We start from the raw sequence: 72,089 nt of genomic DNA, 5'->3' as shown, positions 1-72,089 counted from the left end.
GATTCTCTTGAATGCTATCTCAACATGTGATTTGGACCGGCAATTTCAATGGACCCTAGATGAGTCAGATTTGCACTATTTAAAGAGCTCCAAATCCATTTTTGTAGTACAGAAATGGCTTTGCAGGTATTAGAATAGTTGTGTCCTCATCAATCAAAAAGGATGAATTTAAAAGACGGGGGCACATGGTTTTTGCATGTGAACACCATGTGGCTTTGGCCACATGCAGGCACTTCACCCTATTGTGCAAGAGACAGAAACGTACAATTTATCTTCTCTCTTACCTCCATTGGTCGCGGTGCACCAAAAGTCGCAAAACCCACATTTCCTGGAGCAAATGTTACCCTGCCCGGAAGAGAAACACCATATATTCCCCATCTTCCTGCATAGATGAGTGCCCCATACTCGTCAATGGGTTGCACTGGTGGCTGCAGAAATAAAAAAAGAATGAGTAAATCACAGATTTTAATCATATGTTCACTATTTCATAGACAGATTCCTGTAGGCACTTTATGAACCATGGTCGAATGGAGGATGGTATACAAACTCATCATCCATACGATTTCTATCATGGAAGAAGACAAATAAATAAATAATACTGGCACTTCAGGAAGGCATACGACAAATAGTCCACCGACAGAACATTAGCAAAAATTTGATAACCCAGTAACAATGTCATTAATGATAATGAAAATAAACAATAGATTTGTTATCTTGAAGTTCAGCATGATGCTTCCCACGTTAAATGAGAGGGAAACAGTTAAATACCTGAGGCAGTCGTGGAGTCTTATTATATATATCCCATATTTCCTCCCCCTTGATGGCACCCTTTTCAAGTAAAGTATCTACACCACACAAAATACATTAAAGGCCCTAAAACCAAATGGAACTTGATAAAATGTGTTCCAATATATCTATTTGTATTCTCGAGAATGAGGAATAAAACATTGCCAATCACAATTGGAAGTTTTAATATGAAAAAAAATATCCTCACCAGTAATAGTTTCAACTGCAGACCGATACTCTCTCAGGACAGAAGTACATTTGGCCACAGCAAAACGCATATATTCGTCCTTGAGTGCTTCTAACTTTGGACAAAGCTGGGAAAATGTAACACAAGTAAACACTCTATTTTATTACTCTATTTTGTTGCTAATTGCTTTAGCTAAATCATTTAGATGAAACTTCTTCACAGAACTGGCAAATGAGCCATGAAAAAAATGAACTATTAATTCAAGGTCCAGATTATTTAGATGAAAAATACATGTGTTAATCTGGACTGTACAGTAAAATGAATCAGATTGCAGGGGGACCAATTAATGTGTACCATAGAGCCCATTTAATCATAGAAAAGCATAAAATAATCTAATGGACTATGCATAAGCCTTTGTCTACTGGTTCATCACCATCCATAGAAATGAATAGTGACAGATTAGACCCATGACTGTGTCCATGTCCTTTTTTTTGGAACCACCGGTGGGTCCTGCTCTCCATCGTCAACAATTATTTCAATGGCCAGTGAGGACCCTAAAGAATAAGATTCTTTCATTATCCATGGGATTATAGCATTCTTTTCCTAGATCATATATGACCAAATGACAAGTAAAATATAGCAGGTTGGGTGCTCAGTCAAGTGCACATTAGACCCAAACATAACCATATTGAAAATTTTATGTACGAAAAGGAAATTCTCTCCCTAAGTTTGTCAAAAACATTTTAACTGCTTCTTTATTTCTTGCTTCTTATCTATCTTACAACAAAACACATAATTCCTAGTTAAACAAGAATTTTCTTCTTTAAATAATATGCAACAATATGCAAGGTGTCAAAATAAATCTCCACCGACTTACATTCCGTACAAGGTCACTTTCAGTCTTATAATAAGCTTTGCCGAATGCTGTCATCCCAGTCTGTAGAATCAGGAATTCAGCACGGGTTGCAGCTTCCGTTGTTGCTTTAGCTGAAATCCAACTTAAGTTGTCTATCCCAAACATCTCCACCTCAATGACTCTAGCTATAATCCATAAATTTCTAGATAAGTATGGCAAATTCTATATATAGCTCTGACAAAAGCATCGCAGACAAGTAAGAACTACAAATCTCATAATCATCCAAGCCTTATCCCAATTATTTGAGGTCAGCTAAATGAATATGAAGTCCCCAACTAGATATCATTTGGAATTAGAAAGTTTTAAGGATGGTCTTATTATTAAATGAAACTAGACAAGCTCACAAGCAAGGTAGCTTTGATCGCCTCAGGCATCTTTGAAAACAAAGTGCATTCAAAACGTCTGCAGTAATCACAAACTGGGCATTTTTGGAGTTGTATCATTAAGGGAATACAACCTTGCTGTAATATGGAGGTTCAGTTTATGGCTTTCCTCAATGGTGCTTGTGGGCAACTTTGAGATTAAAGGTTCAGACTTCAAACCAAATTTTCTTTTATAACTGATGATGGTGGTGATGATGATGATGATAATCAGAAATATAATTTTGCAACCGAAGCAAAACTATAATTCTGCAACACAATGAAGTTAACTTCAAAGCAGTTGACTGAACAATCAAGTACCATCAAGACAAATCACAAAAGCAACCAGTTTAGGATACAGCAATGACATCAAGACAAAATAACCAAAGAAGACCAGATAATTACAGCATACAGATAGGTTAAAGGTTATAAAACATACGAGCACAAGCCTGCACTATAGAATTCACATAGTCCGACTTTCTCAAGAAGACCCTTCCAGAAGCTTCTTTATAACGCATATTAGGCTTGCCACGAATTGAATTTATATCTGTCTGCTACATATCAGATTCCCCAAAGAATTAATCAGGAATCTACGCACCAAACCAATAGAAGTTGATGAATAACACAAGAAGCAAGTCGTTTCTCTCATAAAAGATAATGAAAAGTATAACCATAATCCAATGGATTAGTGTAAGGTATCCCAAAGGGCATCCACCATTTGAACCGTGGAGATACACTGTACCAAAGTGAGTGTCCCTGTGGGCCCCACGAGCTAGCCATAACGAATATACAGTGGTTGCAGTCTTGGGAAACAATATAGTGTACTCCACATTGGATAATGGTATACCTTCCCCAAATATAAACAATATGGAGAATTAATTTATACAATATATTGACCTCAATGAATGGGCGGTGATGGTCTGGATAGTAGCACGCAAGAACAGACACGGCAGCTTCCCGATATGCCAACCTTAGTTTCAGCTCCTCAGGAACTTCAGCTTCGTCTTCTTGACCAGTTTCAAATGTGCCTTTTTGCTGCAAAACAGAATAAACCAACAACACATGAAAAGAAAAGTCAAGAAGCCAAATTTCATATCAATTGATGGTTATGTACAAAATTCATCAAAGTTTTTCCAAGAGAACAATTTCAGAGAACCTACCCTTTTCAAGGCTTCCAAGAGCTCCTCCTGTCCAATAAAGTCCTGATCCTTTCTTGCTGTCAAAATACCAGCTTCATTCCTACCACCAAAATGCCTCAATGAATTGGAATACCTTTAGAAATGGAAATAGAAACACAATGAAAAAATTTTAGAAGAAATTACAATATGTTTTGCAGCTCTGCTCCAGTAAAATCTACCGTGAGTTCAGCTACTTCCTTTAGGAGAACCTCTTTCTCTTCCTCAGATCTAAAAAACTTGTTTCTCGCATGAACCTGGCATTGGTGGAATATCAACCCAAACCTGACCACGACATTATATTCCTCATAATCTCAAAATCTCAATAATGACCAACACAGTTGGAAATATACCTTTAAGATTGCAAGCCTTCCATCCTTTGATGGCAACCCAACTCTGATTATCTTGTCAAACCGACCCTTTCGCAAGAGAGCAGGATCCAAAATATCCAATCTATTAGTTGCACCAATAACTAACACCTGTTTTCACCCATTTCATTGTAATTTCATGGCAATTATTCTCTGTTGAAAAGAAGATAACAGAAGAAAGCTATGTTTAACCTGTGATGATGAAACTTTGAACCCATCCATCTCAGTAAGGATCTGAAGCAAGCCTTGCTCTCTTTCAGCACCACCCTAAAATATGAAAAATAAAAATTTCTAAATATGGTATAATGAGACCAGAGAGTAAAAATATATAGAAAAATGTCTGTTAAAATAAATCTCATCCTAGAATAAGGAGTCCATAGCCAAAACGCATTCAGAAGAAAAAAAGAGTCCGTAATAAAAGAATCATGATACGCATTATTTCTCTTACCCCACCAATGTCAGGTCCACCACGTTTAGAACCAATTGCATCTATTTCGTCAATGAATATGATGGAAGGAGCAAATGATCTCGCACTGGAAAAGAGATCCTTAACACGAGCTGCTGCAACTCCTACAAACATCTGCAGTGTACACCTAAAGTTAGCAAGCAAAAAACTGCAATATTCAACAGCACACAAATTAGTTCTAGAAAAAAGAATGGGTGACCCAAACATAAATTACAAGTAACACTCAAGAAGTAAAGATATCGCACAAAGCCTATCCAGAACATTGTACAAGTGCGCATGTTCTATGGGCAAGATCTAGAATGCTATGGTACCGACAAAACATATCTGGAATCCCATCCGTCACCCACCAAAGTAGATCAAGCATCCTTCCACTCTTCTTTCTCACCATCAACACAAATGTTATTCCACCAAGAGAATTTCTAAAACCACTTTTTTCATACCCCATTCAGTAAACAATAAATCATTGATCCGAACCACAGACCTTCTCATGAACTAAGCCACCACCAGAATCAAAACCAAACCTAACCCATAAACACCCACACAAACAAACCCAAAATACCTTCCCCTCCCAATCCACAAACCTGAGGCTCACTGGCAGCAAATTATACGAAGAATTGAATCCACAGACACTGATTGCAACTCTGTAGATGACAATTCATACCTCCCTACCAACTCCGATGGACTAGAAAAGATATCAACAGCAGAAAGCTACATCGAGCTGATGCTGCAAGTCATGGGACTCACATACAAAGCCCAAGCCGATCAAATTATGGATGCCTTGCATGTCAACACAATTAAAAGACAACCCAGGACAGACAAAGGAGCCAAGAAATGGAAAAGGGGAACAGAGAACATAAGAACCTTCGTTTTGACATTAACTATGAAAAGAAATTACATCCACAAACGAGCCCCTGCCAAACCCAAAGCCAGCGGTCAGGGAGGCCACAAAGTCTCCCAAAGCAACAACAACCTCACAAATGAAATTCTGGCCTGAAACATTAGGGGTCTGGGTGACCCTACCAAGAAAAAAGACACACTGAATTTTGTCCATACGCATACACCAGAAACTTGGCAATCACAGACATGAAAAAGGAATTTAAACTTTGGCGAGATTTAAGGCAGGAAAGCCACTGTCTGGAATGCTCTAGCTACATGGAGGCCTCAAGGGGTATCTGAGTTATTTGGAACACATCCTCCATTACCCAAATTGTATCCAGAATAGACCATTTCTCGGTCACAAACACCTCCAATTCACTAAGGGATTCTCCTAGACCTTCACAGGAGTATACGATGCCCTCAGAGAAGATTTTCAGAACAAAATAGACCTCTTCTAAGCTTCCTTACGACAGCCAAGGTGTATTGGTGGGGATATTACATCAAATGCTGGTCCTACAAAAATAATAAGTAAGAAGGACCACAACAAGCATGAAAGGTTTCTCAGCTTCGTAAATAGACATGAGCTGGTCGATAATCACAATGAAGCTTCATTCACCAGGTCAAATCAAATTGACAGCCCCATTTTCATCATTCTCAACCAATTTCTACTTCCCCAGACTGGGATCCAACTTCCCAGGCATACACAGCAGGGCCCTTCCAATACCATTCTCCAACCACCTACCAATCCTAGTCAACAACAATCCAGCTTTCTGTGATCTGAAACTGATTTAGCTCAAGAACAATAATTTGCACAGACTTAGTCCAAACCAGTCCTTCAAAAGTCAGGGCTGGGGAGGGTTCAAACTATGCAAAAAACTCCAAATGTTGAAGGAAAAGCTGAAATCCTGGAACCAGGACAACTTCTGTTGTATCCAGCAACAAAAAGAAGCATTGCTCCAGGAGATCTCAAGGCTTGACAACATAAAGGAAAATCATGGCGTAACATCACATTAGCAAATTACAAAAACCACTGCCAAAGTTGAGTTCCAAAAGATCCTAAAACGAAAGAAGGTACAGGTATCAAAGGTCATGCATAAAATGGTCTGAGGATGGGGACAGGAACATGGCAAAGACAAAACTCATCAGGATAGGAGTACAAACAAAAAACCTTTATGGGATCTTGCCCATAGGCTAGGGTGCCATATTGGCCACTTGCCAAACAAGCATCTGAGCCCACCAACGTGCAAGGGGAAACCCAAAATAGCCCTTTAAGCCTCGTGATAGAAATGTTAGAAGAAAGACAACAACCTTGGAAATGTCACCAGCTGTCAATAGCAGGAAGTTTAAACTTGATAAATGCAAAACTTTGAAATGTCCGAATCCTCCATACATCTTTGTTTAGGTTGGCTGCCCACATCATTAATTAGCTGGAAAAACTTCGAAAGGACATCTTCTGGAGTGGTGCAGAAGGAGAACGCAAGTTTCACTTGGTAAAATGCGAACCCATATGCAAATCCAAAATGGCAGGAGGCTTGGGAGTTCGTAAACTCAAGTTAAGTTGGCACTACTGCAAAAATGATGGTGGCATTTTGCCATCATCAAGATCACCTGTGGTGGCTAGTTATCCAGCATAAATATGACACTGAGCAACGATCAAATCAAACCACAAGCCTAACCAGATCTTCCTCTGTTGCTTGGAAGGAAACCCAGGTGCATCAGAACTTCCGCAAACACATTAGATTCAAAGCAATAATGGAAACAAAAGTCGATTTTGGAGGGACCTTTAGCATGACCAGGCAACATGGGGGATAAACTTCCCCAAACTGTTTCAAATAGCCACAGACCAAGAAGCCCCCAGTGTCAATAATGGCTGAAATCATTGGTGGATACCTTGTTTCACCCAAAACTTGAATGACGTAGAAATGGAGTGCAAAGGCTATCGAAGCTCTCAACTAGTGCCACATCCCCCTCCAGGGGCCAGACAAGGCAATATTGAAACCCTAAAATCTCAGGTATATAAGCTATATCTCCATGCTTCAAACTCCTCAAAACACTAAATCCTACCCCAGCAGCATCTGTTGGGTTTGGAGTCACTGTCCATGCACCACCAAAAGTTTTTGTTTTCAACAGGTTAGCAGGCCTTAACAAAGCCCTTAATGTTGACCACTTGCAACAATAGTATCCAAATATCAAACAGATATTTGGATGAAGAGAAAACTGAAGACCATCTACTCTGCATTGCAAAATAGCAACTGGTCGCCGTCCTGGTCCCTAGGAAGTTTCAACATTCCATCATTGTGGACGGAAACAGTTGAAAACATCTTCTAACACTATGTGTCGCCTCAAATCCCAAAATCAACCTAGTCTCTTATGGCACCTCTCTATCCTTGCTGTTATTTGGCCCATTTGGTCGGAAAGAAACAACCAAATATTCCAAAACAGAGCTTCAGGAACATCAAGCTTAATAGGTCAAACCGAATCATTAGTATCACAAGATTGTGGGCCCTTGCACCTAAGAACTCTTTGGCACTCACTCATCAACCTAGAGAATCAATGGATACATGTAAGTTGACTCTCCCCCTCACCAAGACGCAAGTTCCCCAAACTCCTCACCACCAACAACCACTTTCACAACCAGAAAACCCACTCACTCAATCCAAATAGTTGAAACACAGTTTTGTAAAGCCAATTTTACCACAATGTATCTTTTTCTCAAAATAATTTACCACACTGACATTTTTCTTCTTTAGGATTTTATAATCATCACAATTTTGTGGCCATCCAAGTCCTTGGGAATTATACAAGTTCTGTACACCTCAATTAATTCAATAAAACAGTCCAATGTCAAAAAGAAAATGTCCAATATCAATCTCCAACCATATTTTTGTCTTTTATGTAGCTGGTATATCTTTATTTTGTAATATGTACTCCAATGTTTGTAATCTGTAATATTATTTCCACAATCCACATCCAAGAGTTCCATACAGGTAAACTCATCCTTCGCTATATGGAGGAGCCTGGATCTCCTTGTTAAGGGACAAAGAGACATGATGTGCCCCTTGTATTCTTGAGAGATTTTCTGTCACATAAGAGCTCCGCGGCTTTGATAACGCAAAGATCAACACCTTTTTCATTTTAAGACGGTATCAAATAAGGCTGGATCACATTGGTTTTCTGTGCTTTTCCATTTGACATATGAATGATGCTGATCTGTGCTTTGCCATTGACAAATGAATCGACGCTGCACCCATTGTCAGATCTCAGCTACCAAAAACCAGAATCACTTTTGTTGCCAATAACTTAGTATTTCTATTAGCAGTACTCTATTGATCTTGTTCATTCACTTTCCTCATTTTCTAATCTATAAAAAGGAGAAACAGCAAGGGTCGACATTACATTTAACACCACGTACCATACCAGACAGTTTCATAAGACATTGGATGATGAACATGTGTAATGCAGTGCTAAAAAATCATACACAGGAACTGCTGGTATGGGCATAAAATAGTTGTTCCATTTTTTCAGAAGATAAATGGAAAATAGATGAGAGTACCTACTCCACTAGCAGACAATCCATTGCATCTGGCCAAGAATGACCTGAACTTGTGGTTTCATATGGGTGATAATGATTTCTCTATAAGCTAAAGTACTGGAGATCCTGGAAGGGCTTTATGAATTGAAATAAACATTGAGCAGAAAACTTAAAACACAATGAAATATTTAAGAAAGACACAATAGAAGCTACTATTAATATAGTTGAAAGCAGTGGTTTAAAAAACGGATCGATGGCCCGGATCGGGCACCCCAAAACCCATCCGGATCGGTGAATCGGTGATCTGAATCAGGAATCGGCGAAATCGGTAGGATTAAGCCTTAAAAAAATCCAAAAAAATTATTAAAATTCATTATAAATATTGTTTTTAGGAATCTAATAAGAAATGAGGGTACTACATTATTAACTTTTATTTTTTTCATCAATATGTGAATATTGAAATGTTCTTTCCCTGTATGAACTTATGTTAACTATTAAATTTACATCACACAAAAGAAAAATTATAGAATTATCATGGATGAAGTATATAATCATACCTGAACTACAATAAGAATGGATTAAAACGATGAAAAAAAGGCACCAAAATCTCGAATCGGTCGGATTCGGCCTTAAAAAATTTTAAAAAGATTATTAAAAATCATTATAAATGTTGTTTTTTAGGAATCCAATAAGAAATGAGGGTACTACATTAATAACTTTTTATTTTTTTGCATCAATATGCGAATATTGAGATGTTCTTTTCCTGTATGAAGATTCTTATCAAACATTTATTAAAACTTATCTATTATACATTGAAATTAGAATTATTGGTTTGTATTTTATTATTTTATCATCATTTTACTATACAAATAATAATAAATTTGAAATTCGTCTTATAATATCACCTAATTTAAAATTTTAATTTACAACTATAACAAAAATTAATATATTGCATAATTATAATGTAAATAAATTAATATAATTAGTATAATTATCGTTGTAATTAGTATAATTATTAGTTACAATATTATAATAAATGTGATCAAAAAACAAGGGTATGACCCTCACAAATAAATAAATATAATGTATAATAATTAGTGTCGATATAAATATAGAATTTAATAACATAAATTTGCAATCATATTTTAATAAATTAGGAAAATAAATAAATAAAATCATATTTGCAATGTGAGATAATTGATAAAGCAACTTGAAATAAATTCTAAAGCGGTATGAGCTAGTGTTATTTTTCGCTCTTAAAATATCTCATAAATTAATATTTTTTTTAATGATCTATAAACCAGTATTAGTATTATTTTTTGTTTCTTTTAATATCCTATGAGCTAGTAAAATAATTTCATATAATTATGTTAATTTTTGTAAATTATTATATGAAATTTTATTTTTGTAATTATATACAATTAAAGATTAATTATATGTACTTTATGTTTATTATAAAAATAAAAATAAAAATAATTAATCTTAAAAAGATTAAATATTAAAAATAAATAAATATAATTAAGCTTAAAAAGATTAAATATTAAAAATAAATAAATATAATTAATCTTAAAAATAACTATAGACCATTTCATTTGTCCTTATATGAGAGAGAAAGATTTATTTATAGAACCCACCTATCCCTACCTAATACAAACACTATATATAATTTGGAACAAATTGTAACTATTGTTTAAAATAAAGTGCACTCTTTTGCAGCAACGTTGGGCTATAGAAAGTCCCACGCCGAAGTGATGTGAGACAAAGTAAAAGTATATAAGCAATTGCAAAGCACAGCAAACAGCGAGCAGGTTGATGCTAGGGCCACGTGCATGGACGTGTGTGGCTGACGTCAGTTTGGGGATGGTAGTGTTTTTATATTATTAAAATGGTACGGATGGGTCGGATCCCGTTTTTTCGTTTGAACCGGAACGGTGTACCCTATATCTGATCCGGATCGCCCGATTCCGAATCGATTTTTAAACCACTGGTTGAAAGTAATAAATTTAGGAACTTCTTATATTACTAATGTGACAAAAAGGGTAATCTAAGAAGAAGGAATTCTCATTTAATTGAATGATTTTCACCTTTGGACAATATAATGTTATATGTTGGCACGGACGTGCAAAAATCAACAAGTTTTGGAGAGAGTATGAACAGCTTTACAGTTAACATTATCAAAAAAAAAAGAGAGCGTATGAACAGCTTTAGTGTAGAAACTAATTGATTCGACGAATTTCATTGAAGAGGGGGGAAGGGGAATCACATTAGAAATACCATTACATTTTGGGTGTATCGCCCTCCAATTTCAAATAATATAGGAGTGACCATCAAATTCCTTCAAACTTGAAGTTTAAGAAATCTTGGAACAGGAGGATTATACAAACCACAAGTCAGACACAAGGCTGATGGTCAATGGTCGTACAAGCATACTATATGAACCATCATACTAACTTCCAATAATGATATCCCCAGACAAGGTTATATTGTACATCATGAAACTCGAGATCAGCACTCAGAATTGGGAATCTAGAAACATACATATCATGTCGTTCACCAGCAATTCAAATTTGATGCAATCTAATGAAATATGGAAAAAGCATACTCCATTGGGGTCATTATCATCCAAGTGAATGAAGGATGGAAGTAAAGCGAGTTGGACCCACCAATCGGGATCATGTCCTCTTGTGGTAGATCCCACTGTCTCTCAATCACTGCCCATCATTTCATCTGATGGTGACAAACCCAATGGACTATGGTTTCTCATATTCCACTGGTATGGTATATACTATCACAAGCCAATGAATAATGATATTCAAGTCACAATACCAAATTTCAAAAATAGTTACACAGAAGGAACATGGTACCAACCTCAACAAAATCTGTTCCACTTGCAGCAAAAAAGGGAAGCCCAGCCTCACCAGCAATAGCTTTTGCAAGCAATGTTTTTCCAGTCCCAGGAGGCCCATGAAGAAGCACACCTTTTGGGCAGTAAATACCCTTATTCTGAAATTCCTCTTCGTTCTTGAGAATTCTAACAATCTCCTGAAGCTCCCCCTTTATGTAATCCTGGCCAGCGAAATCATCAAATGTTACCCCTGTAGATTCTTCTGCTGATATAAACTTCGCCCTGGTGAAAAATTTGTCAACAAAATGAAATTTTAATAAGAGAATTCCATTATCAATATAGCTCCTTCTATTCTTTTCAAGTTCAGGCATCTATAATGCAGAGCACAGTATACATAGTTTATTCTTTTTCTCTTGGGCAAATCCCTAAACATCAGAAACTAGAAGATATGAGCAGAAACCAAATGTCAAATGGATAGCAATTTGAAAAGGAAAAGATATGCAAATGCACTACAGTTAAGGACAATGCTAGGAGACTTTGAAAATCACAAAGGAGAATAAATAACACTAAGACAGACATCTGACATAGTACTTGGAGTTTATGTACACTCCAATATAAATGTCTTCAATAGAACCCAAATTCTTTCTTTTATTTTTTCAATATTTTTCTAACAGGGTCTGAGCTAAACATGACCATGCCCATAAGATCCAGGTCCCACTCAAAGCGCATATTGCTACTGCATACTTTCTCTTCAATAATTGCTGGATACTGCCAAAGCATGACGGGAATTCAATTGTGACACAAACCCCATTTATCTTCATTCAGAAACCAGCATATCAATACAAGAATGTTCCAAATTATCAAAGAAACAGTTATTCATCATCATCAGAGCCTTTTCCCATCTATTTTGGGGTCGGCTATCGATTGAAAATTCAGACCCCAAACATGCAAAGCCAGGTATGCAACCACTGAGCATGACACCGCTACCCAATACTATACATCTTTTTTCTACATCTCCATGAGCTATGAAATCCCACATAAGAAAAACCATCCATTATGCAGAAGTGATTGTGATTTTGTTTCTTGAACAGCCATTAACTATTACACATCACACCAAGGTAATTGAATAACAAATAGTTCGCCGGCATTTACATTCATTATGCCGTCAGTTACAATAGGTTCAACTATCAGAAATCAATTCATATTTCATACCTATACATTAATGCCAGTGTTTGTCTTCCTTTACAAACCAGGTGACTAGTGCTTTGTATTACTTGTAACCCTCAATTAGCAATGTTTGAGCCTGAGCCTAAAATAATCCTATAATGGAAAATTCATTGACTTAGAAAGTTTACCCAAAAATATTGAATGGTTCTGGCACAAGAAGACTATGCACATCATGTAGAGGTTAAGCCAATCTAAGGGAAGATCCAAGATCTCTCAAGAATATTTTTCTTTTTTCCAAATGCACGTCGAATCCGACAAAGTCACAAATTACCAAGCCACTCTAGGGGCACCGTGAGCTTTGTTGATGACCTTGTTTGGTATTACTATCACCACTTAAACTGTGATTTTGTTCTCCTTTGTACCCTTACTCAAAGGAAAAACTTGTTACCAGTTTAATTTGAAAGGAGATGTAAATAACATAGTCATACAGTGGAAATGCAATTAACAACCACAAGAACTATTTCATACCCCAAAAAAACAAACTTTTAGACTGTGAAGAAATGCAACAGTAACAGATGTCAAGTACCTTAAGACATCCACAACCATAAAAAATGCAACCTACAGATATTCCTGCTGAACTCGCATGCAAGCCAATATTTTCAGTTTTTCACTTATCATAGGAAAAAGATGATAGATAACTGTGAGAAGAGAAAAATTAAACAGTATCTTCCCTACTTACCGACTCTTGCCCAAAGACCCAAGTGTAAGACGCTTAGTGGGTAGTCTTGATCTTTTTCTTGGAGGTTTTAGTTCACAGGGGATCAACTTCGCATAAATTGGTCTTGTTACTCTGTCAATCCAAAGATATAAACCAATGGCAAGAGAAAGCCTCATGGACCATACAACAGCAGTTGCAACTGTGGAATAGACTTCAGCATGGACTGGGTTCACGTTTATAACATCAACATTTATTAGTTGCTGGTGCAACTTTTGCCAGATATCATTCCAAGAATCAACTGGCATCCGATCAACGACATGTCGGCGAAAGACTATTTCTCTCTTTGTGCTATCATTTTGCTCTCCTTCCCTATGCCCATCCTTGTAATATGGCAAAATCACTGCGAAAAAGAATACCCTAAAAAGAGTGAATACTAAAATATAAGGTCCATCATAACAAGCAAGTGATAGAGACACACACTTCTAGCATTAACAAATACCACTGAAATATGTTAGAATTACCATAAGGAAACCCAGAAAAGGCTCTTTGGCGACCACAAAAAATACAGTTCTATTTTGTATCATGAGAGCCACTTGGCATAACAAAGCACATACCCCACGCAAACCTTTTATTGATGGTCTGACTATAAATTCCTGAATTCCTTCTCCCGAAAACATAGAAAGTAGACAGCCAATGGCCATAGCTCAATAATAAGAAAAAATATTTCTCCACTGATTATTTATATAACAATAACCGGATCACAGACAGATACGACCTGATTGTGGCCTGTCTAAACTTGTCAATACTCAGCCAATATTCATTTCAAAAGCACTTCTCCAGCTGTCTGGGCCATTATTGAATATATTGGAACAACAGCTTTGATGAAGGAAATCAGGAGTAGCACTAGATTTCCATCACTAAATCTTTTCTTCTAATACCTTTAATAAGATTGCCATCCTTCTCCAAAAAGAAATCTGGAATAGCTCCATAAGTTATTCACCATAATTCTTGTCCTCATTTAGTTGACCACAATACCAAGTTTAGAGTTCCCCTCCCACTCCCTCCCTCTTTGAAACACATGTTCTATAGATTCTTAGGTCATTAAAACCTTAAGTCTTCACAATTTAACTGTGTTTATCATCCAAAATCCTAAAGTAGGTAAAACGTGAAAGACAAAATCGCAAACAAAGAATACAAAGGAATTTTTGCATGCCACATATGGGATTCTTCCTTCATGATACATAACACCATCCAAATAGCTGGCATGTAAGAATAGTCATAAAAGGCAGCAAAACCAACAAACCCAAGTCTAGAGGTTAATACAGTTATACGGTAAAACTTTATCCTCTCACGGAAGCACAAAGCGCGAAAGCCATATTTCTCCCCTGCATAAACCTATAAATGTTACATCTTACATCCACCACCATGGATTATGTGAATTATGTGATAGGCGTGTGTACTGATCAAAATATGTGTGCCTACTAATCATACAAATAGATATGTGCCTATCCAGTCCCGACTGTCCAAATTACCTTTGGAGGAACTCAGTAAATGTTGAATACATAATTTCATCATAGTGAAAATAAAACTTAGCTTCCCTAGCATGCAAACAATGAGTCATTTCATGAGAAAATAATAGAAAGTGCGGAGTGTGTTGACATTGAGACTCACATCTTCATATATGTGTCACTTGGTTTCTTTCATGTAGACCACAAATGCTAATTATTAAGGCATAACAATGAGCAGTATCTAATGGTAGCAAGTAATGAACTCACCGATTTTTAGCATATCAACTTAAATACATGAGCAACTGCTTAACATTTCTGTGACAACCCTAAATTGTTACGCCGAATTATTAGTGCTTGTACAAGAGCCAACCACCACTAGGACCAATGTCATTTAAACAATAAAAATAGCACGCTTTTCAATGATCACTGGTGACATTTGGTGCATGCTCATAAAAATCAGGCATGGAGGATTCTTTTCATTTTTTATTTTTTATTTTTTGTTAAGAGTTGTGTCTTTCAACTCTTTGTGACCTGCATAGATTTAAGTTTACTAATGCCCCTAACTGGCCAGGTAATGTAAGACCAAGCATTTTTTGGGAGTAGTAGGAAGGAGGATTCAGACTTGGGAAGTGGAGTGTATTTGACAGGCTCATCCTAAGGTTAGCAAGTTCAACTCAACCTTCATGACTGTGTGGAAGTATAAGTCAATCTGAACTGTAAAATGACTCAATGGGCAATCCAATGGATTACTAAAGGGAATAAGGACATATCAGTGTAGTACAATACTTATGCAGATGCTCTGATATGTACATAAAATGGGTTAAAAAAATTAACTACACTAAGGCACGATATCATACCGGAGACAGTTTGACCAAAGTTTGAATACTCCATGAACTGAACATTGTTTGAGTTCAGTAATCTCCAAAACTCACTAAAATCAATTCTATGTGAATTTTCAGGATCCCACTCAGTTCCTTTCAGCTTTCCTTGCAAGGTCAACAATGCCCGGCTCCAATTTGAGGCCATCATAAGTTGCCTCTCCAGCTGCATATTTGCCTTATTCTCTAGCTTTTCCAATTCATCCATTCGGGTCCTTTCTGCATTCTTCAGTTTCTGTGCAAAAAAGCAATAAAAGGAATTGTACGAGAATGCTTCACAATTAGGAGAAGCTCATAAAATAACTAAAGTTCTTTTGGATAAAAAACTGTTTTTCAACTATCAGATGTATTATAGGGGTCATCAGATACATTTATTATAATCACATGCATATAATGTTTTAGTACACTGCATATGTAGACATATCATATGCCTATATATCTTGATATCGATAAAGTAATGCATGTGTTTCTGCATGTATCCACCTATCTAGTTATGTACGTATGTTTTCAGCAATTCAGTATCCACATACACATAAAACTGAGTGTCTCATCATAATAATCGATGCGTGAATCTGTTCGTACAGACAGTATAAATGTGACGTACTTCTATTTATGTATGTGTATGCAGATAAAATATGTATATACAAGTACACACAGCTATTGATGTCTGAATGTGCAAATGAAATACATAAAAAGGTGTGTTTGTGTTTTACGCCTTTTCACCAACTTTTGAACTTGACCAGAACACTCACCTTTTTGCACTCACCGATTTTCATGACATTAAAATTACTCAATTAGGGGTACTCAGTTTCTTTCTTTTTTTTCATGTTTAAAAAGATTGGGTAGAAAAATTTGTCTTGAAATTAACGAATTCGTAAATAAGAAAATTTTCTCATAGAATTAATGAATACGCAATGCTATACTGCATATGATATCCTTCTATATTGCATACACTTGCGACATGCTTCAGTCAGTTCTACTGTAATTCTAGAAATAACTTAATCAATACCAAATTTATTAGGACTGTTTCATGCTTCTTCAATATAACAGGCAATAATAAGAAAGTACACCAAAACAAAAAACAACAAAAAAAATGGGAATTCTACAAACTTCTATTAACCCAACCAAAAAAACCCAGGAAAACTTTCAGAAAAATGGAAACGAGAAGCAAGGGAACTACCTCAAAGAGTTGTGCTGATTCCATATCTTCCTCCCCATTGTTTAAAGTTGATTCTGAAGCCCTTGATATCCTCCTAATTCTACTCTTCTTTACACGACACCTCAATCTATTAAACCCTGGAGCTCTGGAAAAATCACTCCAAAATGCCAGATAAGGTGTAGAAAAATTCTTCTTAAATGGGTGATTTAGAGGAAAATAAAGTTCTATGGAGCGAAGAGAACTGGATTTAGTGCCCTGCGATATCAACATTATCTTCTACTTCTTCTCTATCAATCTCATCTACTTCTATTTTTACCTTCTTTTCTTCCTCTTATTCTCTCTCTATTCAATCCATTTCTTCGTTCTCTCTCTAAGCCTTCTGTTTCTTCGTTGTTTCTCTCTCTCGTTTAAGCACTGGAAGAAGCGGAGAGCAGCACAACACAACAGTGTGAATGAGGGCATTTATCATGTTATTTTTGGTGCGAGCCCAGTGAAGATGGAAAATGTTTTGATAGGCCTGAAGCTCTTTCAAAAAAAGTAAATCCTCACCTCAAAATTCACTGAAAATTACACTTCTAATGTTGAAAAACCTTCAAATTGATCGTATCGGCCTTAACCCATTATGGTTGTGAAAGAAATAGGATTTCAAGTTTTAAAAATAATATATAATATAACACATTATCTATACCATCCAAGGTTCAAGAGTGAGGATGTATCACAAGAATACGAAGATACCTTACATTTAGATAGATTGTAAGGTTGGTACTTTTCAAATAAGATAAAAGGGACGTTATCTAGAAAGAGAGAATTTCCTAAAAATAATGCATATAGAGAGAAGAGGACCCCATTTATTATAGCACAAAGTGTTTGCGAATATGAAGGTACCCTACCTCTTGAGAGATTGTGGGGTAGGTGCTTTTATGATAAGATATCAAGAGAGAGAGAGACTTACTAAAAAAATGTGTATAGAGAGAAGAGGACCCCATTCACTATATCAACATGTGTCTTTTTTAATAGCTACAATAACACTTTCGACAGTTAAAACAACCTTATTGAGAAATACCTATCCTACATTCTCTCTAGATATAGGATCCCTTATTATTCTTACAATATGTGTTTACCCTTTAAGTTTGGCTTCATAAACTAACTGGCTTTGATGGTTAAAATAACCTATTTGAAAAGAATATATTCTACAATTTCTCTAAAGGTAGTGTCTCTTCTTATTTTTACGTGTCAACAATTTTGGCTTAATATTGTAGTGTACACTATATACATGTAATCAGTAGATTACGGGTATTACACGTAAAAAAGTAATGAGAAATAGATGAATAAGTGCAGTGATGCGCCCTCGCCCCTACTCCCACCGATGCGTCCCGGCCTGTTCGACCCTCGCTGATGTACAAGGTACATGCGGGGCAAGAATACCGTGTTCAAGGAATAAAACTATCAATAATAGACTCAACAGTGAATGATGAAGAAACCTATGTTCATCTTTTCCTTTTTTGCCCGTTTGCCTTTCACATTTGGCAATGATTGATGGATAAAATTGGTGTGAATATGGTTTATGCCAGGTTCATTGATTAATGTGTTGTATCATCTTAAATTGGTTGGATTCTCAAAATTGGGAGGGATAATATGGGACATTTTCAGAGGTGCTATTATTTGGGAGTTGTGGCTCGAGAGGAATAGAAAATTTTTTGATAGAGTTTCTTTGGAGATTTAAGGGCTTCAAAATAAAACTATGCATGCTCTTTGGAGTTGGTTCAGTATTACTAAAGAAGGGTATGAAGTCTCTAAGGTGGATATTTTCCTTAATTTGGTAAATATCATTTCTTTTAAGACTTTAAAGGTGAGACCGAAATCATCTCTTTGGGGTGTTTGAAAAAATCATTTTTGATGGATCCTCTATGGTAACCCAATAAATGTACGAGTCGGGGGTATGTAGAGATTTTGAGGGTCGAATATTTTTTGCTATGCTGGGCCGTGTAGAGTTGCTTTTGCCAATCTTGCTGACTTGGCTGTTGTGTTACAAGGTATTCTTATAAGGAGGGAAAGAGGTTTTGGGGAAACTTTGATCATTGAAGGAGACTCGCTTAATATCATAAATCGGTGTTCAAAAATCTCTAAACCGCCGTGGCATCTTAAGATCCATTTGGCAGTTTAACATTGGCCTTTGTTCTTTTCTCTTGGTTAAAAAGAACTGAAATTGTAGCAGCACTTATCAAAGGAACGTTATCTTTTATTTTGACTTGTATAGGCTGAATGCAGTTCATTTCTTCGGCGAATGAATGTGGTTTTGTGCCTTCTTAATTCAATTTTATCAATGTATGTTGTTCATTTATTCATGGTTATATTTGGAACCTTTTTTTTTCTCTAATTAATAGTGTTAGATATAGGAACCGATAGTTTAAGAAGGAATTAAAATGGGATGAAACCCTCCTAGAACTTAAGGCAAGCCAAGTGAGAAAGGGTTGATGAATAATGGGTTGTGTTGTATTCACCTCAGTGATTTCCAGAGAAAATGCAAAGAAAGTTAACAAACACCGCGTAAATGTACCAATAATGGGCAAATTTGGACAGGCAGAAATTCCGCAACTAATCTTAGCACAAGTTACTTTCTGACAAGAGAGAGAGTGAGAGAGAGAAATCATGAAAAATAAACCAAATATATTTTTTTTTTTTTTTTTTTTGTTTTCAGTTGAGAAGATAGATATAGCAAGAGACATTTGAAAGTTGTAGTTGCACTGGGGATTACAGTCCCCTCCCCATTTTTAGGAACCGTTAGTAGTTTTCGAAAGACCAATAGCAGCCGAGGCTCAATTGGTGCTACCACCTTGACCTCAACCCCATTCTTATGGTTTGAGATGAAATTTGAGTACAACTATACTCACTACAATCTCATGCACCCTAATCGAGAACCAACTCATTTAAGTTGCACTGAGTTCTATTTAACTTTTGTGCCTAAAAGTATGCCATACTTCGGTACTTGAGTTGAGAATTTATTCTACTTTTTGGTTAATAGAAAGGTAGTGTCCAAACTAAGCAGCTTAACTAAAGTGCAGAGAGTGATTGAGAGAAAACAAGGGGGCCGAAGTAGTGCTTCTGTGTTACTTCAGTCTAATGGTTGTTTATGCTTGTTTCTACTTTGGTCAGATATCGCTTGTTAGTGCTTCCAAACAGCACACTAATTGTTACTTTGGTCAGTCTTAACTTTGCTTTAGTGAAACAATGGAGAGATTGGGCCTTGGCAGATGGTGAGAGAGACAGAGAGAGATTTTCAGGATGAAAAAAGTACAAGAGAAGTATTTGTCTGGTTCCAAAGAGCAATACAAAGATAAAAAATAAGGAAGAACAAAGCATTGAAAAATCATAGAATAAAAACAGAAAAGTGTACTTACTAAGACAGAGAGTGGAGGATGTGTTCTTCTTATTTAGTGTCTGAAAATGGAAGGGGAAAGGGATTTATGTGAGGTTTTAAGCTAGAGCACATAAAGAGGAAGGAAAAGATTGTTTAGGTGAGGGCCATTGGTGGCTCATATAAAGTTTGCCAAAAGATTTCCTACTTCCTTGGGAGTATGTTGTCCACCTACTCTCTCAGCCAAAACAATGCTAGAAATGTTTTTTAGGTCCCAAATTTTGGGGATCTAATCTGTAAAACCCAGCTACCAACCTTAAATTTTTATTTTTTTTTAAAAAAAATACTCTCTGGTGTTTGAAAGAAGTGACATCCCAAGATTGCACAAGAGCTGTCCAATATTGTGGGGAAAAGGCCTAAATGTTCAAGAAATCAAAATCCAAATCTTGGTTTGAAAAAATATTTCCCAAGTGGTTATTTTATTGGGGGGCTATTGTAGAGTATGATCCTACAGGACCATGCTATACGCACTCGTAAAGTTTTGTAGTGGGCACTCCCTCTTTGTTAAGGAGATCCACCATTTAGAAAAAGAGAGAGGAAGAGAGTACTTTCTCTAGAAACAAAATAAAGGCGGGATTAGCTATTAGATCATCAACCTATTGCTACAAAGGATAATAATATAATAAAAAATATAATAGATAATAAATAAAAGCAAATATATAGGAAAAATGAAATCCCGCTCTCTCCCCCTACTCATTATTTTTAGGAGTCTTTCTCCCCCTCTCCCTCCCTCTGTCTCGATCGATATTAGTTCTATTTGGAAAATCACCAGTCCTACAATCTTTTTGAGACGAGGTATCTTCTTATTCCACCTACCTTATAATCTCTTTAGAATTAGAATTTCTTCTTATTCTTCCGACATGTCCGCCCTTTTAACTTTAGCTTATAGCTTATAGATTTTTAGGACTCAATCATTCTCTCTCTCCCCCTCCTCCTTTTTTCCCCTCAAGATGTGTTCTATACCTACCCTACAATCTCTTTAGAGATATAATTCTTTTTTATACCACCAATCCTACAGTCTCTCTAGAGATAAAGTCCATTCTTAATATTGCGACACGTGTCATCCCCTCAATTTTTTGTTTAATAATGTATATATATAAAATAATAAAGATAATATGTAATATGGACATTTTACAATAAACTGAGAGGTTTTGGTGGCTAATTCTTGCTTGTATCTTTAAAGCTGAAGATCTAGCTTCTACTTTTAAAGTAAAGGTTTAGGACCCCTCTAAAGTTTTGTGACGTTTAAAAAAGAAAAAGTTTATATAAGATGTCAACCTTATGCTATAGAAGTAAAGTGCATCTCAAAAACCCACTAAAGCAAATGATGACATTGCAAAATCCTGCTATTGATCATCTTGACCTTAAGATGTATAGATATGGAAAAAAAAAAAATTCAAGTATTGAAGTAGTGCATTTTGTAATGAATTATCTAAACCGTTTATTTTCAAAATTTTAAAACGTATAAAGATGTACTCTATTTGCCCTATTTTTAGAGTTTTGAACTTCACAATAAAAGATGAAAACAAAGTTTTCGGCTATCTACAAATATTTTTTGGTAGGATAACCGTTTCTTTTAGCCAGAAAAAAAAATAAAAAAATAAAAAATTGAAAAAAATTATTGGCTGAATCCCGGCATGCTGCTCTCCACCTTTAACACCTTCCTCCATTGGCATTGATACCTTAATCCCTCTCTCTCTCTCTCTCCCCTATCTCTACCCTTTGCCCTGTCTCTCCCCCGTCTATGCCATTGTAGAGCCCTTCAAGGAGCTCGACTTCCTTAATAATCTATGGGAGCAAAAGCTGCTCGATTTTGAGCCTCGGAACTCCACCTAAAGCTCTCAGTAGCTTCTTAAGCGATTATGAAAACGGTGTTGATTTATAAAGTAGAATGCGGAGCATTTGAGAAACAATTTACGCATATAATGAGTGTAACTAAGACGAGAATATGGAGATAGATGAGTGACAAAACAATGAGGTTTAGATTTGAAAATGCATTCTTTTATGATAACTAGGTGTCGCTCTAATAAACGATAAGATGTATGACCCTTGATAGAGTAGAATAGTGAATCAAGATTCGTATAGCAAACCCTAAATAGTTTGAAAAAAGGCTCATGGTGATGATGAACTTCAAACCTCCACCCTCAACATTCAGCCGTGGCAATTTAGTTGATTGGGCTAATTACAACAATTGCTACAAGAACACATATATTATGCTCCCACACGCACACATACATTTACTACTTTGGGCAAAGCAGTTACATAAAGCATCAACCTTCAACAATCAAAGTAAAATACACCTTAAAATTTCCAATTTATATAATAAAACAATAACATGCATATTTATAATTTATATAATACGTTGCATGGAATTCTTTTTGATGTGGCAAGAAATATTCGAAACAGGGTGTTGTCCAACACTTCGGAATAATATTTAGAGCCCAATAAAAACGTTTTTTTTTAATTAGTTTACATACCCTTCCAAGTACTTGAAAAATACTTGATAAAAAATAAAATAAATTTTTTTTTTGAAGAGCCCTTTTGATTTATAAATTTTCAGAAATACTAACGCAAATACTGAGGTGTAGTGCTAGGGAAAATATATTCATACACCCTATTTTTGTGTACCATTTTCTCATAGATTAGAGTTTTAAAAACTTTATTGCTGCATAGGTTTTTTAAAAAATATATCTTCTAACCTTCTTGACCCAATTTATCTCTTTTGACTGCTCTTTTTTTTTACTAAACAAAAACGAAAAAAAATCTCTATCGGTCTACTAATCTTAATTTACCTCTTTTGATTGTTTTTTTTTTTACCAAATAAAAACTAAAAAAAAAACCTCTATCGGTCTACTAAACCTCTATCTCTCTATACAACATGATTTCATCTCTCTCTAATGTCTCTCTCCTATATCGAGAGACACGTTCTAGAGAGAGAAAAATAAAGACCCATAGAGAGAGGTTTTGTACATATAAAAAATTGAACAGTGGATAAATTGGTTTAGAAGATATAATTTTTAAAAAAAACCTATATGCCTGAAAATAATTTTAAAACTAAGTTTATAGAAAAATAATACACCAAAAGAAGATGTGCAGATCAAGAGATACTTGGCTTTTGTTTATAATATAAATTTCAATCGTTCCTTAAATTATTTTTGATCAATCCATGCTCTTTGCATAAACGAAGCTGATAATTTTGATTGTTGAGAAAAAATGCAGAACGAATGCGTGGTCCCTCAGGATCATCTGAGAATGGAAGGTGGATCTTCTTCCAAATGCATTAAGGCATCCGAGACGATCCCCAAGGAGAATGGAGAACCAAGAACAAAGACTAATCGACGCGAGTTTCTTCTGTTTTCTTTTGGAAAACAGTTCGATAGGGCGGAAGTTTTACCAGTAATGCCTCACCTCAGTTCGATAGGGCGGAAGTTTTACCAAAATAAGTAAAGCCTCACCTTATGAGGCTTAGAAAACATTTTACATCAATCATTCTGATTGTACATTACTGTTTGTGAAAAAAAAAAAAGAAAAATTTCAAACTCTACAAATATTGTACGAAAACAAAAATCTTTGCTTGAAAAGTACTTTTGATTTAAAAAATCTATACGATGGATTTAAAATCAATTTCTAACGACAACAATAAAAATTGAAACTAAAAAAATGATACAAATCTCGTCGATTTGTAAACACTTATTTTTAAAGCAAAATAGATGCTCAATATAATTCGTTACGGACACTATTTTTTGTATTTGCAGTCCTAATTTTTTTTCACAAAAACAATGGTCTGGTCAAGTCGAGTTGATCAATGTTAAGGTTTTCTAATGCTCGACTTGAGTTGCAAGTCAGGATTTACCTATTTTAACAAGCCTGCAGCCCTATCAAACCTTTTATTTTTTTAAATAATTTATTTGTTAAAGAGAAACCTTCCGCCATGACCTTACTACCTTCCTCGCCCTAACTCATCTCTCCATCTCCTCCGTCCGTTTCCACAGCGCGAAAGATCCCATCCCTTCATCACCTCACCTCCTCCTAAACCCCTCACTCTCTCTCCTCTTCCCTCCCTTTTATCTCTCTCTCTTCGCCCTGAAACTCCGCTGAAAGAGAGGGAGAGGGTTCACTGAACAGGAGAGTGAGTGACCCATTCCGCAAGTTAAGGAGAGAGAAACCCATTTGTGATCTTCCTAGAGAGAGAGACCATTCCGCACGTTTATGAGAGAGAAACCCATTCTGCAAGCTTCATAGAGAGAGAGAGAACCCATTATTCACTAGCCTTGGACCCTACGCTTCCTCACTGTAGTAGTAATATCTTAAAAGAGAGAGGGGGTTGATGGGGGACGACGTCGTAGAAGAAACAGCAAAAAGTGTTGCAGAGGTTTCGATGGAATCAAACCCTAAGGTTCCCACCCTTTCGTCTGACTCTAAGAGCAAAAGGTAAGCTCACCTTCATTTTCTCTCAGTTCTACTACCTCCATTTCTGGTTTATAGGTTGAGAGTGTTGGAGAAATGGAGACCCCTCTACTGAATCTTCAATGGATTGTTTGTTTTGTGGCCAGTGCTCTGAAAAGAGAGGCGAAGATGAAGCAGAAGGAAGAGGAAAGACGTCTCAAAGAAGAGGAGAAGAAGAAGAAGGTACCCTTTTCTCCTTTACACATTGTAATTTTTGTTGTTCCCCGTAAATTCACTCAAGGATAATAAAAAAGGTTCTAGTTAAGTTCAATTGTTGGTAATTTTATTTGTAATAACTTTTCCCTCATTTTTTTTTTAGTAATCTGATTTGGAATTTAATTATATACAAATATTGTACGTAAATTCATTAGCTAGAAGCATCTGTGATTGTGCGTTGTTAATTTGCTACTGCTTGTTTACATAAAATTTGAGTTTGATAACTATTAGAAATACTTTTCTTGTATCATTCCTTCTTTTTTTTTTGAGAAGTTTGATGGAAGAGCTATGGGTCATATATCGATGATATTTCCTGTTATTCTTCCCTTCTTTTTATTGCATATGGTAACTGTAGAATTTGCAAAAAGCAAGTAGTACTAGATATTCACTGGTTAAAGTTTTAATGTACTATTCTAATTGAATCGTTGTGCTATCACCGTTATTCTATTGTTCTTATTATTGTTATTTGTCTGAATTTTACCTTTTTGTAGTGCTGTAGATTGATGTTGAGTGCTTAAGAATTTGATGGGAGGATTAAAGTCAATTTTTGACAAATCTTGTTTCGTTTCATTGATAAGCATTGCCAAATCTCACTAGAACCAAAGTGAATCGGCCAGTGTCATATATAGTTTAGGAGGCTATTTGCTCTTGAATATGGTTATTTTACCCTCCCTTATGCTTTATTTGCCAAGCTTCCTCTTTTAAGTTTTAAGTATCTTGCTTGTTACATAGATGTCGCATTGGTCAACGCCTGCTGAATCATGTATCACTTGCAAGGCTCATGGTCATCTTTAGGTTCTCTCTTGAACTTGAAATTTATACTTTGACTGCATCTAACATTGTCCACACACCAAGCTTGAAAAGCATACAAACTTAGCACTATACCTTTTGTTTACTTGAGGAATGCCACATCGATTTTAAGTGGAATTCTACATAGGATCAAAGTGACACTTTCATGCCAACATGCAGCTCCTGCCAAAGGCTCCATTCTTCCTTGAATTAAGCACCTCACACCTTTATTGTTCATGAGGATTCATGGATGTTTCTTCCAGTTCCATGCAATCCAAAATTTTGAGCCATGCATTGGAAATGTAAGAAACCATTTGCTAATTCCATGCTCCCTTGAGGCCTTTTTTTTTTTTTTTTTTCTGACTTAGTTCACACAGATAGGGAATTGTACATCTAGTTGCACAAATCCCCTTAAGACCTTCAAATTTCTATTATGACCAACACACTACCATGCTGATACCCTCTGTTGATTCTTGACTTTGGATTTTCACTTCTTGATATGTTCATAAACTCTCTGAATTAAATGTTTGGAAGAAACCCTGATTGAGTTTGTAGATTTGAAATAGTGGCTTTGATATGCTCACAGAATCATGTAATAGCAGCTCACTTTGGTACCAATTGTTATAACTCAAGAAGATACCATCCCATACTCAACAAAAACATTATATTCATACCATATGAGGAGAGGATAGCAATTAGGGCCCTTTTTAGTTAAATGAAGTGGAGTACTACCAACATATACTTTGCATACTAGATTAAATGAAAAAAAAAATCGTAAGATGCATTTTTCTCTCTAATAGTGAATTAAAACTAAAGTGATACCTGAAGATGGCGTGACATTGAAAAGCTGTAATGGTCTTTGGCTACCTTGAATTGTGCTCAAGTGATGTAAAAGTAGCTTGACATGACTCGGCATTGAAGTGCCCCAAGTTAACCAGAGAAACACCTCAAATTATGAATTTCCACTTGTAGTCAGAAGGGAGATTATTTTTGATACCACCGACTCTATTTACTTAAAGAGTTTTTCCAACACATTTTGAACTACTTGTCTTCCCAAATATTCAAACCAATTAGTTAGGATCGTAATGGTAATAAAACATCCCGTAGGGTTCAAGTTAAATTTCTAACAAGTTTTATCTCATTTTGGAACTATCATGTCGCTGTTGATTATTGGGTGTAGTAGAAACATTTCACAAATAGTGAATTCTGAAGAAAATGTGTAGAACAGTATTATGGTACTTTAGGAGTTCATCCATTCCTTTATGTATTTCCATTTTTTTAATATATATTTTTTGTCTGTTAAGTAATGTCTAAGCTTGCGAATGGATGCATAAATATGGATATCCTGGTCATCTGTGGATGAATGTCATATGATCTTCTACTATGTCTAATTTTGAGGCTTACAACTGGCCAATCATGGCACAGGATTGGTGTGACATTGTTACTTCTGCATAAATTGTAGTCCAATAGTTTCAATATTTGTGTTTTTGTGGTGTATCATGCTTTGTTTCTCTACTTGCATTTTAGCCTTTCACTGATATTGCAGTTGCTTTTTTTGCAGGCTGCAGCCTCAGTTAACTCACAGGCACAGCGGTCCCAAGCAGCTGATGATGAAGAAATGGACCCAACGGTTTGCTTCTAGTTCTCTTCATAAAATTTTGTGAATGTCTCTCAATAGAATGGTTACCTCATGAATTTTTTTTTTTTTTGTAAATTTACTAGATGCATCCGATTCACTGGTTGCTTAAGAGCCTCCACACTGATTTTACGGTCTTAAGAAAAATCTAGCCATCACTTATTTGTCGTTTACATCTTATTTATATATCTTTCTATTTTTTTTCTGTTGGATTAACTTGTCTTCAATTTTTCCAACAGCAATATTATGAGAATAGGCTGAAAGGTCTAGCAGATGTCAAATCTCATGGTCACAACCCCTATCCTCATAAGTTCCATGTGTCCATGTCAATTGCTGAATTTCATGAGAAATATGGAAGCTTGAGCAATGGCGAGCATCTTGAGAATGATGAGGTCTCATTGGGTGGTAATTATTTTGGATTCGGTGGTGTATTTTTTGTCTTTTGATTTGTAGTTTTTCTGTTATCAACGTGGCCCATGCTTTTATTGATAAGGGAGGATTATGAATAAGAGGACTTCCTCTTCGAAGTTGTTTTTCTATGATCTTTTTGAAGGTGGAGTTAAAGTTCAAGTCATGGCTGATGCAAGGTATTTTTTAATAGTTGGATAAATTCTTTTTGACTTTACATTGGAAAAGGAATCTTGTTCCTCTTTTACCAAGCATTGCTACAGTCTTTCGAAAATTGGAAAATTTTTATGATATATAAGTGTCCATTATTAAAGTTTTATGAATACTATTTCACATGTTCCATCCATGTTAGAAATCAATGAACACTACATATGAGTTGGCCTTTTTTCTTCTTTTTTTTCTTTTTTTTTCTGAGAATTAATTTACATAACAAGCTTGGTATTCAATTAATTGGGGGGGTGCAAGACTTGGAGCAATAAACCGGTTGGCGAGACTTACATTCCCATTATGTGTTGGCAGGTTAAGGGTACATAATAGTTATGGAAATGATATGCAAATTGCATCCAATGTTCAAGAATTAGGCTGATTAAAAATTGTCTAGATTTTTAGTTTTTTTTATTTCTATTTGGAGAAATCTTGGAGGGGGAGGTTTGGACTTATTTATTTGCTTTGTTAGGGTTTTTGGAATATAGTGTAGGGATGAAATGGGTTTTAGTTTATTGTTGCGGGTTAGGGTGGTGAATTTCTTACTTGTCAGGATTAGCATGATATTTTATTTAAGAATTCTTACTTAGTTAATTAGTTTCCTTCTTTTAAGTTGGGAATAGGTCACATTGGGGTACTATTTTGATGGGTCTCTTTTTGCCGGAGTGGGTGATTTCAGGTGAGATAATTGGATTTCTTTGAAGTTGGGAAAAAAGGGAATGATGTGGAGCCTGTGACTTTAGGAAGGAGGGTTAAATGTGGAAGCACATAAATCGCTGCAGAATTGCTTAGTGTGCCGTCCATCCCCCTAGACATGGTGTTCATGGCCATCCCAAGATGGTTGGGAGACATCCATAAATGTGTGCAGGTCCATTGCTGGCCTCTCCCTTGGGGGAGGCTTACTTGGTGGCCTTTCTAGGCCCCATATGCTTGGAGCAGGTACAATCACGAAAACTTTCCTTCAGGGGTGGTGCCCTTTCTCTCTCTCTGTCTCTCGCTCTTGTTGGTCTGAGGCCCTTGTTTCCACAAATTTCTGTGAAGTTGGATAATAGCCTCAGGGACTCAACAAGTATTCAAGAAAATTGGTTGCAGCATGTGGTGAATTTCAAGAGGTTCACTGAATTTTTTTTGGACAATCTCCCTCTGGGCATAGTGACCCTTTTGATAACATTTGTCAATCCGATGTCGATTCCCAGAAGAGTCCTCTTCACTCAAGGGGTATGTTACATCGTAAGGATTAATGTTCATGAAGACAGAGATTCTCCAAAGGGTGGAACACAGTTGTCAACAAAAGGACGAGGAAGGTGGACCATTGACCATAGAGACCATTTGACTCTAGGTGTTCCACAGGCCAACCTTCAGCATGTGCCGCAGCTACCCCAACTTGGGGAGCTTCTGAATTTCAATTTTTTCCACGTGCCAACTTTCAGGAGCGACACAATCTTGAGAAGCCTCTAGGGATGGAGCCTGAGGATAATTCAATGCTCTGCTGATGTAGCACTAATAACTGCTCCATCCGTTCCCCTTGTCAGGGAGATGCGTTCTCTCTGACAGCTGGGCCCTTGCATGCTCTAACGGGTACATGCATTGTTCCGCCCTCTACTACCATGCTTGTCTTAGGCATCAGATGGCACACCCTCCTCGCCAATACACATACCCTCCTTGTATGCCTACCCCCCTCCCCTGGTTTTTTCCTTTTTCCTTCTTAAAACAGGGCCCTAGGGCATCAGTCGCATCATTAGCCCTGATGAAGGAGCCCGACCCAGATGCTACTTCTTCATGTCACATAGGTTCTTTCAACACCCTCATCTCGATGGCTGGTGAAGCGATCATCACCCGCTTCCCCCATCTTGTCTCTTCTGCAACCTCATTAATTGAGGCCCTTTCATCCTTTAACATCGAGCCAAACGCAGCCCTCCTATTGCCAGCTGGTGAAGCTATATCCCTTTCTCCTCCTTCCCCACTTTGTCTTTCCTGCTATCCCGTTAGATGCGGCCCCATCACCTTCTCACATCGAGCCAAATGTTGCTCCTTTCCCTCCAGCTGGCGGAGGCTCCATCGGGCCTCCTTTCCTCCCCCCATCTTGTCTTTTCTGCTGCCTCATTTAATGAGGTCTCATGATTCACTGGGCCACTTTCGCATGCATGATTTCTAATCCTGGTTCAAGCAACATCATAGCCCCTTGAGCTGCCGGGGCCACATGGAGTCTTCCCTTCCCTACGTATGCATTTAGTGAAGGTGGTGAAATCCTTTGTCGTGCACAATCCTCTGACCAGGACTCCCTCTCTGCTCCGCCTTTGGAAGACCCATCTGGCCCTAGGGGACCTTTAGTTCCTATACTCCCCCACCTACCCCGTTCCCCTTTCAAGGCCGGCACCTCTATCTCAGCACTCGTCGCCTCTCGTAGGGGGTGTTCCCCCCCAGAACTCTTCGTCTGCCTTGCATTCCCTGCCGCCATGGGAAGGTCCCTGCCATTAATCATGATCTGGCCTCTGACTTCAGATCTCCTTCTATAGGTTTTGACAGCCCTTCGTTTCTCAAGCCTCCTCCCCGACCACTTACCATACTTGATCCTGGCCCTGTAGTCCCCTTTCTTTGCTCCTCTCCCTTGGCTAGTGCAGTTTCTCTAGCTCCTTGCCGCTCGGAGTTCACTTTCTTCTCACTCAGATACAACCTCTCTTGCCCATATTCCCCCATCCACGGCCCCTCTTACTTCAACAAAACTCTCCCTCCACAATTCCACAACGACCAAAACAACACCCGGTCCTCCCATCCACTATCGCTTCCCTTGACCTCCTCTTGTTCCACCCTCCTATGGCACCCAGACCGTTGCTTCCCCATCGTTCTACCATCACTAACTTAGCTCTCTTCCCTAACTATCTCAAGCGTCTCATCTTGTCTCACAATTCTAGAATTCAAGAATTGCATTCTTTAAAGGAATCCAGATTTTTGTCTGAAAATGAGCGGGATCAGAGATTCAAAGCGCAAATCAATCTCTAAGCAGCTCTAAAACAGGAGGAAATCTATTGGTTCTAGAGATATTGAGTCAACATGCTCAGACACAGACCGAACTGCATCATATTACCACAGGTCAGCAAGCTACAGAAGGAGAAACAATTCCATTACTCAGATATCTGTTGGTGAAAGGGTCTTGACCAACCCCCAACACATCAACATGGGCATTATTCGTTACTTTATGAATATTTTCTCTATCTCATGGTCCAACACCTAGGATGATCCATATTTCTATCAATATTATTTCGTAGTCCGAAGTTGCCTTGCTCAAGCACCCCTTCCTAGAGCACAAAATCAAATAGGCTATATCTGATCTTGCCCAAGGCAAGGTCCTAGGTCTAGATGGTTTCCCAAGAATCTTTAATCAATTCTGGGATGTCCTGTCTCTAGACCTTCTAGCATTTTTTCACGAATTTATCATAGAAGGCGCCTCCACATAGGATTGATCTGGATTTGGACCCTCTAGCATTTTTTCACGAATTTACTATAGAAGGTGTCTCCACAGAGGATTGAACTCTACTTGCACTGCTCTTGTCCCTGAGGTTGAGGGGGCAGCCGAGATGAGAGATTTCTGCCCCATTAGCCACATGAACTCATCTCATAAACTCCTCACCAAAGTTCTGGCCACAAGACTGAAGCCTTTGCTGGATGAGGTTATCTCCAAATCTCAATCCACCTTTGTGGCAGACAGACGGATCTTGGATGGGGCCCTTATGGCTCAGAAGGCCATCCGCTCCAAAAACCTCTTGTGCTGGAAAGGGCTAGTTCTAAAACTTGATTGGAAAAAGGCCTACAACCATGTTGACTGATCAATTATAGAGGAGATTCAATCTCGAATGGGTTTTTGGGGCTGCATCTCTAATCCTTGCTTCTTGGTGCTTATCATGGGTCACAGCTGAAGGCTTCTTTACAGCCTCGAGGGGACTGCGTCAGGGAGATCACCTCTTCCCCTTTTTATTGGCTATAATGGGAGAGATTTTCTCCCAATCCATTTCTAAACTTTTCAGTAGAGGCATTCTCAGTGTCAGTGGTTTCCAGGTCTCTAGAGGAGGCCCCATTATCTCCCATTTACTGTATTCTAATGACAATCATCTTTTGCAAGGTTTGCCCCACTCAATTAGACGTGGCTGTTCCTCTGGAGCTTTGAAATTTCCTTGGCTATGAAGGTTAAAACGTCCAAGACCGAGCTGCTTGGGATCCATATGGATCCGGACAAGGTTAACACGCTGGCTCAGCACCTTGGGTGTGCCACTGAGTCCCTCCCATCTACCTATCTTGGTTTACCACCCTGTGTGGGAATCCCTAGAAAGCTTGGGACCCTGTTGTAGAGAGTTCAAGTAAGGGCTTGCGAACTAGAAAGCTCTTTTTCCATCGTTAAGAGGACAGTTCACCCTGATTAGAGCAACTCTGGCCAATATCCCTATTGTCTTTATTTTGGATGCCTGCCTTGGTAATTTTTTATCTTGAAAGCCATTTGCGGAATTTTCCATGTCAAGGGCCGAGGGCAACGACAAATACCACCTTCTTCGTTGGGATGAGGTGCGCAGCCCCAAGGCTAGTGGGGGACTTGGTATTAGAAGGCTGAGATCTAATAACATAGCTCTTCTAGGTAAGTGGGTAGAGGTTCACTACTAATGAGTCCAAGCTTGGAGAGAGATCATAGCTGAGAAATATGATATATAAGAAGAGGGATGGTTTCCCATATGTCCACCCCATAGGTCTTTCGGAGCTTAGACCTTTATTGCTAAGTGCAAGCAAGCTTTTAGAGGATTGATTAGATTCCTTGCTTGATGGGGAGACCGGGTCCTGTTTTGGAGACACCGTTGGGCAGGAGATTTTCCTTTAGAATACAGATGGCCTCAGTTGCTAGCTTTAACTACCAACGAAGATGCTTTTTAGCAATTGTAGTGGAAGCCAGGGCCGGCAGCTTGGTCTGGTGCCCAATGTTTAGACAACCTCTATAGGACAAAGACTACGAAGCAATTCCGCAGTTGCTTCTCTTCTTATCTCCAATCTTTGTGCCATTAGAGGGTGGGCACTAGTTGGTGTGGTCCACCACTCCATCCAGAGTCTTTTCCTTGGGATCTTTCTACAACTCCCTCCTGCAGGCCCCCCCTAAAGCTCCTCCTCCAAAATTTGGTCAGCTCAGGTGCCTCACAAGGCTCAAGCTTTATGTTGGACCCTTGCCCATGGTAAGGCACTTGCTACAAATCAACTTCAAAGAAGAGGCTTACATCTTCCTAGTCGTTGCCGTATGTGCCTTGACGAGGAAAATATTGAACATCTTTTTCTCCACTATAAAGTTGTTGGTTTTCTTTGGCCCTCCCTCCTCCGGTTGTTCGGACTCCATTGGATTATCCCGTAGTCCGTAAGGCAACTCATGAGATCTTGGATGTCCTTTCCCTAGGGCTAGCCACCTTTTGTCAGCTGCCTAAATCTCCTCCTTGCTCTGGGGCCTTTGGAAGGAGAGGAATGCCAGGACCTTCCAAGATATGCAGCGGCAGCCTCAAGCCATTTTCGAGCAATTTAAGGCTGATACTATCTCTTGGGCTGAGACCCTTTCCTCCAAAGTCTAAGTTCTAAGGACTTTAGGGGGAATTGGCGCAACATAGTACATCTAATTGTAGCTCCAAGACCGACCTCATCAATTAGCCCCTTTGAACCCCTCCATTCCAAGGTCCCCTTAAAGCTTTGTGGATGGGTGCTCTTTAGTAACCCATGCCCCTTGGGGCTTGGGGGAAATGTGGCCAGCCACAAAGGGAAATTCTTTTCTTCTAAGGGGTCATAGGTTTCACAAACACTATAACCGAATCTACAATGATTCTTTAGGGCCTCAGGTGAGATACAGTACTCCTCGCTAGCTCTGGGCTTCTGGTTGTGGAAGGGGACAGTAGGAATGTAATTGCTTGCGCTGCAAGGGAGGCTCCGCCTCTTATATTTTCGACAATATCGTGATGATTTGTTGGAACGTCCTAACCTCCTTCGATATTCTAAGAACGTCCAACCATCTTGTTGACCGGCTGGTTAAGAAAGGTACTCAGGGTGACTCAGCGGTAGACAAGACTCTTTGGCTTTACCATCACCAACTTGAAGCGCTACATCCGACTTTACTCCATCTCTTCTCTTCCTCTCCTTTCCCTCCTTTTCGTCTCTCTCTCTCTCACACACAGACTTTCTTTCCCCCCTTTTCATTGTATCTTTTAAAGGCTATGCTCTCATAGATGTCCCCATTTGTTGGTACAGGAGCTCCCCTAGTGCGTAGACGGTTTTTATATAGAATGAAATTTTTGTTTTATTTATTGGTGCTCCCGGGCTGTGGGTTGCATTAATATCTTTTCCTCTCTCTTCCTCCATTCTCGTTTTTTTGATGGCCTTGCTCTCTTGAGCACTCAACTTGTTCCGTTGAGTAGGTTCAAGTGGTTTCTTGTAATCTAGTTATACACTACAGTCAACCTTTGCTCCCAAAAAAATAAAAAACCCTGAAAGAAAAGGATCTAGAGTGAGAAGTTAAAAAAGAAGGAAAAATTACTTCTGCACCATTTTTATGAAAGAAGAGAGGATTGCTTCTTCTTCCTTTGGCTTAATTTAAAACCATGGTTTTTTTTTTCCTTGTGTTGTTTAATTTCCATCCTGCTTTTGCATCAGTTAGTATCAAAGCATGATTTTGAAGACAATTATACTATCATAGCTGGTTGTGGAGATTGCGGACATAGGATCGCCAATCTTAACAGAGTCTTGAGATAGTCAACCACTTGACAGAGATGGTTGCAGTTGTATGTGTGAGCAAAATTGTTAAAGTTGCACACTGGTGAAGTTTGTTGCACTCAAGCTCATCTTACTTGAATCCAGGGTAGCATGGATGATGTGCGCCGAGGTGCTGATGGTATTTTCAGCTTAGTTTCTTGCTGTTGAATGAAGGCAATATCCACCAGGATGTTGATAATGGTGTGAGGGAGCCTGAACTATTGCTTTGTTTTGAGTGGAAGATCCCTATCTTAATTCACCATATTTGGCTGAAAGAGATGGTGGGTTGAACATATGACTTGCCTTAGTCCACTTCAAAATTCTTTGTTGAATTTTCTTAGGTTTCTTCGATAATTAGTCACAATGTTTTATGCAAATGGAAATCCATGGTTTTCGATCTTTCAATTCCACTTCTGCTGTTGTTTATATATCAGATTGGTACAACAGAATCGCGGAGTGTATAGTACCATACAGAGCTTCTCTGAAATTTAGGTTTTGCAGCAGTCTTTGTGCCACCATTGCACTCTCATTAGTTCATTGCAGGAGCAGCGATATCCTTTTGACATATTCAATGGTCCATCCTACACTTAGTTTAATTGATGTGAATTTTTTGAAGCAAAAAGAGAGTGGGGAATTAAATCCATCCTTATTTCTATCTTAGAATAAGCAAAATTCAGCAACAGAAGGAGAAAGAAAAAAGTGTGGCATAAATTAAGCCAAAAGAAGAAGCAGCAATCTTGTCTTCTTTTATTAAAGAATTCATTACCAAATAACATAAGCTCCATGAAACATCCAAGAGGCCTCTTTTAATACAGTTGATCGAGAAAACAAACTAAAAAAATATGTATATTCTTTCCTTCCAAAGTCGCATACTTTTCATAAATTTAGAATCTCCTTTCAAAATTAGTATTTCCCTATCTTGATACCAAATTAGGAATATCCTTCTTATCCCCCCATGTATTCCCACTCTAATTCATTTTCCTTTTCTATTCCCCCCAATTTAAACCTCATTCCTAAAAGTCATGGTCCCCATGTTATTTCCTTTTTTCCTAACTTCAAAGAAATCCAACTGTCACCTCAAAACATCCACAAGACCAATTTTTTTTGGCTTTTTGTTTTTGGAGAGTCCTAAGAAAGAAGAGAGACCCATAAAAAAATAGAACCTCCATGGGCCTCCAACGTAATCTACTTGCAACTTTAAAGAAAGGAACTAATTAACTTAGTGCTAGTTTGGATGTAACCAAAATTGTAATATTTTTGGATTGCAATCCAAAAATCTGCTGAAATATATTTGAACGGTTTGGACAACCACAAGATTGTACTAGATTTTTAGATTGAAATAAAAAATACTGCAGTATCAAGGCAAAAGTTACTATAAAAAAAATTCAAGTCAGACTTGAATTTTTTTTATGAAAGTGCGGCTCTCTCACCCTATGCAAACCCCACCCTGTGATCCAACAACCCACACTGTGAAATCTTAGAAACCCCAAATCTACTCTCTTCCTCTACTTCAACTTGAAATCTATTCTCTCTTTCTCTCTCTTTGAACTACTGCTAGTGAGAGAGCTCCGCTTTCTCTCTCTAGAACCAGTGTCTCAATAGCTCCTCTTTCTCTCTCTAGAACCAGTGTCTCAATAGCTCCTCTTTCGCTCTCTAGAACCAGTGTCTCAATAGCTCCTCTTTCTCTCTCTAGAACCAGTGTCTTGAGAGCTCCTCTTTCTCTCTCTATAATGGCGTAAAAAATATTGCATTCTGACCTGCCATATGAATGGGAGAAACAAGCCAGGGTTCCCAGGTATCTTGTGTCTCGATGTCTTAGGGGGTTTCTAGGGCAGAGTCTTGAGAAGAACCGAAGCCTGATGGCCTCACAAATTTACAATCAAAGCATTGTAAAAAGATTGTTTTGAGCTTCGATGAAGCTATCCATGGCTGGCATTTTGCTCTTTCCCGTTCTGGCATTTTTGTCGTGGCTTACATTATCGAATTTCTTTGCCAGAGAGTTGCCGCATCAGAGCTCTCTCTACATGGCAGATCTTTGACAGAAAGATTTTAGAGTTTCAAATCTCTTATTAAAGTTCTAATGGCATACCGCATTGGACAAATTTCTAGGTGTTCAGTTTTCTAGAATTTCAAAGCTCTCTTCAACTCCAATGGACCATAGTTAAAAGAGTTTCTGGGGGTTTAAGTTTCCACGTTTACAGTTGTAGTGAGCATTGTGGCTTGAACTGAGAGTAGCTAAAATGTTGACTCTTCCATCTATGGAAACCGCAATAAAACCAGTCTTTCTCCAGAAAACCCAATTTTGTTCACCATTTTCTTCGATGTCTTCCTTTTCTCTCCCTGCAACTTTCAGAGTAAACACATGGCTTCTACTTGTAAATCCCCTTCTTGTTGAGGGAGAAAATCACAAAGAGAAAATGGACTTTAACACCCAAACAGTTTTATAAGAAAAGAAAAAAGGCTTGGTATTTTTTGCAATTGATATATTCAAAAATGTAATTTTATTGGATAACAATTTCTTTTTATTTGACATCCAAACTGGCCCTTGGTAATAAATCTTAAACAAACTCTCATGCTAATCCTAATAACTAAGAAAGTGACCTTCCTACCCCCACAACAATAAACTAAAACCTAATTTAATCCCTACAATACAAATTCCAAAATTTAACCTGAAGAAAACAAATAAATAATTCCAATCACACCCCCCTGCCAACCGAAGGAAAAGAAAAGAATTTCTTCATTAAAAAATAATAGATAAAAATTTTAATCAGCCTAATTCTTGAACATCTCAAATGCAATTTGCATCAAAATGATTGTTGTTTGTGCTTAGCCTTTGGGATTACCATTTATATTATAGAGCTATGCATGCCCTGAATTTGGATATCACATTATTTTTGGTGAATTTCAGGTCAAATTATCTCATTTTACTTTCTTTTTTTTGTTAATTTTGGTTCTTATGCCAATGTATCTCAATCCTATATTCTAATATGGGAGTGTATGCTATTAGATTGTTTATCTTTGGTACAAGAAGGTCACAATCACTCGTAGCCATGAATATAAAATGAAGTTATAGGAGTGTATCACAAGGTACAAAAGAATTTTCTTGGACTTTGATCACATCCGTGATAGTCTCTGATTTTACATTGCGCTAATGGTGAATGTGGTCTTCTTGTACCAAAGGTAAAGTCTTATTATATGCTTTCCCTATTTCAATGTTGTTTATTTAGATCATGAAGCATTTTCTTCTCATAAGCCACTGACCTTACTTTGTCTACATGGGGGTGTTGGCTGAACTCATTCATATCCTTCTTGTAGGCATGCAAATGTGAAAGAAGCTGAGTTTGACTTTGCCAAATTCCACTCAGGAGTGAAACGTGGGGACATTGTTGGTATCATTGGGTTTCCAGGTTGATGATCTATGTTCCATATTGGTCTTTTTTATTAAATTTTCGTCTCTCCTGCAAAACATTTAGAAAATGACCCATATGTGTGTAATATCTTCTTCCTGCAAGTGTTTGATGGTCCCCTTTTGTCACTGTAGAATAAGAGTTCTGTGGCCATGCGATATAAATACCTGGAGTTACATGAATTGTTATCAAGTTTTTCCATCAACTGGTGCCTTTGGATCTTTTTCTTTCCTTTTGACTGGGTTTCCCTAGTTCTCAAGCTGTATTTTTATTTATTTATCTATTTTTTTTGTGATAAGTAACTCTCTCTCCATGTTTGGCCTCTGGTTTTTTCCAAATGGCTCAGCCATAATTTGGTTCAGATTGCATTACTTATTAGGCCAAATTGCATTAGTGAGTCCTTAATTTGAATTTTTTTTATCACAACTGAAATTGGTTGAGAGTTTGACCTTTCTTCTTAGGGTTGGGATGAGTAAAAAGAAAAATTGGTACTTTCTTCTGAGGGTTTAGATAATTTTTCATCAGCTTCATGTTTTCTGTCCTACATTTATTTTCCACCATTATACACTTCCTTAAGAATCACATTCCAGCTATCCTTTTGTTTCCCTGTGCGTATGCTCAGTTATGTGCATGAGGGAGGGCTGGTAGGCTGCTATATTGTTATCATCTTATGTGCTTAAAGCTTTTTTAGACCTTGTCAAGTTTGTTCAGAGACTTTTTCCATTCTCAGACAGGTTGCTAATAGATGTTTTAGGTGTGGAATTATATTGACCAAATGCCTTGGTCATATGATCTGACTGTTATGGGTTCCGTGAGTGTTTTCATATTAAGAACAACATTGTTCATTTGTTTGCGGGTTGCCTATAAGTGCCCCAGCCACTATTCACTTCTATCAGAATTTAATCAACTCTGTACGATATTAAAATTGTTTTTAAAAGCTTCTGACTATTAGTGCTTTTAAGATAGCTTTTAAGATAAGACTTTCGCTGCAATATTTGAGGTGCATTTCTTGTTTTCTAATTCATGTTACCAATAAATAGAATTAAGAAAGCACTGGTCTATTCTGTTCCTCTTTATGTTACTCTTTTGCTCTGTATATTCAATTTAGAACAGCCAATAAATAAAAAAAAAAAGAGAAGAGAAAATAATCTTAGTTGAGTATGTGGGTATGTTGCAAAGCTGTGTCTTCTTTGTCCTACAGGTAAAAGTCAACGAGGTGAGCTCAGTATATTTCCGAGATCTTTCGAGGTTCTCTCTTCGTGTCTCCATATGATGCCAAGGCAAAAGGCTGGTCCTGCCAAAGATAATACTCATCCAATGGTAGGCCATGTCTAGCATGTTTTCAACCTGGTGCTGACTCATGGTATATGAACTTGAATATCGATGATTATTTTGTTGAAATTTGAATTCTCTTTATTTTATCACAGAAGAATGAAGAGAAGACTTCAGCTGGCGTATGGATTCCGGGGAAAGCCAGGAATCCTGAAATATATATTCTGAAAGATCAGGTAGTTTAGGTTACTTGATCCTGGGAATGCACATCTTTTTAATGCAACAAGTTGAGCCTTTATGACACTGCAGATTTGAAATTTTTTGTTTCTTACATACATTCAGCTATTATTGTGATATTCCAGTTTTGTAGATGGTTGATTACTTGATCCTAACTTTGTATCTTGCTTTTTGTGCTAGAAAACATGGTTTGGATAAAGTTTAGGCCTGATCTGTGGATAAATCTTGTTCCTTCTGAGAAGCTAGATTTATTCAGTTCAAAAATTAGAGTGGAACGTATTAGATTAGAATGGGTCTGTTTGCTTGAGTATGGATCAATATGGCCATACAATTGTGAAGCAAAAGAAATGTATGTGGCATTTAAGGCTACGGTCTTGTTTTTCTAATAACAGTCTTGTTTTTTAATCACTAATTTCATTCTTTCCTTGCTTGGAAGTTTTTTGGTTTGCTGAATCCTGATCATGTGAGTTGATGTTAAACTTAGAAAGGCATAAAAAAAGACGATATCTTCTCAGACTTTCTCATATTTAAAATGACTGCTCTTCATTTTATATCAAAGGGCATTCTGAAGTTTGTCGTTTATTCTGATACCTAGCCATCTCTTTGATTGGCACTATTAGATTGGTAACTTCCTTGTAGAAATTGATTCTGCAACTATGCTTTTGCTATGTTTTAGTAGTAGTCCCTGGGTTTGGACCAATATTGGAGAAATATGTTCATTGAACTGGCTAATAAATTTGTCCTTGGAGCTTCTTCAAACTTGGTCTATGTTTTGACTGGAGCTGCTGTTTGACATTAAATGTTTTTGGGTCATAGGAAACTCGATATCGGCAACGGTACTTGGATCTTATGTTGAATACAGAGGTTAGACATATATTCAAGACACGGTCAAAGATTATTTCCTATGTTCGAGACTTCCTTGACAAACGTGACTTTCTGGAGGTAGGGGCTTGTGTTAAGTATGTATATGATTTTATTCTTACATCTTTATGTGCTCGGATGTTATTTACCAAATTTTCTTTTCTTTTTCTCATGCTAGCTTTGTTGTCTTTCTGCACTATAAATTACCAGGTGGAAACCCCCATGATGAACATGATTGCTGGTGGGGCTACTGCTAAGCCATTTGTAACTTATCATAATGATTTGAACATGAAGTTATATATGAGAATTGCTCCTGAGTTGTATCTAAAACAGTTAGTTGTTGGTGGGCTTGATCGTGTCTATGAGATTGGGAAACAATTTAGGAACGAGGGCATTGATTTAACTCATAATCCAGAATTCACTACTTGTGAGTTTTATATGGCTTTTGCTGATTACAATGATCTTATGGACCTCACCGAGCAAATGTTATCAGGTTAGTTTCTGATATGGCTTTACCACTTGCTGCCTGGTAGTTTGGGTCTGTTTTACTTGTGTGCTTATGCTATGTTTCCATTTTCCATCCACAAAGATTCTGGAATATGTTGCATCGAGCAAATATTATCTTCTTCACAGGCGCACCCTAACACGTGCATCTGTATGTATGTGTTTGAGACAGATTTTACCTTTTTGTGTGCTTTTATGACAGGTATGGTCAGAGAGCTGACAGGTGGCTACAAAATTCAGTACCATGCAAATGGTGTTGAGCATGAGCCTATAGAGATTGATTTCACTCCTCCTTTCAGGTGGATGCTGTGTAGTTTACTTCGAAGCACTTTCTGCGGTGGCCTCTTTTTTGGGGTAACTGAGAATGCTGTTGATATTGCAGGAGGTTTGATATGATAGAAGAGTTGGAAAAGTTGGCCAACCTGGAGATTCCAAAGGACCTTGCCAGTGAAGAGGCAAATAGGTATTTGTTGGAAGCATGTATAAAGCATGATGTCAAATGTCCTCCTCCACAAACAACAGCTCGATTGCTGGACAAGGTTGTCTATTATCCCTCTTTCACTATTTTCATTTCTAAATCATAAGAAGCCTTTCCAGACTCCTAAATTTTGGGTTTATATTTACTTATTGCCTTTATCAATTTCAAAATGGCTCATTGTGTGTTAAAATTCTGCATGTTTTACTTATTGCTTTATATATTACAAGTCCGAATTAGGGTTATCATAACAGTTGAACCATATCTGATGGGCTTCTTGGGGATGTTGGGAAAGGAAGTAGACATAAAGCCATGAGCATCTCTCTCAAATGAGTCAGAGTGATTTCATGTTTGGGTTGGCATGTTATGTTTCAAACTCCGGGAGTATGAAGCTAGTCTTGTATCAGCACAACATTAGCATGTGTTCAAATTAAAATATAATTAAATATGTCATGAGGTGCAAAAAACTGCATAATAGCTTGGGATGCATGGGATGCATAGGGTATATGTGATACTCCTAAAAGATGTCTATTTATTATGCCAAGTGCAACTGTGGGGGATGCTTAAATTATATATTTTGACAATTGCTCACTTGGAAGCCATCTGTTGGGAGTGGGGAATGCCATTATAAATAATGAGGCCTTAATTTTATGCAATCGATTGGATTTTGTAAAAAATTTCCTTGATATAGTAGTTGGTAATTGTACTGCCTTCCTCATGCTTTGTTCTGAATTATTTTTCCTTTTTTATAGAGATTTGTGGAGCATTTTATGCAGATAACTTGATGGAAATGCTAACTACATCGCTACAATGTTGACAAGTTATATGATTTGTGCATAAACTTACATTCCCTTCGATTGTCTTGTCTCTATATCAGCTTGTTGGGCATTTCGTGGAGGAAAAATGTGTCAACCCAACATTCATTATCAATCATCCAGAGATAATGAGCCCATTGGCTAAGTGGCACAGATCAAAAATAGGCTTGACAGAGCGTTTTGAATTGTTCGTTAACAAGCATGAGGTGTGGTGCTTATATCTTGGTCTTACCCACCATGTTTCAAAGATGGTGAGGTATGCCATAATCCAATGGACTATGGTTTTCCAAGGCTATATCCACTATAGTTCCCATTGATGAATGGTTTGAGATTGACTATGCTGGGTCTCTGTCAATTTCTAAAAATCCATCTTTGGTAATGGGTGGTAGAGTGTTGCCTTGAAGTGATATACCTGTTGGATTATGATATACCTTTTCTCAATATGTTTTTGTATCCCAATTTTCTCCTAAGCTGATGTTTTTAAAGGGGATAAATTGGTCAGGTGTGCAATGCCTATACCGAATTGAATGATCCTGTGGTACAAAGAGAGCGTTTTTCTGCTCAGCTTAAGGTACCGATGGTTATTTTCTTTATCACGTAATAGCTTCTTTTCTATGGGCTGAAGGGTACTTAAAGTTTATGAGATTCTTGAATGCCATTATTTGGGAGCTAGGAATGACAATCTATACTACTACATCAGGATCGACAATCAGGTGATGACGAAGCTATGGCTTTGGATGAAACATTTTGTACTGCTTTGGAATATGGGTTGCCCCCAACTGCAGGATGGGGAATGGGGATGGATCGTCTTGCCATGTTACTCACAGATTCTCAGAATATAAAGGTGATTTGGCTGTTATATGTCTCATATGTGTGCACGTGTGTGTATGCACGCGTGAGAGAGAGAGATCTTGTAATGAAATGGACAGGGACTCATCTGCTTTTCTATTGTGAAACAGGAAGTTCTACTCTTCCCAGCCATGAAGCCTCAGGAAGACATATCCACTAAAGGTATGTACTTTGTCCTTGGTTGATAATGTAAAGTGTGCAGGAAAGTGACACTAAATATAAGTGTAGTATTAAAGCCACTAAGCATGAATCATCAATCATATGAACTAATGGGATAGGCACCTTGACTGGAGCAAAATTCAACTTAGATTTGTAATTGATTCCCATTAACAGCTCTAGAAATTCCATTCACCCTCTATCAACCTAAAAATTGGATGGATTATTTCTTTGGCACAAGTTCTCCAAACGCTCTCCTGAATCCGGTGAACAAGTTTGTGAAAAAAAGTAAATGAAAAGGCCCTATCATGTTTTTTTTGTGGTGAGAAATTTCAGAGAATAGGCCGGTCTATTCATTGTGTTAGATACAGATCTTATGGGGATTTGTCCAACCCCGAATTTTGTCGATTGCCACATCATCATGAGAAAATAATTAAAAATAAAAACAAAAACCTAAGTTATCTAAGATCTAGATTTGATTATCCTAAGAATGGATAATATGTTTTCAATATTGGGGTTGGTTGTCTTTGAGCTTGGGTTCTAGGATGAGTAGGGTTATCCCCAAAATTCCTCCGGCTAAGGTTTTGAACTATTGCATGATGCTATAGGGGTGCCCTTTGGCGGACCAAATCCTTTTCCATTGTACTTGTCTGCATAAATAGACACATTTCATAGAATAGGCTAATACCTTGGCGTAGGTATGTAAATATTTTACATTAACTTTCACAAATTTTGGTTCAACCTACATGCATATGCAGGCATCAGAAGAATAGGTTTGTGGTTTTTTATTTCTATGTGATATTTAAATTACTTGCAAAATCAGATGGGGAAGGGTCATGAGGTTGATCCATTTCGTTGTTGTGCTTTTGCAGCATGATGTTATTGCATATATTTGAAGCGGGGATTATATCTGGAGCCTTCTTGTGACGTGGAAGAAGGCCAACAATGGACTTAGTTGTTCTGTAACACCACTAGAAGAGATGGGGGATTTTGCTACCTCCATTCACTCATCTGATCATTGCTTTTTTCTTCTCTGGCTTCCATTTCTGTACTGCGTTTTGAGTGTTATTGAATGGCCTTGGCTGGTTTTCATGAGACAACTATATATATTTGTGGGGTACTTATGTCCCACTTGGGTTATAATTCTTGTGAGGCAAAGGAGTTTGAAATATGAATGCATAGATTACTCTAAGACAGGTCCAGTAATTACATTTCTGTTTTGTTGGCAATTGACACACGGCTTCATATCCAGCCCAAACAGAGCCGGAAATTGGCCTATTGGCCCAGGCAGGCCATGGACTAGGGCTGTGACAGGGCTGGCCCAGTTTGGTCCTGCTTTTTTCTTTTTTGTAAGCCCTGTTTGGTACCTAAGAAATCTATTTTCCTGGAGAATCTCATGGAAATTGGGCGCCTATGAAAAAGGTGAAAGTAGAGAGTTGGTGGCTAGATGTTGAGAGCCCTTGTTTGGTAACCTGTCAATGACACTGAGGAAATTTGTTGCTGGTAATTTCCTTGTTTGCTAATTTAACTCTTAATTACAAGACTCATTGAAGAGAGGTTGCAATTTATCATCTGATTCATATTTTTAGTTATAAACCATCTTATGTCATTATTTACAAAATGGATGGTAAAGATCTGAAGTAGTTAAATTTCTCCCCTCCCCATCCATCTCCCTTTCATTTTGATGGTGCATTAATTTTGATCGCTCTTTTGGTTACATGATAAGTGACTAAAATACCATCATAAACATAAGCAAATGACATAGGAAAAAAGTTTATATGAGGATGAGGCCTAAACCATCAAACTAATGCGCATCTAAAACTTATTAGAAGAGGTTACTTAGATCCTAAAAAATCATCTATTCGATCATCTTGACCGCAAAATATATAGGCATGAAAAAAAAATAGATTGCAAGTTGTAATGTATTATCTATCTAGATTGTTAATTTTCAGAAATTCAGTCCCCAAGCCCAAGCGTTTCCCTTCTGCAATTACTTTTAGAAAGTCATTCATCCTTCTCTTAAGCGTCTGTGGGATCCTTTGGGAGTCATAGAAAAGGAAATTTTCCTTGAATTAAAGAGAGTTTTTTTCTCAAGTAGTTTTACTTGATTTCTTAATGTGATATAGTTTGTTTCATAGTTATGAAAACAGGACCGAACCTAGTTCGATCGGTTGGTTTACTCTGTAGTGCTTTTGCAGGTTCAAATCGAAGAAAAAAAAATAAGTTTGGTAAAAAATCATCAAAACCAATGTTTGATTTGTTTTTGTTAATCAAGCCGACCAGTTTTTACTTGCTAGATAAGTTATATGAAATTATTTTTAAAATATATTTTATATTTTAATATACATTTTTGACAATTTAATCCAACCAGATTAATTGACATCAAATTGGTTTTGATTGAATCAAACCCCACTGTATGTTGAATCGATTTTGACTAAATCTAACCACTTATTCATTATCTTAATAACATTGGATTTTTAATGTGAATATGAGTTTAGAAGTAGATTTGATTTATGAATATTTACAGAAAAATCGTATTTTAGTTTTGAAATTTAGAAATAGTCTAATCTATTTCATATTTTACATTCAAGTCCCACTTTTTTAGGGCATAAAATATTTTTTAATTTTATCTATACATCAAATTAACCTAAACTTTGGTAGGTCCATACCACTCGCTTATAAAAAAACATTAACATATAACTCCAAAATAAATAAAACTATCAAAATACCTCTAAATATTGTAAGGGTATTTTGGTTATTTATTATTTCTAAAGTATTTTTAGGTATTTTAATTTTTTATAGGTATGTGATGGTGATAAGTATGAGCATATAATAAATATGAGTTTAATCCATTGCATATACATCAAGATAATTCGAATACATTATATGCTTCTAGAATATGTGACCAGAGTGTAAAATATGAAATATATAGGACTTTGAAAATCCTAAAAAAATTTCCCCCCTTTATTTATAAAAGTAAAATTGCCTCATACCAACTAGACTGCATGACTACATATGTGGTCCAAAAGTGTAAAGCATCCATCTTAAAGATGGATGCGAGTAAGTGTCTCATCTAAAAACAATGCAAATTAACAATCTAAATGTTTTTTTACTGGGATTATTATTTTTAATTTTTAAAATTTATTAATTTATTCATATTCATGATCTCCATGATAGACTCAAAAAATCCATCTCAAAAATAGATTTATTAAGAGGCCTACATTTCTACATATGCGAACTTGGCCGCCGAGAAACCGGGTCCTTTATAAAAAGTTACGAAAAATGAGCTCCATCTTTTCCTTTTGGACCCATGTTTTTTCTTTCTCCCGGGCATTTTGTACTTAAAAGCTTATTTTACTACGTAAGAATCTTGTGATTTTTTTTGGTATTGGTTGCAGGACCTAGGTTGAGTTTTGTTTTTTTTTTTAGAAAAGTGACGCTTTTGTTTAGTACCGGTTTTGAGTGAAGGAGATCAAGGGTTCAACCCTTTGGAGGTTTTCCAGAAATTCACGTGGGCTAGCGTTGTTGCCCTCAGTAAACCTCCACCGTCCAGGTGCAGATTGCAGCGTGTGCATGCAACCTCCACTCTCCAACCAAATCAGACGGTTGAGGTTTATGCTGACTAGCGGGCTAGCCCACATAAAAACCGTGTTCATTCCCAAAAGCCGAACAAAGACAACCTGGCATTGTTCTATGGAGAAATTCAATAAAATTGGAAGAAAACAAGTTAAACTAGCCTTTATTTTATTTTATTTTATTTTTTATGAATAACATAGCATTTTTTTGGAGACACTTGATAATATCCTGTTACACCTGATTAAAGCAGAATTGGCCGGTTTTGGTTTCTGCCGGTTTTGGTTAACCGGCAGGGTATTTTACAAAAAATAAAAAGCATTTATATAAAATCCAAAAAAACAAGAGATTTTGATTGTTATATATTTTTTAATGTTTTCATCATTTTGGCAAAGATTGGAAATGGTTTTGAACATTAATGCTTTCTTTTACATTTTCCTATCTTTTAAAAAAAATTAAACAATACCTTACAAACAAATCGATTCTTTAAATTCCATTTTTTTCATTAATTTTTAACTTCATTTGGACATGTTTTGCTTAATCATGCTTTAAATATACTTTTTATATTTTATTAGAATCTGTTTTTGAATTTTTTTTAGGTTGATTGAACCAGCCGATTTACTAGTTAAGTTGGTTGAACAGCTTCTAACCCCATGTCCGATTAACCATTGCAGTTTGATTTTTCTTACATTGGCCCATAAGCATAAAAGAAAGAAAAGTATAGCGTAATGTCAAAGATAACAGTTATTGAGTAGAAGGCAAACCATATAATCTTTTACAATATAGAGAATTTAAAATATATACAGTATGACAACAATTATATTTCCTAGATTTGTCATTCCTGAAAAAATGTGGAATCCTGAAGTTAATCCATGTCCATTTCATTGCAAATTTACTAAATTTGCAACTACCATAGGGAATTTCACCCACTAAAGCACAAATTGTTTGGACAAATGACATATGGAGTACCAAATCCAAAATTTTCACACCAAAAGAGGTCGAAAAACTATGAATGACACGAAGTTCGAGGTGTACTCAACCACTCATTTTTTCAATTACACGTTTTTGAATCTGCCACCCAAAACATCAGCAGCAAATGCACCCCTTTCAGGACCACCAAGAGTGGAAGATTCGTCGAAACTGCCCCCGAACTTTCATAAATTACCAAAGGACTTCTTAGATATCAACTATTTTATATTATGCACAAACTTGTTTCTGGTATCACAACATCAACTAACCAACCTTTTGCAATTTTCTACCCTATATTTCAAATTTAAGCAGAAAACGAAAAATTGCAAACAGAATTTCATATTAACAAAATTGCGACTAACCTGGTCCTTTTTGGTCAAGGAGAAAAAAATAAAGCCTTTTAACAGTAATAGAAATGGATCAAAAGTTCAAGTTAGTTGGTCAAATTTCTACTACTACAGATGCATTCAGGAAATGGATTCTCATAGAATGACTCCTCTGTTCGGAACCGGCCTCGGCCTTTGACTCCAGGGAGTGCTCCTAGTCTTTTCCTTGGAGCACCTTGCCTATAAGAATCAGAGCACATATATAACTTGTTTCTAGCACTTGGAAATAAGACTAAAGTTAAAATGGAGAACATCAAATATGAAAATACTTTCCATCCAATTGTTCATCAAATTATCGTTTGTGTTAGGCAAAGGATATTCACAGTCCACTGAATAGAGAGATACAAGAGTCATCACTGTCCTATGAAATCAACAGTGAAGTGAGAGAAATAAGAGAGGGATCCAGAACTGCAATCATGTCATTGTTCTGACGGGTCCCATACTCTCTCCATCACCATGGGATGAAAATTAATGCTGATGGAGCAAGAGGGTGGATCCCATTCTCTCCTTATTGTTGTCCACTTCAGTCAACACTGACAAACCAATTGACCTTGGCTTTACCGTGCGCAATCAAGGAATGCTATGTAATATCCTACCTGATCTAAACAAAACCATACCTGAACTTATGCATCTCAGTTATGCGTGATGATAACTTCTGCCCCTCCTTCAACTTTCCTCTTTCCATCTTATCAAAGACTTCGACGAGTCCTTTCCTACAAAGAAAAGGGGGAACAAGAATCTGTTGACTAAGCCAAAAGAAGAAGCACAAGAAATTGACTATATTGACTCTGAAGAAATAAGACAATGTTTTTTTGGCTATGTAGACCGCCAGCCATTTTTTTACTGTGAAGAAGAAAGACAAGCCATTTCTTATCTGAAATTATTTCCAGTTTTTAACCTAATTATTTTCAGTCTTATATAAAATCAAAGCATCCATACAGAAACCAGAACTACCATTCTTATTTTCACGGCAATTCATTAACCACAGAACATACATGGATACAACAGGGACTGTCAACCAGGATACCACAGATAGGTTTGTTTTAAATTAAATGGAAAGGGGAAAGAGCTTTTCCGGGGGCATGAGTCTCATCGAGCTTAACCTTGGAACGATATCACAAAGTCAGAAAATATACTACAGTACTGTGGTCCATGAAGAAAAAATGAAATAATTGATGCGGATGTGATAAGGTGAGACCCACTATTGAATGTTCTGGTGTCCCACCACCATTCATAATTGCATCGGGCGGTGATAACACCAATAAAGATGGACATTCCATAATCCACAGGATTATAGCAATGCTTTCCCTATGCCAAACCAAACAAATGCATATACCTGTCTGGACTGAAGGTCTTGCGGTGGCCCAAGAATCTACGATGCCCCTCCAGAGCTCTCGCCATGTTTCCAGAGTAAGAAGGAACAAAAACATCGCTCTCAACTGATATGATGTAGTCTAGAGCTGCCGTCTGAGATGCATGTTTAGCAAATGGCTCCAATTCCTCAGAAGTAGCCACCGTCTCCTGTCATCAAGTAGTCTTTGTCATGAATCAAATTGAACAAGCGAAAGTATAACAATATCCAATGGACTATGGAAAAGCAAAACCATAATCTATTGTGTCATCACTTCCAATCGAGTGTGTATGAGAGAGAGAGATAGAGAGAGTGATTTAAAAATAATTATGAATCACCAAAAATATGTACATTTTTCATGACAGTTTCTTTCCCGGATAAGAAAAGGAACAGCTAAAGTCAAGTTTCCATGACTGATGAATTTCCTGTTAATAATTGCACAACTTCAATCACTGTTAAGAATGATTTCTAGTTGAAAGTTCGATTGAGAACTTGAAACTTCTTTTTGTACCGTGGCCAAATCCGTTCTGAAATGTGAAATTTCAACCAAGGATGAAAAAAAACCATTGTCAGTATTACTTCATGGGTATATGCAAAGTTGCAAACGGACCTTGAAAACCAAATTTGGGAAGTAGGATCTGAGCTCTGAGAGGTGAGCATCACCTCCATATATTTCACCAGCCGCAATATAGATCCATGTAGAAGGAGGGTGTCCTAATGCTTTCAGAAAGATCCCCATCTCTTTGGGAGTAAGCGGGCAATAACCTCCAATCCGTTGTTCTGTTGCATTAATCTTCTTAGTCTTCCAGTGGTTAGTGTTTTCTCTGCCAGCACACATGAAAAATAGTTGGTGTTTCTCTACAAACACAAAGGATAAAAAGAAACATTTAACTTTTAGCAACTGCTATCCACAAGGTTAAGTATGCAATAAGATTAGAAAAATATTTCCATTTGGGCGATGGAATGACAGGCACTGATGGAGAGAGACTGAGAGATGTTCCCACTCTCTGACCATCACCCCATTGGAGTACTGCTTTCCGTAGTCTATTGAATTACAGTGTATTTTCCCAATTCAATAATGTCAACACAGGCATCATTTCACCTCATTATCTTTAACTCTTCAGCCTCTTCATCACTCAGGCCATATGTGCACCCAGTGAAGGACAACATATCCTTTTCATATCGGAGGTGAAGAGAAATATATCGCCCATGTGACTTCAACCGTCCCACCAGCTTCTGTTGTGTCACGGTCATGTATTCTCAGAACCTAATTTACAGGATACCCCATCGGAGATCTCTTAAATGCATTGAAAACCATTTGAAGTCATGTGTTATTCCTGATGGCAGTATATGAAAATTGAGAGATGGTGGTGGATGAGGAAAATTCAGACCTTTCCGAGCTGCTCGATTGGAGGGGAAAAACGAAGAGCATAATAGAATGCACGGCACCGTAGCCTCTGAATATCAATAGGAAGGTCATTGTTTGAAAGTCGAGAATCAGATTTGGGAACATGAATTACCTATTGACAAATCAGAATCTGCAAATAATTAAAATGGGAAAACAATAATGATAAATTTTTTGAAGGCCAAGTTCACAGCAAAACAAACCATGCAGTGGCTTTAAATGCTTCATCTTTCCATTCATATTTTCAAATTACAGAAGCCCATGCAGTTAGGTTAACATTTTTAGTAGAAAAATGTGTGATGATGCAAATACAAAAGGGCAAATGATCTTGATGATGGAAGTCATAAAAATACAACATGTCCAAAAAGTAAAATGCAGAAAGGAGCGTAAAACACAGAATCTGCATAAATACAAACACAAAGTGAACAACTTACATGGTTCAAATATCAGCACAAAACTAGTAACAATGATAATGTAACAAAAAAAAAAAGCTCCAAACATCCAATCTCTCCTAGTCAGTCATTTCAAAGAAATCCACTATCCAAGCTCCCTCATTAATGCTAAACATTACAGTATCGGTAACTTGACCACATAAACTTCCTTTCCGAACCAGAGGTTTCCCCAAAAAGCTATTATTCTGCATATTAGAGACGTCCAAGACATGAAATGACTCGACAGTAGGACCCAGTCAAGTCGACTCACAAACAAACCACGTGGACTGCTAAATCATGCAAACTTTGATTGCACTATAGAAGAAATTATCTCACAGTCTGTGATGGTACTTGAATTTAAAAAAACAGAACCAAGATGCTCCTGATTCCTATTATCTCAATGAACGTCTCTCAATTGCTTCTCTAAACTATCTTTAGTAGTGCACATGAGAAACTTTCCAGGGGATAGAGCACTATTTCACTAAGCATTTCTCAATTAGGGGATGCAGGACTTTCTAAATTGACAAGATTGTGACTCAAACAATATAATTTAAAAAAGTCAAAGTAGCAAATGCTGCAAATATATTTACTAGCTACCTGGATCATCTCAAGCACCGAAATAGAGCACACTAACCTGGTAATCTTTCCATAGTTCTGCAATCTCCAAATAATACTTCATGCCAGACCAAGAAGTGAAGTGCTTACGAGCCCTAGCAACAGAATCCAGTTCCTTGGGAAGCTCCTTTATTATAGGTACATCACCTTGCAGGGTTGCTATGAAATGATCCTCATCAAAAATATCTGAAAAGGTACTGTTGGAGGTCCAAGATGACTAGGGATTGTTACAATCATAGATTATTTAAAGGGTAGGGTTTGTATTGGGTTGCAACCTTAAACAATCAAAGTAAGGCACACCTCCAAATTTTATCATAAGATGTAATTTTGGTGTCAAAATTTCTTAGGATGCCCTAATAATCTATTTTCCTCTCTAATTATAAAATATTAAACTCCAAAAATGGCACAAATCAAGTAGATTTATATACGCATAAAAATCTTGGAAATGGACGGACCAGATAATGTGTTGCAAGATGCACCATTTTTGGGATTCAAAATCTTTTTCTTTTTTTTTTCCGTATTCATATATCTCAATGTCGAGATGATCAATTAGAGGGCTTTTCAACATCATAACAGCGTTTTCGATGGATTTTTGAGGTGCACCTTAATTCTACATTTTAAGTTTGCAACCTTATATAAACCTTTTCCTTATTTAAAAGATGGGAAAGTATGCTATAATCCAATGGACTACATTAATGGTGGTCATCAATATGCAATGAAATGATGGATGGTGAAAGGGACAGAATGAAACCCAGAAGAACAGGACATACATTAATGGTGGGTCGCCCTCTCTCCCCATCAACCTTCATCATTCCATCATATGTCAATGACCCCAAAAATGCTATGGTTTTCTAGAGTCCCACGAAATTTATAGTACGATTCCGCTGAAAAGAACAAGGAAACTCTTTGGATTTCGCAAATAAAACAAGGGGAGAAGCAAACCTTGAGTCTCGCCAAAATGACCGCTTATCTAGCTGAGGAATGACCAGAGTGGCATTCAGAATACGTGCCACGGCAACCATATCACATATCTGCGATGAATATACTTCTTCTAAACTTCAAGGTTTCAAACAAAATCACATTCTTTATCCTGGGAAGGATATTAAACTTTGATGAAAAAGCAGAGGATAAAATGGAGGTAGGTCAAAAAAATGTGCAACTCTAACATTCTTCATTAGGCGCCAGATTTTGGGGAATCACCCTACTTGTTCTATCGACCATCCAAAAAATAAAAGAATAAAAAATAAAAGAAACAAATAAGAAGGAAGATAAGACTTCGCAACCTAGATGTGCCAAAATCCCACCCAAGAGTGAACATGGAAGGTCAGGTCTGGGTCCTAAAGAACTAAATAACAGTTTCATTCATTTTTCTTCTTAATTGTTCATCAGGTGATGATGAGAACATCTACAAATTTGGGCACAAAAATTGTCCTTAAGGCCTAGATCCAAGGCCATTTTAGATGTCTTAAAATGGCCAACCTGTTCAACTGTATTTTCTCTCTCCCCAAATGAAAACATTTGCTAAGAGTTATTTCCAAACTTTCTTCATAAGCAAGTTTCCCAGTTTGAAGAGAGAGCATGCAAAATTTCTTGCAAAAAAAATGCCCCCCAACACCCCAAAACTGAGCTAGGGCAACACAGTAGCAGTCCACCCTAGGCGGGGATCAAATCATTTTCCAATCTTGAAATCTCAACAACATGATTCAAAATGTAGACACCATGCAATCAGAAAACCAGTACATGTCCATAAACCAGGCAATCCTGAAAATTAGAAAAGGATGCTAATTGAAAAACTAACAGAAAACCATGACATCCAAAACCCAGTCTAGGATACAAGGTATATATCACTTGTGTTGTTGCGAAGAGAAAATAAATGGTAGAAATAGTGTCAGCCAATTAGCTGTTATACAAGATACCCATTTGTTCAAGGACCAATATTTAAGATACACTGCTCACGAAGGGCATTCATTTTTCAACCTAATATTGGCCCCATAATCTTCATGCAGCACAAAGGCACTGAAGAATACAAGTCAAGGCATATAATCATGAACCATGATCAACCCTACCCAAAGACTTCTTGTATAGTGTACTTCTGATAGATACATAATTGCCAATCATTAGCTCCCAAAATTTCCAAGATTGTTATTAGATGATATTTGGGTTTATCCTAATGAACCATAGAAAATAGAACTACCAGTGCCCAAACTGCCCCTTAAAATGCATACCATGCACAAAGGGACCTTGAGGCCAACAGATTAAGCTTCTGTTGTATCAAGCCAAAACAAAGAAACGTACTTCTGCCACAAAAGCCTCAGCCTCCCAACAATACTAGTCTTATCATGGTTGAAGCTAAAAAACGACTTTTATTTCCAATAAAATTATTTGAACATATAGGGTAAAGCTAAAGAATGAATGAGAGTTACAGCCATCAGATAAGCCCTTAGTCCTCACTTAAACACACACAAGAACAGATATAAAAAAATAAAAAAAGTTAACAGAGATAAGAGAGGAAATCAGATGGAAACTGCTGTGAAGCATCAAGTGGCCGCAAGAACTCATTTTCACTTGGAAAGAAAGAAATAACAACACTTTGGCTAGTTTAGAGTAAGGTTTAAACAAACGGATCGGTGACTCGAAGGAGTCACACCCATGCCTGTGTCGGATCAGGGAATCGGTGGATGGGATCGGAGAATCGGTGGATCGGATTGGAGAATTGGTGGAGTAGATCGGAGAACAGCGGAATCGGCAACTTTTGTTCCAAAAAGTCCTTAAAAAATCACTATAAATCTCTAAAAATAGTGTTCTTTTAGTTTCTAAAAGAATTTAGGAGTGGTGCATTATGTATTTTTATGACTTTGTAAAAATAGGTAAATACTAAGACGTTTTCCTGTCTGGATATCTATATAGTTATTTAACTATAATATAGTACTATAATATGCACCAAAATAATTTAAAAATACTAGAGAACACTTCCATATTATAAGATTAAAAAAATAATTTCTCATATAAGGTGAAACTAGAATCACATCAAAGTATCAAACATTTTATTAATTTGCTTTACTCATCCAAAATTATCACAATCTAACTAACTATAATATTATCTACTGAAATTGAAATTGTCGGTTTTTATTTTATTATTAAAATAAGAACAAATCTACAATGTCTTATAATATCATCGAATTCAAAATATCTTATTTACACCAATAAGAAAGAATAATACATTACAAAATTTATAATACAAATAAATTAATAAATAAAATACAAGATTTGGTTATCAAGATATAATTATTAATTATAACATTATAATAAAAATAAAAATAACACCCCCTATAACACTTGTATTACATACCATGAAAGCCGTTGTCCCTGCTACTTATTAGAAATCTACTTCCAAGATCCTCAAGAAGTGATAGGTTTGCCTTCCTATAAACAAAATAATAGAGCTCATTCAGAGGTAGGACTCAAACTGCAAACTCGACTCCAAACTTCAACCTCCCTCACTGAGGTAAGGAAAACCTCAAATCAAGTTGAATGAGCTCACATTATACGCATAGATCAAGAATTGACACTTAGATTCCCACACCATCGATAAAAGGAAAGAATTCATAATGTTCCATTTTTTGTAGTGGGTAAGCTCAGAACCTTATTAATGCCAGGAACTTCAACACCGTTTGGTTGTCATGTCCAGAATATTTTTTTCTCTCTCTTGCTATAAAGAAGGATTGCCTCGGTGTTTTTCTTTTTTCTCTTTTTTTTTTTTTTCCTAGTGTTTTCCTAAGGGTTCACAAGAAAAGTTTTCTCCCAATATTCTTAACCACATCAAAATAATTTATTGGCAAGGTCTTCACTTTAACCTATCAAGTAAAGAAAAGCTATTCACTTCAAATTCAACTAACCAACTTAATGATAAAGATAAGCCAACCGTTCATCTGCAACATGACTGAGGATCAACCAAGGTATGTAGGCCGCAAGATTTGATGCTTGGTTCACCTAATAATGCTTCATATGATGGCTTCATGTATTTCATTTATAATTCATCAATCCATTAGTTAGCACTTCAATATCATAAGTTGGTAAATATACAAGTTTTGTTTTCTGATAGACATGTTGCATATGTACAAGTTAATCAGTTGCATTTAGAAAATATGCAACAAATGATGAGCTTAAATAAGGATATGCCGTATGCAAGTTTCATCAATAATTGATTTGGAATTCCTATTTCACATATGGAAATACTGTAGAAGGGAAAAACATGGAAATACTATTGAAGTAATCAAGAGAAACTATACTCCGTTAGCAGATAATATAATAAAAAGCATGTCAAAGACATTGGAAAGCATAAGAGCTATTCTTTAAAATATCAGATATACTCTCAAATTCCTCCACACCTAGAGGGTCTATAATATACTTGTTTCAAACTAGTACGAGCAAGAAATAACAAAATTAGAACACTCAAAAAAACTGCTACATAATTAAATGTACAACTACCAATAACTAACCCCAGCACGCATTTGATTGAGCCCTCCGTTACTTCTCACAGTTAAATACCGGTTCCAATATTTGGGACCTGATTCATGAAAGGAAGAGACCCCATGTTATTTCATGTCGTAGATAACATTCTTGTGGCTATAATATATGAATGAAGTCAGTAAAACACTAAGCATGCACATGTCATCCATATACACGAAGGAACAAGGATACACTAGAAAATCAGCTAGAAGAATGGACACTAGTATGCAGTAAAAGTAAAATGCTAGCACACAGACCTTCATATCTACTGGTTGGTTTGGTGCAAGGACGGAAACCACGGCTTAACGAAGGCCTCCATAATCTCTCTTCTATCACCTAGATAAAGAAAGACAGAATCTCAAGACCCAAAACAACTCTATTAAGAAATTTTTGCCACATTATATTATTGAGGAACACAACTTGCTAGATATTGTGTATGCACAGAGAGAGAGGAACACAACTTGCTAGATATTGGGCACATTTATGTAAACTGTAAATGGAGAACAAAACCACAGATATTCTAAAGCATTGCGGTCCCTAAAGTACAAACTTCCCCTGCAACCATGGAAACGGAAGATGCCTTTCTTGATATAGGAGAATATTCCGAAATATCTGACTAGGTACCCACAAATATATCTTGTTATCATGTAAAAAAGCAACAATAAAAGAAACAAATGCATCCTGTAATGCGATTCATAACGTCGTGGTGCACACTAGCTGACATTACAAGCACATTCTATGCGTTTGCGTAGCAAATATAAGGGAGAGGGGGGAAATTTTGCTTTGTAACACTTGAAAATCCATCTTTTGTTATTTCATTAATAAAGCAGGCAGAGGCCTGTCATTCCCACTGATTCACCCAAAAAAAAAAACACTTGAAAATCCTAATGAAATGGAATCTTTAGAACCAAAGGATACAATATTCAAGTGTCTAAGAGTATGGGAGATGAATATGTGATTAAATGAGTCAGATTACATAACCACGTAGGGGAATTACACAATAATCTTCCACTTGTCTATTTTTCCTAAATAACATGTCCTAACTGGATACAGGGTGAGAAACCGTGTCAGAAGTTTCACCAATTCAAAGGCTTAATCAATTGAGCAATAGGCAAGTCAACCAAGTCAAACAGATAGGAATAACAAATTGACTTCAAAGGGCCAGTTATTCTGGGTGATTCACAGGTCAACACTGCAAAAAGTGTTAAAAAACTCAGCAATGTCCGATTTAGTTACTTTAAATTCGCAGTCTACCAGTTCCAGATGACTCCTACCCGGGTAAGCCTAGTTTGCCCCTGTCCTCAAAAGAAACAGAGGTCCTGGTCTGAGTCTTGACCGGTGAGACTCTGGACTTGGCAAACTGACTCAGGCCCATCCCTTCCCCATTTGCATTTTTTTAAAAGACTAACTCAAAATGCAAATCATGACAACACTAACCTCAAATGCCCATTGCCATCAATCCTGGAATCTTCTTCACCTACACTACTGTTCTAAAAGCTTAAATTGATGCAGAAATTCTTCAAAGTTCATATTATTAACCATTTTGGAAGCTAGCAAGCTTTTAGAACAAAATTCAGATCAAACTAACATTCAATCAATTAAAGCAAGAGGAAGGCAATTTAACGCAACATGAATACAAGCTACTACCTAGCTGTACTTTGAACTCCAAAGAAAATACACATTTCAGTTACCAAATAATGCGATCAATTAGGTCACCCCAATTCAAAATTGTCAGTTAGACGGCAAGATAAAGCAGGAAAATAAACAACTTTCGATCAGGAATTGTCTACAAATAGGCAACGGAGCCACATTTCACCCAACAAGACAAATTAGTGGCTCCCCATAAATTATATCAATGTGGGTCATTGAAGAGAGAACAAAGTAGTGAAAGAGAGAGACTTTTGTCAACCAGTATAAGCCAGGAGAAACGCTCTTGCCTGGGTATGACAAACAAATAAAATTTTGAAATGCTCTGTGATCCCAATTCAACTATACATTGTTATTACAGTAGTGACCCTGATTCAAATTCTCTATCACTAAGTTCATCTGACATAGGTTATAGAAAGGGGGGAAGGAGGGAGGAAGAGTGAGAGTGAGTGAGAGAGATATCACTCAATCATTTTCTTTGAAATTGGCAAGAAAACCAAATAGAAATAATGACTCAAACTGACAAAAGAGCCAAGTAGAGAAAATCACACAAGACCCATAGAGAGAGAGAGATTATTCATTCAATCTTCCATTTTCACTGAAACTGACAAGAGACCCAAGTAGAGAAAATCACACAAAACCCATCGAGAAAGATTATTCATTCATTTTCTCTGAACTTTTGCTTCTCGATAGCTCAGCCTTGTGAATCCAACTGGGTCATAATGTTGCAATAATCAACAACTAACCAATCAAGCCCAAACCCAAGCCCAATTAGACAATAGATCCAAGTCGAAATAGATCCAACTCGGAAAAAACCAAGAGTGACAGCACTTAGCACAAACAATGAAACAAACCCAAGCGAAGACGCTAAGTAGAAACCCAGTTGAATAGATGAAATACCTGTTGAGTTTCCTCCATGAACAAGGTTTCTTCTCTCTCTAAATCATCTGGGAAGTTCCTATGCAGAGGGTAAAAGAGAAAGAAGATAAAGAGAAGGGAAACGTAGAGAGTAAGGGCAAAGCAGCCGGTGAGAGAGAAAGGCCTTGAAACCAACTTAGACAAACAACAAAAGATTGATGGGGTTGCAGAGGATCTGAAAAGAGGTCCCCTAGGAACCATCTCTCTCTGAACCTTTTTTTGACAAAATTTTTGATGATTTATTCTCTCTCTGAACCTTCTAGTGACTGAAATGAATACTAAACCTTCTAGAGAGATAGACGAATAATGTTTAGCCAGCAGCTAAATCCTTAAATGTTCCCTCTCTTCTCAACAAGCGTTCAACTCTCACTGTGGGAGTGTTTCGTCTCATCTCTCTCTAAACTCTCTCTCTCTCTCTCTCTAAAACCGGGACAACGTTTCGGACTGCCCACTAACGGACGCGTTGGATAGGCGGTTCTCATAAGGAATTTAAAGAAGTTTATATAAGGTGGTTGGTTTATACCGGTGGTTTAAAAAATGGATCAATGACCCAAATCGGGCATACCAAAAATTGATTCGGATCGAAAATCAAGCCAAATCGATGGCATTGAGCCTTAAAAAATTTTAAAAAATTATTAAAATTCATTATAAATGTTGTATTTTAAAAATTTAATAAGAAATGATGGTACTACATTATTAACTTTCATTGCTTTCATCAATTTATGAATATTGAATGTTATTTCCCTGTATGAATTTATGTTGACCATTAAATTTATATTATAAAAAGAAAATCATAGAATTATCGTGGATTAAGTATATAATCATATATGGATTACAAAAAAGAGTTGAATAAATCGATGAAAAATTGGCTACTAAAATCACGAATTGGCGGAAAATCCTAATCCGCTAAAAAAACCCAAATTATTACAACTTAACTAACTATAATATTATATACCAATAATATTTTATAATTATTTTATTATATAAATAACAAAAAATCCAAAATACTTTATAATATCATCTAATTTAAAATGTATTATTGACAACTGTAAGAAAAATAGTACACTATATGATTTATAATACAAAAATTAATAAATAAAATAAAAGATTTGGTTATCAATGTAGACATTATTAAAATGCGTACTAATTTTCTTTAATTTTTTAGGTTTTTAGAATAAATTAGTGAAAGAGATTGTTAGTAGAAAGAGAGAGATTTCAAATGGTCTCATTGTATGAATCCTATCTTTAAATTAATATTACTAAATTTATGCTAAAGACTATCATGTTATAAAAATAAAAAATATAATTAGACGATTTATTCCTAGGTTGTATGAAGAAATACCTTTTATTTTTTTTACAATAAATACTTATTGTGTTATCTTTTATTTATTTTTACAATAAAAATATGATACTTGTTTATTATCTTTATTTTTATTTTTTGAGAAAAGAATAAGATGTTGTACTATATATTTTTTTTTTTTTGTATTACTTTTTATTTTTTTTTACAAGAAAAATAAAAAGATGATGCTGCCAAAGTACATTTTATTTTTTTATGCCTTTTGTTTTATTTCTTTGCAATAAATACTTGTTATATTACCTTAAAATTTTTTTACAAGAAAAATAAAAAAATATTGTATTGTCTTTTTTATTTTTATATTGAAAGGCCTTTTATTTTATATTTTTTCTTTTTTTTTTATAACAATATTTTCTGCCTTTATTTATTTTTTTGACAACAAATTGTATTTTTTTTACAAGAAAAATAAAAAAATATTATATTATCTTTTTTATCTTTATCTTGAAAAGCCTTTTATTTTATATTTTTTCTATTTTTTTACAACAGTCTTTTCTACCTTTGTTTATTTATTTGACAACAAAATTTTTTTTGTATTTTTTTGTTGTGAGCTAAGGGGTTCGAACTCAAAAAAAAAATTGTTGTGCGCTACGGGGTTCGAACTCAAGAGAGTCCACCGAAAAATCAATGTTGTCAACCAACACGGCCACATCGCCTCATGTGATTCTATTTGCTTCTATAATAATATATATTCAATCATCTTGCTTTAATAATTTTTTGTGGGAATTATCGCACATCGAATGATGAGTGTTGCTTGGTTCTCTATAAACTTATGTGTAATGGACATCCATTGTGAGTGTGAAAAAGTGAAGGGGCAGACGTGAGGTGAGTTACCACGTGTTGGTCCTGTGAGGCGGCCACATGTCGCTCCCGTGAGGAGGCTACGTGTAAACCCGAAAATTTTTCGATTTACACGTGGCCACCTCACGGGAGCAACATGTGGCACCTAAAAATCTTCCATAAGTGGTAACTCACCTCACATGTCTACCCCCTCGTTTTTCTACACGCGCAGTTGAATATCTAGTACACAGGACTTTATAGAGAACAAAGCGACGTTCATCCTTCGATGTGGGATAATTCCCATAAAAAATCATTTAGGCAAGACGATTGAATATATATTATTATAGAAGCTAATAAATCACATTAGGCGACGTGGCGGTGTTGGTTGACAACCCTGAATTTTTGGTGGACGTCTAGAGTTTGAACCCCGCGCGTCGTCGTTTATTTTTGTCGTCAAAAAAATAAACAAAAGCAGAAAATACTGTTGTAAAAAAATAGAAAAAATAAAAAGCTTTTCAAGATAAAGATAAAAAATATAATACAACATTTTTTTATTTTTCTTGTAAAAAAAATACAAAGTAATATAACAAGTATTGCTTGCAAAACAATAAAACAAAAGGCATAAAAAAAATTTTGACAACAAAAATAAACAAAGGCAGAAAATACTGTCGTAAAAAAATTGAAAAAATAAAAAATAAAAGGCTTTTCAAGAAAAAGATAAAAAATATAATACAACATTTTTTTATTTTTCTTGTAAAAAAAATACAAGATAACATAACAAGTATTTATTGCAAAAAATAAAACAAAAGGCATAAAAAAATAAAATATACTTTGGCAGCATCATTTTTTTATTTTTCTTGTAAAAAAAATAAAAATTAATACAACAAGCAAAAAAAAATATAGTACAACATCTTCTTCTTTTGTCAAAAAAAAAAAAAAAAAAGATAATCAACAAGTATCATATTTTTTTTGTAAAACAAAATAAAAGATAACACAATAAGTATTTCTTGTCAAAAAAATAAAAGGTATTTCCTAATACAACCTAAGAATAAATGGTCTAATTATATTTTTTATTTTTATAACATGATAGTCTTTAACATAAATTTAGTAATATTAATTTAAAGATAAGATTCAGACAACGATGCCATTTGAAATCTCTCTCTTTCTACTAACAATCTTTTCCACTAATTTATTCTATAAACCTAAAAAATTAAATAAAATTGGTACGCATTCTAATAATTTCTACATTGATAACCAAATCTTTTATTTTATTTATTAATTTTTGTATTATAAATCATGTAGTATACTATTTTTCTTACAGTTGTCAATAATACATTTTAAATTAGATGATATTATAAAATATTTTGGATTTGTTATTATTATATAATAAAATAATTATAAAATATTATTGTTATATAATATTATAGTTAGTTAGGTTGTAATAATTTAGGTTTTTTTAGCGGATTATGGTTTTCCGCCAATTTGAGATTTTAGTGGCCAATTTTTCATCGATTTATTCAACTCTTTATTGTAGTCCATATATGATTATATACCTAATCCACGAGAATTCTATGATTTTTTTTGTATGATGTAAATTTAATGATCAACATAAATTCATACAGGGAAAGAACATCTCAATATTCATAAATTGATGAAAGCAATGAAAGTTAATAATGTAGCATCATTATTTCTTATTGGATTCCTTAAAAACAACATTTATAATGAATTTTAATAATTTTTTTGAATTTTTAAGGGCTTAATCCGAACGATTCGGCCCGATTTTCGATCCGGATCGCCGATTCACTGATCCGGATCGATTTTTGGGATGCCCGATCCGGGTCATTTATTTATTTTTTAAACCACTGGTCATGGTGATATGTTGTATTGCAGTTTAGGTGTCAATACTAGGTAGCTCTAGAGATACCTAGTTACATGTATTTGTGAAATCTCTCCAATGTAACAATGTGTGAAAACAACCTATGTGACTTATATTAAATCATAGCAAATGAAATTTAAAAACAAAAATTTTATAATTTAACTGATAAGCTGATATTATACTTCTAACATTATAAACAATTGGTTAAGATTCAAAGTTAACATTTAATTAATATTAATTTTAAATAAAGTATTGTTTAGAACAGTGCAACATGTTCTTTTGGTGGTGGCACTATGTTGTGCTATTTGCTCAATTTGTGTTACCATTATTTTAAAGAAGTATTAATCTTAAGTAAATTACTGTATAGAATAGTGCAATGTGTCATTTCTTTTATGCCACTATATTATGCTACCCACTTAACTTGTGTGAGATTGACATAAATATAGAATTTATTTAAACCAGGCATATTGTCTCACTATAGTGTTTCAAGGAGCATATCTTAAAAGTTATAAATTGGAAGCTATTTATTATGATCTTATTATATTATATTGTAAGTTTGGTTGTAATAAATTGGCACTATGTTATGCTATATGTTTAACTTGTGTCAAATTTATTTCAAATTAATCAACATGAATGTACAATTTATGTAAATTTAATATATTGTTTCATTATATTTAGTAGACCGTATTGTAGGTATGTCCGTAACAAATATTATGTTTTTGGATGTACCCAAAATATTATGTTTTTGGATGTACCCAAAATTGCCATATTTCGCTTCTCTTTTGGCGTTTCCATTTCCCCCCTAACTTTCGCTTCTCTCTCAGCCTTTCCACCATCTCACTGCTATTTCCTTCTCTCATCTTCAACTACAGATCCTAACATCCTTTCCATATCCCATCGAATTTTTTTCTCTCTAAAAAATGAATATTTCTTTTCCATCTTTATCTCTCTAGAAAGCCCCTAATTTCAATAAGCTCTCCCTAGCATCCTTTCCATCTTTATCTCTAGAGGGCCGTAATTTCATAGAGCTCTCCCTATAATCCTTTCTGTCATTCTCTCTAGAAATCCCTTAATTTTATAGAGCTCTCTCTAGCATTTCAACTGGTTGCTGGATAGTGATTGCTTTTTATTTCAGGCTTTTGCTCAATATCTCTAAGAACCTTTATTCTCTATCTAAATTTAATGGAGTGGTGTTCTGAGTATACAGAGAGATGTTTTAGAACTTCAAAATACTTGCTTAGCAAACCTCTTTTGCCCAAAACTCAAAACATTTGCAAAAGAAACCTCTTTTTGCCATCCAATACTCTCTTTCTAATAATAATATTCAACTTCTACATGCTCCTCTCTCTAATAATAATATTGAACTATAATAATATTCAACTTCTCCCTGCTCCTCTCTCTAATAATAATATTGAATTTCTCCCTGCTCATGCTTTTTGGTTCTTCTCATTCTCTTTGTCTCCTATATTTACAGGAATAAACTCCAAATCTAGAGAGAAGAGTCAAACTAATTAAATTATAGAATTGTATAAATCAGGTTTGAGATTTTTTATGGACTTCTTGCAACGCATCCAAACAGACATATCTGGCAAATAAATTTATCTTCTTATACTTTAAGAGACATCAAAACAGCCAACGAACATAATAAAATAAAACGATAATGTTTCTCGATTGAGGATAAAAAAATTGCATTTTTTTTTTCAATATGAATATTTTTTTCTTTGATATCCAAACTGGGCCTTAGATATATTACCAACTTCTTAAGAGTATGTTCTCATTATAAGTAATAATTTATTATGGTTTATAAAAAGCAATTTAAATATTTATAAGTTATTAGTTATAAGTTACAAATATATATCTACAAAAATTTATAACTTACAAATAACAAAATATATAATTATAACTTATATATTTATAGGTTATATATTTATAAGTTATAGTTTATAACATATAAATGACAAATATATTTATTTTTATGCCATAGATATATTTAACTTAAATATATAAAAAATGATAAATTGATACCTATACATGATTATACTTTACAATGCAATAATTTGTATACTGAATTTTACATTCACTTGTTTTAGAAAAAAATTATTTTACACGAAAACAACAGATTCTAAAGTTAATTAATAGCAACTAAACACTATGTAAACCCCCTAAGTAAAAACGATTGTCAAACTACAACTTCACCTTTTTTTGAGTCCATCTTTTTCTTCATTCGACTCATCCATGAAATATTATTTATTATCAAATATGGGATCACCAAATTCATTTGGACGCTTATTAAAGGCTGGTGGTGAGCTTCAGCTTAGAAGTGCAAGGCATCACTTGGTATGACGGCACTATTTTGGGTTACTCACTCACTTGTGTAAAATTTATTTTAATGAAGTTCACATGAATAGAATTTTTTTAATCGGGATACATTGTCTCACTAGAAATTTTAGGAAAAGTTGCATATACCCTCCAGGGCTTTCTAGACAACCTCGCCCCAACAATATTTTTGTTCACAACTTTTAACAAATGCCCCCCAAGCAAAAAGTTATATATTTTTAGACGTAAATACCCTTCCCCATATTGTTTTTGGTCAAACATTGATGTGGACCACCGAATTAGGGCTTCAAACCATAGTGCCAAATCGGGAAAAGCACGTCAGACTGCGAGAACCGGTCATCGAACTGCACTCTTCAAAGTGCCAGATCGAAGATAATTCATAACCCATAAACAAACTGCTGGACCCCCTATGTCGGACTGCATAAACAAATTGTCATACTCCTATGCCGGACCGGCTTTACAAGCTGTCGGACAGATGACAAAACCTGTCGGTCTGCGTTCATAAAATGACGGACCTATAGTAATCCAAGTCGTGTGTGGGAAAGATGAGATAGAAGCGTTTTAATTTGATAGAAAAATATGAAGGGGGGAGGTATATATAATATTTCTTAAATTTTAAATGGATATGTGTGTTGGATTGCCTAGAAGTTAAACAATTGAAGTTCTTTATTGTTGTTTCACTACAGTATAGTGTATGTTCGACTTTGATTAATTTTGCATAAGTGTAATGTACAATTTTTGAGGAGGGACTATATTGTGCTACCCACTCAGCTTGTGCCTAAGCTTTATGAAAAAAAAAGTAAAGTTTGATTTCCAATTTTTTTTATGATGGCTCTAAAATCAATTTGTGCCACTGTTTATAATTTTTGTGTTTCAAAAAATATTCTAGATCTTGTAGATTCGTGAACACCTATTTTTAAGGTGAAATTGATAATCTAGATAATGTGTTACAATATGCATTATTTTTAGAGTTTGAAATCATTTTTTTTTTACAACTATAATGTTCAAGGCCTATATGATCGATTTAAATATTTTTCGAACGACAATTTTTAGTGAGTTTTGATATAACATTTTCCTTACTTTTGTTACTGGTGCAATAATATCAAAATGTTTCCCATAAAGAGGCTAAATCCATGTGCAAACCCTAAATAGTTCGAAAATATTTTTGATGATGATGATGATGAGGCTAAATCCCTAGAAACTAGTGAGAAAAATATGAAAACCTGTAACCTGAGACTATGAGACGTGACTTTCGCTTGAGGCCCAAACCCAAACAGTTGAAAAAAAACCATAATCATGAGGCTAAATGACTAAAATTTGTTGTCTCAAGACTATACCCCCGGTTTTACATGAGTAAATTTACAGTATACTTCCACGGGAGTATGAAAGTTTTCGGGCTCTCTCGAGCGTGTATCTGTCACCGCCATTGCTGCAATAGAAATAGAAGGAGCTCCCACACCGTGTTTCTTTCCCATCGGACGTTGATCTTTTAGGTAAAATTCAGCCATTTTTGTTTTAGCATCATTTAACAGTGTTCTTTTACGTGCAAATTCACTTAAGCGTCATCTTTGATATAAAAATTCACTCTGCCATTTTTTTAGCATCACCTTCAATTCCCTTTTCTGCCCTTGTTTGGGAGAGAAGAGCACCCACGGCCATCTTCTTCAATTGATTGCAGGAATCATCTGGAAGAGTTTGTTCTTGGCATCGAGATCGTTTAGCGTCTCAGATCCGAGAGTTTTCAGCTGAAAGAGGTACCTTTATTTTTATTTTTTTTGTTGTTTTTCTCATTCTGATATATTTGGGGGACTTTTGGTGCGAGACTTTTCCTTTCTCAAGCCGCCCTCAAGCCTCCATTTTTGATGCTCCTACTGTTTGATTATTCTCTTATAATATCTAGAAAATCAGGTTTTTATTTTACTTCTTTTATTTTTGACAATGTTTATTGGTTGTTATGTGGCTCAATAGTGTTTATTTTTGTTACCAGTTTGATTCTAGTTCATAAACGATAAAATCAAATTCTGTACCATTTTGATTCTGGTTCCTAAATGATAAAATCAAGTTTAACTCCAAGCTATTTGGTGAAGAATTTTATTGCTGATTAGTTTCTTGAAACATTTTCATAGCATTTTGCCGATTTTGACTCTAATTTATTTGCTATTTTTTGGGCGAAGCATTTTTTTCTTCTATTGTTTGGATGAAGCATTCTTTTGCATTTTTTTTTGCTTGTTCCTTCATAAAACATTTTCATACCCTTTTTTTTGCTGATTTTAACCCCAAGTTATTTGCTTATTGTTTGGTGCAGCAATTTTTTTTCCTGAGTTTTTTGGTGAAGCATTTCTCTCGTGTTTTTTTTCCTGGTTACTTCTCAAACCATTTCATATGATTGAGGCATCATTTAAGAAGATTTGTTTTGGAATTCATTTTGAGATCTTCTTAGTCCATAATAAGAGGATTTGTTTTGAAAAAAATATGACTTGTCTCCTCATCACAAGTGCCAAAATCTTTTGAAATCAAGATTACTGGTTACTATTTTTTGTTTGTATTTGGATACTATGCACCAGTGAATTTTTTTTTTTAATGAAACTACTTTCATGCTAACTTCTATTGTCAGCTTTATTGTTGATTATTATCAGTTTTATTACTGCTATTGGTTGTTCATAGCAATGTGAGATTCATTTGTGATCATTTGTGGGTGATGTTATATTCTCATATTCCTATACTCCAGAATTTCTTGTAGTATCGGGAAAGCATGAGGTTCCCACTTTGTCAGTAATCTATTACCATAGAAAAATGATTAGTGCTTATTTAGTTGATTGTACTTTTTAGAAATTGTTGAACATTTCTATGGCTATGGCGAAATAGATAATTGCCTCGATGCTTGTCCAAAGAGCATCAACTTTTTTCTAGTATTTTCGATGATTGATTTTCATTGATTGCAAGAAAAATCAATTTATAATATCATTTCTTTTGTTAACGTGGCACATAATTTGTAAGACATGTCTAGGAGAGGGAAAGCCTTTAGAGACCCACGTTTGAAGTGACTAAAAATCCCTCATCATGTACAAGGGCACGGATTCCCTATGGAGATTCCGTCAAATTTGAAGGCACTCTATGGGCACATGCAACAGAACTTGGGTCCTTGCAAATTATATCAAAGGTTTTGTAAAAAGGGGTCTAGATAGGGCAATTGGAAATCACAGAGAAGTGTTGTGAAAACCAGTAAGGAAAGTTTCCATGTAATTGGGAGCTTGGCGAATAAAAATTGGCTCAACAGTTAAATTGGGTGATATTGATACGTTGACAATACGATATTATCTGAAGGTACAGATAAACATGAATGAATCAATTGGGATAAGTAAAAGAATGAATAATAAACTTGGGATTTTCTCTATGTGGCTTAAATTTCTTATAAAAAAAATGTGGCAGTTAAATACTATTGGACATGGTTGTGATTCTTTCTTTCTTTCTTTTTTTCCTTTCCCTTTTTTGTTTTTGTTTTTGTTTTGTTTGGTGCAATATTGTAATCTATAAGAATGAACAAATGTTCTCAACATATTGAAGTATTGTATAGGGCCTCATGGGCAGGTATCTTCTTTCAAATGATTTCACAAAATTCTAGAGGCTATTGTAATGAAGAATTGAAGTTTATGTATGAAAGTTATGGAGTTTGATTTCCTGCCCAAATTGATGGAGCGTGAAATTAACATCAGTAAGTTCAATTATAGTTGGGAGGCCCTCCCTGTAGCTCTTTTAAAGGGACATACCAAAGCTGACTGTGGGGGAGCATGGGATGGAACTGGGTTACTGGTTATGATTGGGGAGGTATGGTGATGCCCCAAGTTACCATTGATGATTTTGCTCAAGGCAGAGAGAGAGAGTAGTCAGGAAAATTGATTAAATTATTGAGAGAAATCGAAGTTTGTTGATATAGGTTTAGTTGGAGTGGATTCCCATTTGGGGAAGTTGAAAAACCTGCGTAAGAATTGGACAAAGAGAGAGTTATGCATAAGATATAAACTTTTGAAGGCAGCAAGGGTTGTTTCATAGAAACAAAATTAAATGTAGACAAGATGCTTTTAAGAGTTTCCATAGGAGATCAAAGCTCAGGGTGGACTGCGAAGTTTTGGGTTCATAATGGAACATATGTTAAAATCGGAATGGTAGATATACAGAGGGTCTACAAAGACAGACAACAATTTCAGCAGCAGTTGGGAAGGTTCCAAAACTAGGATAAAAAAGTTAGAAATGTCCTGTTTGATGAAAACTCAAGGTGTGAGAAATGGAGGAAAGGCCTGAATATCTCAATCTTGAAGGCTAATTTTTCTACAGGTAAGGTGTCTTCATGTATCTGAAATCTGGGCTAGGCTTTCAGGGTGGAAGATGGAGAACCGTTGTGGCCCCCTCCTTCAGAGGGTTATTTTGGCTTGATGGAATACAATAACTTGTGGGGGCTTGTCATCTGGGTTGGGGCATTGGTTTGTCCTTTGTGGGGCCGAGGTTGAGCTGCCCTTGTCCCTTGAGCTTTTTGAGGCTTACAGCTCACTACCAGTAATTTTTAAGAAATCTTTTTGGATAGTAGTCGATCCCCTAAACGTTAATTTTTTGGGCTTGATTCTGTTGATGGTCATGTCTGGGATGTGAATAAAATGACACTAACTCAAAAATTCATTCTGCTTGCTGTTTCGGTGATTGACATAATTTTGACACTTCTGAACTTCCACACTTCTTGACATTATTATATTTAAATTGATGCCGTCATATAATTTGAGTTATTTCAATATTAAGCTTCGGCGGCTGAAACTGCTGATCTTGAAGCCTATGTTGTTGTGTCGGTTGAGACTGACGCCTCAACGAATGGAACTGTTCAGTCCTTGTCTTGGACAAGACCGAAACTTCTTCATATGGTATGGTGGTGGATTCCGCTAAATTGTAACATAAGCTGAGGGTTACAATGTAAAGTCATATAATTTGAGTTATTACAATATTACTCTGCCATTATGTTGATATAGACATGCATCTATCTTAAATGTGTGACATAGGAAGTTGTTGCTGGTGTACTTTTATATGTGAATAAGGTGTTACATATAGAAACAAATTTCATTATATGGCACATCAAAGTTTATAAAATTGATTCTATACTTTATATAAATGATTTTTTCAAATATATTATGTTACTTAGTAAAATTTAACAACAACATCATTGTTACAATAATTCATGCTTATTTTTTGCATGGTGTGGTTTGCATAAGATTGCAACCTTAAACAATCAAAATAAAGTGCACCACCAAATTTTATCATAAGATGTAATTTTGATGTCAAAATTTCTGTAGGATAGCTTGAGAATCCATTTTAATCTCTAATTATAGAATTTTATATTCCAAAAATGGTTCAAATCAAGTGGATCTATAAACACATGAAAGTCTTGAAAATGAACCGTCCATATAATGTGTTGCACGATGCACTACTTTTGAGACTTGACTTCATTATATATATATATATATATATATATATATATCTCGATGTCGACATGATCAATTAGAGGGTTTTCCAACTTTCAAACAACCTTTTACAATGGATTTTTTAGGTGCACCTTAATTCTAACATTTTAAGGTTGCAACCTTATATAAACTTTTTCCTTTTTTGAAAATAATTTAATTACACACATGTCATATTGGTTTTTCATAATTATGTGATATAACAGTATCTGTTTTACGAATGTATATCCATTTGGAACTTTCAGTTGTTGCGTTCTCTTAAAAAAAAAAAAAAACCGAACATTGGGTTGTTTTGTTGGACCCTCGAGTCATTTCATACCCTGGCACCTGCTGTCTATGCACCACTGATATAAATTCCTTCAGAGAGAGGAGCCTTTTGGGGATTCTGACTTCATGACCTCAAAAAACCTTTGACTCCTCTTACTTCCAAGTAGGTGTGAGACATTATCCTAGTTCCACCCACCCCAACCAACCCCCCCCCTCCCCCCCCCACACACACAAAAAAAAAAAAAAAGAAAAAAAAAAAAATTATCCTACTTTCATTGGAGATTCTTTCAGTCTTGTCCTTGCATTATCCACTGAGGTGATCTAGACGGGTCTCATTTTGATATCCATCAAGTCAACATTAGTGCTTCTCTGGCAATCTATTGGTGGACTCTTGACTTGGATATATATGTTACAAGGGCTCCCTTATTTTAGTTACACTTAAATCGCCGTAACAGTATATTTATGTGCAACAGGATGATTTTGAGAATATGTGAATTGGTAAGAATCTTTTTGGCCTTCAGAATTTTAAATGTCGGTGCAACAATGATATTTGGAAAGAGAAAAAATTTTAAAAAAAGAAAAAGAAAAATAAAAAAACCAGTTTTAAAATGTATGCTATATAACATTGGACATTGAAAATTTGAAATAGTATTTGCAAAGGTTCTTATTTCTGTATGGGCATGAAATTGACATTTGATATAACAAGACAAGTCAATTCAAACACCTCAACGGTAAATATATTCATCAATTTGTTTAAAATTATGTGAGAGAATAGAGGCTCCCATCA

The 72,089-nt window shown here is 36.0% G+C and overlaps 4 protein-coding genes across 29 annotated transcripts in view; 2 read left to right on the top strand and 2 right to left on the bottom strand.

The window, feature by feature from the left end:
- EMB3144 (AAA-type ATPase family protein) overlaps window positions 1-17,782 on the bottom strand; it is a 19,128-nt gene extending 1,346 nt beyond the window's left edge. For 4 of the 8 annotated variants that reach the window (XR_016044905.1, XR_016044906.1, XR_016044907.1 and 1 more), the window contains exons 1-15: window positions 16,962-17,761; window positions 15,761-16,016; window positions 13,417-13,795; window positions 11,534-11,792; window positions 4,240-4,371; window positions 3,984-4,058; window positions 3,777-3,902; window positions 3,571-3,708; window positions 3,409-3,487; window positions 3,146-3,283; window positions 2,688-2,799; window positions 1,851-2,014; window positions 995-1,100; window positions 769-845; window positions 285-428 (exon numbers count right to left, since the gene is read on the bottom strand). Coding sequence is in view for 2 of the 8 variants with exons in the window: in XM_006858366.4 (XP_006858428.1) it covers window positions 285-428; window positions 769-845; window positions 995-1,100; window positions 1,851-2,014; window positions 2,688-2,799; window positions 3,146-3,283; window positions 3,409-3,487; window positions 3,571-3,680; window positions 3,777-3,902; window positions 3,984-4,058; window positions 4,240-4,371; window positions 11,534-11,792; window positions 13,417-13,795; window positions 15,761-16,016; window positions 16,962-17,210 (2,406 nt within the window). In the remaining 6 variants the exon portion in view is untranslated. Of the gene's footprint in view, window positions 1-284; window positions 429-768; window positions 846-994; window positions 1,101-1,850; window positions 2,015-2,687; window positions 2,800-3,145; window positions 3,284-3,408; window positions 3,488-3,570; window positions 3,709-3,776; window positions 3,903-3,983; window positions 4,059-4,239; window positions 4,372-11,533; window positions 11,793-13,416; window positions 13,796-15,760; window positions 16,017-16,961 lie in introns of all 8 variants that reach the window. The other 4 variants (XR_002283392.2, XR_002283393.2, XM_020676085.2 and 1 more) reach the window with 2 other exon arrangements.
- Window positions 17,783-24,448: 6,666 nt separating this feature from the next.
- Window positions 24,449-44,581, top strand: ATKRS-1 (lysyl-tRNA synthetase 1). Of its 8 annotated transcripts, none has more exons than XR_016044902.1 (17): window positions 24,449-24,786; window positions 24,909-24,984; window positions 27,368-27,436; window positions 27,682-27,847; window positions 27,936-28,029; window positions 38,129-38,220; window positions 39,422-39,540; window positions 39,651-39,728; window positions 40,546-40,671; window positions 40,801-41,083; window positions 41,297-41,393; window positions 41,477-41,633; window positions 42,447-42,590; window positions 42,871-42,955; window positions 43,085-43,228; window positions 43,344-43,395; window positions 44,262-44,581. XR_016044902.1 is itself a non-coding variant. In XM_011630260.3 (17 exons), exons 1-17 carry the CDS (start codon window positions 24,683-24,685, stop codon window positions 44,264-44,266), a joined length of 1,875 nt encoding a protein of 624 aa, XP_011628562.1. In that variant the 5' UTR covers window positions 24,449-24,682; the 3' UTR covers window positions 44,267-44,581. The 8 variants fall into 8 exon arrangements, 4 of the variants coding, with proteins under 4 accessions (XP_011628562.1, XP_006858425.2, XP_088708576.1 ...); XR_016044901.1 differs by having other exon boundaries at window positions 39,648-39,728; XM_011630260.3 differs by having other exon boundaries at window positions 42,887-42,955.
- A 3,560-nt stretch (window positions 44,582-48,141) lies between these two features.
- On the bottom strand, window positions 48,142-59,486 carry LOC18448275 (O-fucosyltransferase family protein). Of its 11 annotated transcripts, none has more exons than XR_016044898.1 (11): window positions 59,176-59,486; window positions 56,886-56,964; window positions 56,619-56,686; window positions 53,062-53,150; window positions 52,139-52,316; window positions 51,060-51,188; window positions 50,771-50,965; window positions 50,279-50,492; window positions 49,654-49,838; window positions 48,935-49,030; window positions 48,142-48,497 (listed from the first exon to the last, which is right to left on the bottom strand). XR_016044898.1 is itself a non-coding variant. In XM_020676095.2 (11 exons), exons 4-11 carry the CDS (start codon window positions 53,139-53,141, stop codon window positions 48,365-48,367), a joined length of 1,149 nt encoding a protein of 382 aa, XP_020531754.1. In that variant the 5' UTR covers window positions 53,142-53,209; window positions 56,619-56,686; window positions 56,886-56,964; window positions 59,176-59,486; the 3' UTR covers window positions 48,142-48,364. The 11 variants fall into 11 exon arrangements, 8 of the variants coding, with proteins under 8 accessions (XP_020531754.1, XP_006858424.3, XP_088708571.1 ...); XR_016044897.1 differs by having other exon boundaries at window positions 50,771-50,935; XM_020676095.2 differs by having other exon boundaries at window positions 50,771-50,904; window positions 53,062-53,209.
- Window positions 59,487-67,003: 7,517 nt separating this feature from the next.
- The window catches only part of LOC18448274 (cytochrome-c oxidase/ electron carrier), an 8,553-nt gene continuing 3,467 nt past the window's right edge, over window positions 67,004-72,089 (top strand). Inside the window, exons 1-2 of one of the 2 annotated variants that reach the window (XM_006858361.4) lie at window positions 67,004-67,030; window positions 67,216-67,291. The gene's annotated coding sequence lies outside the window, so the exon portion shown is untranslated. Of the gene's footprint in view, window positions 67,031-67,138; window positions 67,292-72,089 lie in introns of both variants that reach the window. The other variant, XM_011630259.3, reaches the window with a different exon arrangement.

This window comes from Amborella trichopoda, chromosome 11, assembly GCF_054954075.1.
Source record: "Amborella trichopoda isolate Santa Cruz 75 chromosome 11, AtrichopodaSantaCruz75HAP2 v2.0, whole genome shotgun sequence".
NCBI lineage: Eukaryota > Viridiplantae > Streptophyta > Magnoliopsida > Amborellales > Amborellaceae > Amborella > Amborella trichopoda.
Note: the sequence above shows the minus strand (reverse complement) of the source record. Positions and strands in the feature narration are given on the sequence as shown.

Bases quoted from the DNA above. Each gene is read 5' to 3' on its own strand.
- LOC18448275 (XM_006858362.4), bottom strand. From the start codon at position 59,394: ATGGTTCCTAGGGGACCTCTTTTCAGATCCTCTGCAACCCCATCAATC. The intron at 50,905-51,059 runs GTCTGAATTTTC...GTGACACAACAG, and splicing joins CAATCGAGCAGCTCGGAAAG to AAGCTGGTGGGACGGTTGAA. The intron at 48,498-48,934 runs GTATGGTTTTGT...TGATTCTTATAG, and splicing joins ACTGAGATGCATAAGTTCAG to GCAAGGTGCTCCAAGGAAAA.
- ATKRS-1 (XM_006858363.4), top strand. From the start codon at position 24,683: ATGGGGGACGACGTCGTAGAAGAAACAGCAAAAAGTGTTGCAGAGGTT. The intron at 41,634-42,446 runs GTTGTCTATTAT...TCTCTATATCAG, and splicing joins CAGCTCGATTGCTGGACAAG to CTTGTTGGGCATTTCGTGGA. The intron at 42,591-42,886 runs GTGTGGTGCTTA...TAAATTGGTCAG, and splicing joins TGTTCGTTAACAAGCATGAG to GTGTGCAATGCCTATACCGA.